Genomic DNA, 71349 nt, shown 5'->3' on the forward strand with positions numbered 1-71349 from the left:
CCAAATGAACAATGATGAATTTAAAGCATACGAGAGAGAGAGAGAGAAATTTCGAGTGATGATGATTGATGATCTGCACAAAGGGTTAGTGTATATTTTTAACAATGAAGCACAAAGAGAGAAGAAGGAAAGAAAAGAGTTAGTTGAGCCAATAAAAAGCAACTGTAAAGGATATTTTTAAATTGAAATCAAAAATTTGGTAATTATCTTTTACCATAATTATCTCAACCAACTATAAATAAGGCATATGATATGTTTGCCTTTTATATGGGATTAAATAACTGAAATAAGATAAATTCCTTCCAAAAGGAAATATCTTATAGTAATCTTCCGAAAATAAAAGATATTATCGGATGACATATCAGAGCTGGTCTGCTGTTTCCCTTTGCTGGTACCTGTATAGAACCATGTCACGCTGTTTCTGGCAATTCAGCCTGATTTCACCTGTTTCTTACAACAATGATTCTCAATCCTTTTGAGATTTTGAACCATCTACACAACACTTGAAAGATATCAACATAAGTATGTACACACACTATACAAGAGAATACCATTCTAACCAATCATTGAAGGAAGTAATTGAAGCCAATACCTAAAATCTAACTAGACCTAAAAGGACTCTTAACCTACAAAAAGACTCTCTACACAAAGGCTTTGTGAAGATATCAGCAATTTGATCTTCACTTTTACAAAACAACATCTCCACCAATCCTTTTTCCACATTGTCTCTTAAAAAATGGTGTCTTATTTCAATGTGTTTTGTCTTGGAGTGTTGCACAGGATTCTTTGAAATATTGATTGCACTAGTGTTATCACAAAAAATAGGAACACTTTTATAAATAACACCAAAATCTTTCAGCTGGTTCCTTATCCACAGTAGCTGGGAACAGCATGAAGCTGCAGCTATATATTCAGACTCTGCTGTGGATAGGGCCACTGAATTTTGCTTTTTAGAACCCCATGAAATTAGACAAGAGCCAAGAAAGTGTGCCATACCTGATGTGCTCTTTCTATCAACTAAGAAACCAGCATAATCTGCATCTGTGTATCCAATAAGATCAATGGTACTGCCTTTGGGGTACCACAATCCCAGATTTGCTGTTCCTACAAGATACCTAAGTATCCTTCTAACAGCCTTCAAGTGAGATTCCTTTGGATTGCTTTGAAACCTAGCACACAAACCAACAGAAAACACAATGTCAGGTCTACTAGCTGTTAGGTAAAGTAGAGAACCTATCATTCCTCTATAAAGAGAAGCTTCAACATCTTTTCCCTTAAGATCAGCATCTAATTTTGTAGATGGGGGAACAGGTGTATCATAAGCTTTGCTGTTCTCCATGCCGAATTTTTTCAGCAACTCTTTTAAGTACTTTTGTTGATGGATCATTATTCCATCATCCATTTGCTTAATCTGCAGCCCTAGGAAGAATCCTAGTTCTCCCATCATGCTCATTTCAAATTCACTCTGCATAAGATTAGCAAATTCATCACATAAAACCTGATTAGTAGCACCAAATAAAATATCATCAACATAAATTTGTACTACAATCAAGTGTTTCCCCCTGGTTCTTATGAACAAGGTCTTGTCTACTGTTCCCCTCTTGTAATCATTTGCCATCAAGAAATTGGACAATCTTTCATACCAAGCCCTCGGAGCTTGTTTCAACCCATATAATGCTTTGTCCAACTTGTACACATGTTGGGGGAAAGGTGCATCTTCAAAACCAGGTGGCTGCTCCACATATACTTCTTCCTTTAAATATCCATTGAGGAAGGCAGTCTTTACATCCATCTGAAACAGCTTAAAATTCATGTGAGCAGCATAAGCAATTAAAATCCTAATAGCCTCTAGCCTAGCTACTGGTGCAAACGTCTCATCATAGTCAATTCCTTCTTGTTGATTGTACCCTTGCACCACTAGCCTTGCTTTGTTTCTGACTATAGTACCAAGGTCATCTAACTTGTTTCTAAAGACCCATCTAGTGCCAATGACTGATCTTTCCTTGGGACGGGGAACCAGGTGCCAAACCTGGTTCCTCTGAAACTGATTTAACTCATCTTGCATAGCTAGTACCCAATCAGGATCAGTCAATGCCATTTTATAGTCAGTAGGCTCTACATTAGACAAGAAAGAATAGAAAGCACAAAAGTTTTGAAAAAACATTTGTTCTCGTTTGAATCCCCTTATTTATATCACTAATTATTTGATCAGTGGGATGAGAAGATTGATATCTATAACTTTTAAAATTAAGACTGTTTTGTGCTTTCTCATTAAGTTGGGAACCAGCATGTTCATGGATCTCTCCTTCTTCTGAGGAGCCAGGAGGATTCACATTCATGCTGTTTCCTCTATCATTACTTACCTCAGGTTCAGGGGTGGTACCTTCTTCTGTTCCCCTGAACTCATTACCTGTCTATTATTTGAGGAACCATCAGGACTTGGTTCCCCTTCAGAGTCCTCATTATCTTCATTTTCTTCTCTAGGCACTTCATCATTATCATCTGGTGGAGTATTTGGTAGGCCTAGATCTGCTTGCACTTCATCCGTGGGACCAGTATACTGGTTCCCCGTGAAATCCATCAATCCAATCACTTCATCAGGTTGTACCTGCGCAATCTCAGAAGACATGTTAAATTCATCAAAAATGACATGGACACTCTCCTCAACACGAAGAGTCCTTTTATTAAAGACTCTATATGCTTTGCTGTGAGAAGAGTATCCAAGGAAGATTCCCTCATCACTTCTAGGATCAAATTTATCAAGCTGGTCCTTCCCATTATTATGCACATAACATTTACATCCAAAAATGCGAAAATATGTAATGTTGGGCTTTCGACCTTTAAGAAGTTCATAGGGAGTCTTATTTAACTTTGGTCTAATGAGACCTCTATTCAATATATAGCAAGCAGTGTCAACAGCTTCTCCCCAAAAACTCTTTGGGAGACCACTCTCAATGAGCATCGTCCTCGCCATCTCCTCAAGAGTTCTATTCTTCCTTTCTACAACACCATTTTGTTGAGGTGTTCTAGGGGCTGAGAAGTTGTGATTAACTCCATGTTCCCTACAATAATCAATAAAGTTAGCATTATCAAATTCAGTACCATGGTCTGATCTTACCGAGACCAGCTTGTGGGTGAGCTGGTTCTCCACTTGTTTCACCAATGTTACCCATTCTTCAAACGTTTCATCCTTTGTGTGTAACATCATTACCCAAGTGTACCTAGAATAATCATCAACCATAACACAGACATATCTATGACCTCTTCGACTTTGTACTCTCATGGGACCACACAAATCAATGTGTACAAGTTCGAAGGGTCTGCTGGTACTCAAAACAGTTTTAGGCTTAAAAGAGATTTTGACCTGTTTCCCCCTTACACATTCAGAACAAACTTTATCAGCTTCATACTTAATGTTAGGAAGGCCTACAACTAAGTCACGTGTTTTAAGTTTGTTTAGAAGTGTTAGGCTAGCATGTCCAAACCTCTTATGCCAAATCCATTGATTATTGTCAGAAACAGCTTTCAAACAGATGGACTTGTCTTGAGGGATTTTATCTAAGAAGGTGATGTAAACATCATGCTTCCTGGTTCCCTCACATACAAGTTCTCCTGTTTGTGAGTTAACTATGTGACATAGGTTGGCTTGAAACTCAACTATATTACCTTTGTCACATAATTGAGAAATACTCAAGAGATTATGTTGCAAGCCTTCAACATAATAAACATCATCTATTGCGTTAGAAAGTGTCTTACCAACCTTACCTAAACCAGTGATGGTTCCCTTGTTGTTATCCCCAAAGGTGACACTTCCTCCATCAAAGGCCACTAGTGAAAGGAATTGATCTTTATCCCCGGACATGTGTCTTGAGCAACCACTGTCCAAATACCAATAGGTGTCTCCCTTCACTCTAGCCTGCAAGAGCAAATCAAACATTAGTTTTAGGAACCCAAACATACTTGGGTCCCTTTTCAACAACATTAACATCTTGTTGATCCTTTCTTCTCCACACATATTTTACACCCTTGCTGTTCTTATTAGCACTAATTTTCTTAGCTGGACATTCATGTATCTTATGTCCATTTTTACCACAATGAAAACACACATGCATTTCTTTAGTCATGACATACTTGCCTCGTTGATATTCTTTGATCCAGGTGGTTTCTCTGGGAGACCAGTTAGTCCTGGTTCTCTGTCTAGTATAACCAAGACCAACTTTTCCTCTGTTTCCTCTTGATGAAGTCAGGTAATTTAAGGATTCTTGAGCATTCAATAATTTGTCCACATGTCTATGACTATCATTAAGTTCTTTTTCTCTGGTTTCAAGTGTTTTAGTTAACAATTCGTTTTTCTCTTTAAGAAAATCAAAGTTACTTTTTAAAGCTTCGAATTGTAGATTAAGCTTTGAAACCATAGAGTCAATAGACATGTCAACAACCACTGGTTGCTTGTCCTTTTTCAGTTGATTGATTTCCGCATGCAAATCACAAATATTACTTTCATACTTATCAATCGTATTACTGACATCTACACTGGTACCTGTAGGGGAAACAGTGAACTGTGCAGCTTTAAGTGAAGCAATTTCCTTGTGAGAGTTTTCCAGGTTGTAAGCCAATGTTTCAAAGGCCTTCAACAAGGAAGTTCTAGTACACGAATTTGCTTTACTTATAGCTACTGAAAAATCAAGAGTATCACTAGTGGTTGATAAGTCTCTAGGGAACCAGGAGGTCAGATCCTCTTCACCATCAATTGGTTCAAACGATCTTTCCTTTTCTAGTTCCACTTTACACTTGTCCAATTCAACCTCTAGTTCTGCTACTTGATTTTTTTAGTTCATAACAGACTCCTTCTAGATGATCACAACTAGCAATAGCAATATTACATTCACCACGTTTTTCTTTTAATTCTCTTTTGCAAGTTATGTATGTTTCACTTAGTTTATAGCATTCATCTAGTAAGGAATCAATACAAGCAAGCATATTTTCTCTATCATATTCATGCATATCTTCTCTAATTTGCTCTAAGCTTACCTTGCGTTCATGTAGTACATCCTTCTTTGCCATAAAGCATTTGTTGAATGTACTGGTTCCCCCTCTGGTTCCTGGACCAGTGCTGTTTTCCTTGATGTTTGTAAAGGCAGTTAGGCAAACATCTGAGTTGGATGATCCTTCTTCTTCATCTGACCCTGAGTCAGAGTCTCCCCACATGGAAGCTATCATGGCATTCTTGTATGCTTGTTTATCTCCGGATTTAGACTGTTTGTCATTCCACTTAGGACAATCTCGAATAAGATGTCCTTTTTCTCCACACTTGAAACATCCTGTAGAAGAAGAATTAGAGTTAGATTTTTTATAGTTTTTTAAAATGCTTACCTTTGAAATTCTTTCTTTGATCTCGAAGAGATCTCTCAAATCTTTTTGCAATCATGCTAATTTCATCTTCATCATCTTCTACTGTTCCCTTAAGCGCCATGCCTCTTGCTGGTTCCTTCTCAAACTTAGAGTCAATCAGCATCTCATGAGTCATAAGGGAACCAATCAGCTGTTCCAGAGACAAGGTAGACAGATCCTTTGCTTCATATACTGCTGTTACCTTGGCTGTCCATGCATCTGTTAAACTACGCAATAATTTTCTCACAAGATCCTCGTCAGATAAATTTTTACCAAGAGATCTAAGATCATTTACAATAGTCATAAACCTACGAAAGCAGTCATTGATTTTTTCATTTTTATTCATGGCAAACAATTCATATTTAGACATGATTAAATCAATTTTAGACCGTTTTACCTCACTGGTTCCCTCAAACGCAAGTTCAAGGGTGTCCCATATCTCCTTAGCACTACTACAGCCAGAGATACGATTTGTTTCGGTCTCACCTATTGCTTGTTGTAGTATTGACATTGCCTTAGCATTCTTTTCCAGCAACTTGTAATCAGCAATGACCAATTCGCTATCCTTCTTGGGAACCTGGTTCCCCTCAACATCTGTCTTGAGAATGATATTAGGACCATTTTTAACTACGAGCCAGCATTCATAATCAATACCCATGATAACATTCTGGATCCTGTTCTTCCACCAAGCATAATTATTTCCATTAAACTTGGGTGACTTGTTGTCATAACCGATTGCACTTAATTCTTGAGTACTCATTCTTAACTCCTCTAGATGTTACTCTTTCGAGAAGCTTAGGCTCTGATACCAATTGAAGGTTCAATGGGCACTCAAGAGGGGGGGGGGGGTGAATTGAGTGTTAAGTAATCGTTGGCTAATTTTGCTTCTTTTCGGATTATGTGTGAGGAACCAGTTGTGCTGGTTCCCGTACGCAGCGGAATATAAATAAGCAATAAAGAAGACAACAAATTTAACGAAACAAAGCAATAAAGAACACAACAAATTTAACGAGGTTCAGCCAACTCAGGCCTACGTCCTCCTATCCTAAGTTCTTTATTAATCTACTCCGAAAAACAAAGACAAAGAACACTCTGCTGTTTCCCTACTCCGGGAACCAGCAAACCCCACACTCTACTCCGAGTGTGCTCTTGACTTACACTCGTAAGCCCAATGTGTTTGAACTCACAAACACTCACCCAGCCTTTAACCCCTTTGTTAAAGACTCAATACAAGAATCAAGAACTCCCCTTTGATCTCACTTCTACGAAGCTAATTAAGAGAAAATATTTAAGTACTAGAATGCTCTTGTATATGACTTGATGAATGGGATTAGTGCTTAAGTATATGCTCTCAAATAATTGCTCTTTTAATTTCTGGAGAGGCACACGAAATATGTGAAATAAGATGAGTTTATATAAGCTTAGATTCCTAAAACCTAGTTTCCTTAAATCACACAATCTTAGAGAATAAGATATAATGTAATTTTAGGAAAGTTTTTATCTTATTTGATTTAATCACAAAGATAGAATCAATTAAGATAAATACTCCTAGTTTTTAGGTAACCAAGAATATTTCATCTTATTTCCAGCTGCACAAAATATTTTCAAAATAATCTTTTCGAAAAAATCTTTTTGTAAAATCTTTTTCCAAAACGGCAGCTCGAATACAGTGAACCTGGTTCCCCGACCTGGTTCCCTGAATTGAAACATGTTATGAAACCTGTTCCAACTTTGTACCAGATTTCATATCATACTTCAATATATTTTTAAGCACTTATATAACCCAAACATGCAAGCATACTACGGAGCATATTACATGAAAACCTAGATAACATATTAAAGCATAAATCGTCTTTTCTTCATGTAATCTTCAAGACTTGAATCTTCCTTGAATACTTCTATTATGAGCAAACAATCTTTCTTCGAAATATCTTCGAAAGGCTTCTATGCTCCAAGTCTTGGAATCAACTCAACTACTGCACATGTAACATGGTTAATGCACAATAAAGAGTATGTGACTGCTTTACCACGTAGCAACCATGGAAACAGTACATACTGGTTCCCTACCAGTACATAACACTTTTATCATATAACTGTTCCCTGTATAAAGACAAGTTAGTTCAATAAGAAAACTCATGTAAGTAATAACTTGTCTGGGGAAACAGTGTTCTATGTTAGCTGGTTCCCCAACTGTATCGAACACTTTCAAGGACCTGTTTCCCTTAGCTGTTTGTCATCATTCAAAACTATCAATCAAAACCTAAGGGACTCAACAAGTAAAAATAAGTGTAGTTTAGTAAAAATAATTTCAGTTCAGTAAAATTCAGTAACTATAAAGCAAAAAATAAAATAAAATTAGTAAAAATAATTTCAGTTCAGCAAAATAATTTCAATTTCAGTAAAATTAAATTTAGTTCAGTAAAATTAATTTAAGTGCAGCAAAAATAATTTTAGTTTAGTAAAAATAATTTCAATTCAACAAAAAATAAGGTGAAGTAGTGAATGGGTCCTTAGTTTTTCATGCCAAAATTAGAAAAATACAAGTTATTCTAGAATCGTCAAATACTGGGAGCCCAATATCATAATACCAATTCATAAAACAAAGAGGCAATAGTTTGTCTATATTGACTAGTTACTACAAAAAATCAAAAATCATGGTTTGTGGGTTGTCACTTTTAATTTGTTCTTAATTGACTTTTAGAAATATTAATTAATTAATTATGTGATATTGTACTCCTATCGGTCCTATATGCCATAAATCAGGTATAATATTACTTTCTCTGTATCTTTATTTTTGTCCCATTGTCATTTTTTTGGTTAAATTTTGAAACTTTGACCATAATTTATTGTTAACCTATAAAAGATAATATAGTCATGAGTGGTCTTGTTAGATTCGTCTCATTGTATATTTTATTAATATCATGTTTTTATAATTTTTACGTATATAAAAATAAAGATATAAACGTTTTAAAATACGTCTAAAAGACCGTGCATAGTCAAATGAGGCAAAAAAATAGGGGTAGAGTATTCTCTAAAATTTAAAGTCTAAATAATTCAGCTATTCTTATCCTTATGATGGATGAGAACGTTTGACCTAGCTGATTGATTGATTTGGTAATCCCCAATAATTAACCATTTCATAATGATTTTAATGGTTATTATCAAAGATAGTTTGTACCAAGTAATTTATACGTCATATCATTGAAATAGCTTTATAATAAATTAATGATTACAAGCATAAGAGCATCTTTATTGGTGAACCCAAATAAATGGTTCATGGGTCACTATCACCATTTCTCTCTCATCCACATCAACCCAACAAACCATTTACAATATTCACTCTTAACAATGAACACTAAACAATGGTTCATCATCAATACTCCCTACCCCACCTTATTTTATTTTTGTAAATATAATCTTTTTTGTTTCATAATTATAATTTATTAACCCGATGTCAATGTAATTAATTGACGTATTTAATATTTTAATCGTGATTACTAATTAAGAAATTATCGCATTTTTTTATCAGCTTTTTAAAAAACTAATTCTTGTGATTAATATTTTTTAAACAACAACGCAGCTAATTTTAATTAACAAAAAAAAAAGAGGTACAAATCGTGATTACAGTTCTACAACTATAATCTAGTACATTTTATTTAAAAAAAAAAAAAAACAACTACACATCGTTTTGTAAGATGTCCTTAGGAATAACCATTTGTTGTAAACCTAGTTGCCTAAGTTTTCGTTGTTACCAAATTTATTCCATATATGTTCGACCAAGTCGTTTTTTAGCTGCAAATGAGTCTGTTGATCCTCAATCTCTGTTCTACGAGACAAGTATAAGCCGATATCCACAATACGATCAGTACGGTACTCGGTAGTGTCCTCATTAGCGTTGCCTCCAACATTCATAAACTCATTGGTATTAACGTTATTTTGATACGTCTCTCGTTCATCTTCAACGATCATATAATGTATTATGATGCAGGCGAGCATGATATTGTGGAGTATGTCGGTATCCCACGCCAAAGACGGCTTTTTAATAATGGCAAAACGAGCTTGAAGGATCATATTTTGACCCAAATTTTTTTTCTTCTTTCTATTTGTTTTGGGGTTGGTATTAGCATCCATAATTATAATTTATATTTGGAAAAAATAAAAATTTAATAATAATAATAATAACGACAATAATAATAAAAATAATAATAATAACGATAATAATAATAAAGGAAATAATAATAATAACGATAATAATAATAAAAATGATAATAATAACGATAATAATAATAATAATAATAATAATAATAATAATAATAATAATAATAATAATAATAATAATAATATTAATAATAATAATATTGGTAATTATAGAGGGGATTTTTGAAGAGAAAAATATAGTAGAAAGAAATGGATTTTCAAAGTTGAAGAAAGTATAGCAATATGGGTGTCTATTTATAGAGGGGAAAAAAATAGAGCCGTTGGTATTTTTTTTTTTTTTTTGATTTGTGTTTTGTAAAATATATCCGTTGCAAAATTACAACGGATTTATTTAAAACAGTGACACGTGTCAAGCTGCGGCTGGGCCAAGTGGCGCGCTCCCAGCCGCTGCTTTCTATTTTTTTCCTGAAAAAAAAATAAAAATGGGTGGGGCCCACAATCCATAAATTCGTCCAAATGCTTGCAGCAGCAATCGATCCCACAACCATTCACTATGAACAATTATAGAGATCACCATTAAGCCACCCATTCACTTGTTCACCCATTGTGAACTATTTTTTTATTCACCCTTAAGGCTGCCCTAATATAGTGTATGCGCCCTCACTAATTTCTTGACTTGAGAAACTTAAGATCTAATTTTATTATCATAGAATTATCAAAATAAATAGGCAATATTAAACATCTGTCTCCTTTTTCTTTTTTTCTTTTTTTTTTTTTTTTTTTTTTTGACAAGTATGTTGAACATCTCTTTCATTATATATGCATACAATAATTATACTCTTTTCTGTTCTTGTTAATTCGTTTCAGTGTGTTTTTTCAAAATCTTAACATGATCTATTAACTATCAAATGAGTATATTGGAGACTACACAAAATGCAAATAGACAATTGTGTGAGAAACAGAGAAAGTAGCTAGATCAAAGCTTATATACATATTTAAAATGTATTCTATTTATCTGACTTTTACTTATCTAATAAATTTACTTTAGTAGTAGATTGATCGAACTTGAGTGTTCCTTATCACTTATTTTAGTAAAAATAAGTGGAGACAATAAAAGATAATACTTTATGGAAAATTGTTGTCAACAAGCTGGTAATTCTAGCTTCTAAAAAATTGTTGTCTACCCTTTTCATCACAATAAAATATAATTAGTAAAATCTAGAACTGTTAATTTAGAAATAGAATGACAAATATTATCTGTGATTTACTAAACTATATTACGAAGTAACTCATTTCAAGATCGTTTTTTTAGGAGAAAATAAAGTTATCCATCAACTAATATTAAAGTGGTTATGTAATTGTAAGATTTGACAACATACTATTGTCGTCTTAGTACAACTTAAATTTTAGTAATAATGTACTCGTATCATAAATTCATGCACGAACATAAACAAATGTATGATAAACATCTACTGATCTACTTACATGTATAAAATCAGGTTTAATAGGTTTCAATAAGTACTTAATTTATATTTAAAAAACAAAAAAAAAAAAAAAAAATCCCCTCAAGTATGAAGGTATAATAAAACCTATGGATGATGCATGACTAGAGTTTTGAAAAAATGAAAAAAATATAATAAGTAAATAAAAGAGAAAATATATAAAGCTATAGTCTCTTAATGTAACCAACCTAAATACAGAATTATCAAGAACCTTTGCATAAAATTGTTTGATTTCATCTTATAGCTTGAACCCTTAGGATGACCGATGGCGGGGTGGCGAACCGAGCCGAGAATGATCTAGACAAGTTATCAGGCTCAGCTAAGGCCAAATCTTTATCTTCAAAGTTTTTGGAATAAGTATAAGAGTTATAAGGCACTATCATAGGGTTTGAACCATAAGTTTTCTTTTCTTTCCTAAATTTTCTTCTTATTCTCCTGAAAAACCCTTGCATTTTGGATGATGATGTTGATGAAATTGATGATATTGTTGGTAGTGATGAGGTTGATCTTGCCCTTGCCCTTGTCTCGGCCTCGGCCTCAACACGGGGTTGCTCGAACGACGGACGACGGTGGCCATTATGGTGTTCCAAGAAGTTTTTAAGAAGATAAGTAGATTGTGGGATGTTGTTTTTGCTTGAGCATGATAATGATCTCCAATGTTTGTTTTCATCCATTATAAATGACATAACAAAATAATAATTTGGCTAGGATTTCATGGGAAAAAGGGGAGAATTTATATGAAAGAATTTCATAATAAGTTTGTTTGATGTAAAAGAAGATTAATTGAGGAAGAGATATTAATTAATCAAGAGATAAAGTTTGTTGGCTAAGTCGGAAATGTAAGCTGGCTTAAGTTGGAAATATAACATTTGTATTATGTTGCTTATATGTTTGACTATGTGTGAGGTGGCTGGATGGGTTGGTATTTGTCATACTTGTCAAAGGCTAATAATGTTATCCTATTAATATTTAAATTAATTAATTTAAGCAACTTAATTAATAAGGGTACTAATGTACTTTTTTTTTTTTTTTTTGAATGAAGGGTACTAATGTACTCTACCATCAATATTTGAGGTGGAATTTTTTAATTTTCCTAATGGTTTTTTTTCCTAATAAGGTGGTGCATGGAGTACACGATTATGTCATATTTGATTTTGAGGGATTTTATTAGTTAGGGTGATTTACAAATCAGAAATTTAATCACTACGGAGTACATAATATTGACCAAAATTTTGTGTCGACAACTTGGCCATAAAATCATAGTATTACAACCAAACATACTTGGTAGAGTTGTTGGTAGAGTTGGTGAAGAACTCACCTTGTAACTTTAAAAGTTTGAGTCTCACCAACTATCGGGGTTATTCATCCCAAGTCCTACATGAAAGACATAAGGAGAAGAGAACATCCTTATAAGTAGAAGCATTCTAATTAATGTGAGGCTTGTTGAAAAGGTGCTCAAAAACAATCCGTGCGGGGTAAACCCAAAGCAGACAATATCAAACTAATGTGGAGTGAAGTGTACTTGCGGCCCAATAAGATGAGTGATCCGACCGTAATACCAACTATATTTGCTTGAAAGTAGGGAATTTTTTACCTCCCCTCTATTCTCAAACGTTAAAATCATAGTATTAAGGCTAAAATAATAAAGTTGCATGGGTCAAATTTCACTTAGGCCTTTTTTTTTTTTTTTTTTTTTTTTTTTATTTTTATTTTTTAATGATAGATCAAAATGAGCCTGACATAACACATGACCAAAAATACATGCCTAAAAATTCCAAATTAGTAGAGGTGCTACACTGCTACACTGCATGATATGCATAATTATTTTTATGATATGCATATTATCATTTGATGGAATTCCTTCAGAAAATAAAATTGATGGATGGAAAAAGGAGGACCACAGATGATTTGATACGTATTCATAGACCACATACATAACACTGAATTTATCACTTGTTTTTGTAATGAAAAGACATCTAACCTTCCATGTATTTTTTGTTCAAAGAAAAAAAATCTAGTATAACCTCTTTTTTTGGTAACTAAAGAGAGACTAAGCCTAAAAAAGAAACAAAAACAACAAATCAACAATAAAATTTGGTAAGGCCACTAGATAAAATTTAGCTTGCTAAATAATTCTTATAGTGGGGTTTATATAATTATAGTCGCATTCACTTGTTTAAATTCAACATATTAATTTTTCTTAATTTATATAAATCTAAGTGGTATCAGTACGTACGTACGTGCAACCACTCTATATATATGAATATAACCTTTTTATAACGTATTTTTTTGGCCAAGTGTTCATCACCCAAATCATATGGCACAAAAATAACTCCAATCCAGAACTTTTGGGACTCTATCCCCTCCACACAAACTCCAAATATTAACATATAGCTCAACTCTTTCAGTCTTTCTTTACGGCATCTAACTTCACCTTCATTCTATTATATATATCATATATATGGCCTTATAAAATAACGAAATCTATATATATATTTTTTACTTTTTTAAACTTGGCCTCTAAATTTTTACTTAGCTATGTGCTATCCAATTGCCTCGTTCCCTACCGGTGCCAATGATGATTCTCTCGGAAGCCAACCTAGGAGAGGCACACGGCGGTCACCAGAGATGGTTGTGGAGGTGGTGGTGGAACGCGAGGTGGCTATAAGCCGCGGTTATGATGGAAGAGAGGGACAATGTGTTTGTTCACCCACAAGTCATCCAGGATCCTTTAGGTGTAGGAATCATCGTTCTGATTATAAGTGGACTAGTCATGCTAAATCTTGATAAGCTCCAAAACCATGCTTTACATAAAAGCTATAAATATTGAATTTGTTTGTATTGTTGTATGATTTTGTATGTGAAATGGTAAATTTGTTTGTACTTGTAATTTTCTTGGGTTATTTAATTTGGTTGTATTATTTGGAATTTTGTGAGGAAAATGCATGGCCTTTGATTTGATTGTTCTCTCTCCAATGACATAACAAGGTTTTAACAATTTTAGGAAAAAAAATAAAAATAAAAATAAACCATCAGCGTCTTAATTTGATGGTTTCCAGATTATTTAAGAATACTCTTTAAAATTTAGAACTGATGAAGTGTTGAGTTTAAAATGAAACAAAATTTAGTACCTGCAATGTGTGCACGAATGTCCAACCTTTGGCACGTCCATGTGATTTGTCGTGACATGTTGTGCAACCACTTATAATCATCGTGCCTCATGCAAAGCTAGCTAGCTAGCTAGAATGTAAATAAAATAGTTTGTTGTGAAATGACTTTCAAGCTAACATACATTACTAGTCTTTAGTACATACAAATTAACACAATTACATAATTGTTACTAAATGTAGATTACACAACTAGGATCATATATAAAAGATCAATCCCTCCATCGAATTAATCTTCATATGATCACGTCAATTAATCTCCCATTACATGGAGAAACTTTGTTTAACATACATCTAATTGTACATAATTTTATAGCCGAATAAAGCTATAATTAATTAATTATATGACTTTATGCACAAGACCTAATGACCTATATGTGTATAAAGTTCTGTTTAGAGCTTAAGAGCTAGAACTTTGCACCCAAACTTAAAACGTGTAGATAGTAATATCATTTCACTAAGTTACTTATTAACACGATATGATCGATCGAGTTGCCCTTTTCTTGCCTTCCAAACTAGGCGTCACGCTTTTCCTCCAACTACAAAAATGAGCCGAGAGAACACTATTAGGTACTTCATTAGATTAGATCTTATAAAACTACGTATGAATTAAGTTACCTAAAGGTGAGGGTTTTACTAGGGTTTATTAACCGCAAGATCCTTTTCAATTTCGAGCTTACATTCAATTCAAATAAAAATTAGTTGAATTAACTTTTTAAAAGAAGTGAGAGTGAGGGAAGTTTTAACATAGCTCAAGTGGTTAGAGCTTCCCTCTCGATTTCAGGAGATTTTGGGATTGATTCTCACCCCCCTGTGGCTCTCTAAACACCAAAAAAAAAAAAAAACTTTTTTAAAAGAAGTATAAACATAGTTAGTATCACTACTCTAGCAGATATTGATTTAACTTAATAATATGCTCGGGCTACCTTTTCCTCCAAAAAATTTGATTATTTGCTTTTCTGTTTGTTTAACTGATTATTAGCTACCTTTAATCAAATTAGAACAACTAAACAAGCAAAATTATTAGGAATTATACAGCTTAATTAAAGCAATAAGGCAATTATTAATATGATTATGTATAATAAGCTCACCTCAGGGTAGCAATTTTGACTTGTGAGTGTCTGCTGCTTCAAGCTCACAACAATTTCACATGATATCTTACCCTGTCAAAAGAGAATTGAAGCCCGCATATATAAACATTCTCAAAATTAGTTTATTGAAACTAGAAAGGTATATATATAGATTATAGATCATTAAAAAATTGTACGAGAAAGGGAAAATAATGAATCATATGTACGGACTACGTTCTAAAGAAGCCAAGTTCGATTAACGTATAAATGCTTAGGGTGCAAATGAGCTAATATGTTCACCAACAAATTCGGCTTAAAGTTTTAAACTCTTAAGTTAATGAATAAGTAATTGAGTCGAGCTTGAATAACATAGTTCTCCTCAATTGAATATTAAACATAAAGATCTAAGAGAGATCATTCAGATTAGTGTTAAAATCGAAAGTATCCACCAGAAAAGAGGGATGGAAGAAAAAATTGCGACAGAATCATTTATCAAAGATATTGCATGATCTATACCTAATGAGTACTAATTAAGTTGTTTTTTAATTCGATAATGCATCCAATTACGCAGTATCTCATTAGCCAAATATCAATAATTGAATACATCAAAATTATTCTCTGCGACCCTTCTTCTTTATTCTATAATGTATCATATATAATTATTGATTTACATAATTACATTAGTATAATTCATAATTAATTTATAAAACTTGTTAACATAGATCTCACATGGCACATTGGCACAAGCAATGAAGGGTACATTAGGTTTAATTTGTTTGAAGCTCAACACGCAGAGTTTTAACACGTTACTAGTTCAAATTACACTATTAATGCAATGATAAAACGAGATCAGGGCTAACCTTAAGGGGAACTTGAAAGAAGGCGAAACCGAAGGAACCATCAACTTGAGTGACAGTATCAAACTGAATAAACCCTTTAGCCAAGTCCTCCACCAAGTAAATCAACTCCCTAACAACTTCCACCCTAGTAAACTCCACTCTCGTGTCCACGTAAGACGACCCTTTAGCCCTCACGTGGCCTCCACCGGACATCACGTGACCTAGCTCCTTCCCCCTATACCCGATCGCCACGTCGAGGCTAGAGTAGTCCATGGAGTACACCGCCTTGTTCCTCACCCTAACCGTAGCATCCAACGAAACATCGACAGATATACGCGGGCGAGTGTGGATCCTTACGTGGTGCGTCCTCATTCGTACGATCTTTACGTCGGGATCCGACGGCCATAGTACGAAGGTAGATGTGGCAATGATTAGTAGGAAGAGAGTAGTCTTGTAGATTTTTTTCCAAACAGGGGGGTCAAAAGTAGGGAGGTTGAAGGGTAGGTGTAAAACGACGTAGTTTGGGGGACGTCGTCGGGGTTCGAGTGTCGGAATAAGCGGGTTTGGGTCGAGAATTTTCCTTGACTCCATGGATGGCTGGTTCTAGGGAGAGAAAAAAGAGAGAAGGAGAAGACAGATAGAGGGAAAGAGGGGAGGAAAGTGGATAAATTTGTCTATATCTTATAAGGATGCATTATTATCATTTTTTCTAGGGTTGGTTTATTCGTTGTTGTGCAGTAGTAGGACATACTGCATACAAAAAGAGTCAACAGGAAGCTAAACATTACGGAGTATTATTGTTCGAAATTTCCAGTCTTGATGTATTCCATACTAGGAAACACGTACGGATACACTGACTGATGTTACTTAATGTTCTGGGTGAGATCCGATAACTTGTATCTGGACCGGTAATAGTTTATCGTCTAATTGGGTATCAGCACAGTTAACGTAGATTGGCTTTTCTGGAGTTTGTCCGAGGATAACCGCTCTAATGCTAAAGTCAGGGATGATATGAATAAGAATAATGCAATTTGAGAGTGTTTATATATATATATATATATATATATATATATATATGTTGGGGTATTTATGAAAATCCCCTAATATGTCACATGTTGGTGTACATGGGTGTCTTGTCAAGTGGGCGGTGGGTGTCCATTTGTCCTGAAGCAAGTATCCACGTGGATGACAATAAATGCCGATATGGGTAATTGGCCAGTATTGGACATGATCTAAATGCGAAAATCCAACCCGATTACCTAATTTATATCAGTGCGGTATCATCCCACACATGTATTCGACACACAATACTTGAAAAACATACGAAGACACGGGTAACGCATCCAACACAAACAATAATAGCAAAATCATACTATGAGCCTGGTTCACACTATGAGTATCTAAGGCCATACCTTGCAAAATCATTTAACCAAATCACCTAAATAAACTCATGAGCAGCTCATTTTTAAAACAAAAAACCCACACAACCACTAATTTGATTTTAATTAAAGAGCATATAAGTGAACTAACTTAACATAGCCAAAATAAGGAACCATTATCCATGAGATTCCGGCCACCACTGGTAGAACATCTCCAGACGGAAGAAAAATAATGAAAAATAATTTCTTAATTAAGGCCATTTTGTATATTTGAATAATAAGAATGGTAAATTCTTAATTAAGGATATTTTGTATATTAAATTCTTAATTAAGGCCATTTTGTATATTTCAATGTGACATTTTTTACAAGGTTGCCTAAACTCCCTTCCTGAATCAAGTGTAGATTTCCACTCTAGCGACCTTTTTTTTTTCTCCATGATACAGACTGTTGTGGCTCAAAGATGTCAATGTCTGGGAGTAAATTGTTTTCTGGTTCAGAGTTTATGATAAAGGATCTTAATGTTGTAGTATAATATTAATCTCGCATGATGGCAGTTAATTAAAAGGTCTAACAAGAAGCTAATAACCCTTGTTAGATCATTATTATGCATTTTAAAATGGCCTAAGAAGCAGTTAATAACCCTTGTGAGATCGATATCTCGATGAATGCCTCAATCAAGTTTGCTTCATCAAATGCTTTCAGAGGATAATCAGAGTAATTTCGTTAATTCAACCTCTGTATCTTCACAATTACAATCTGGTTATGCAACTACAAATCTACAACTACCACTTAATGCTTATATATAATTATATAAACGCAAAATTTTACACACTTGTATATTTTAATAGGGCATTTTTTCACCCCTCTCCTTCCTCCGAAAAGAACAAATAAATTTTTTGACAAAATATATAAATACTAACTTCAAATTCATCCAGTTAAATACCAGTTCTATGCATTCGTGGTTTCCTTTTGTTTACGACTCTGAGAAGAGTGAGTGAGACTCTTCAGATTACTGTACATATCTGAAGCAGAAAGCGCAAATTCTGATAGTGTTCGGAACAACTCTGGCAATCGAGTCTTAAGGCTTGCCAGTGACTTCTCCCTTACCTGAGTACATAGCCGTTCGTAACTCTCAGTATCCTCTTCAAGTTTCTTCTTAGCATTCTCCACCACAAATTCCTTCTCCACCATAAGTTCATCCTTGTGGACAAATTCATCTCCGATAGAAGCAGGGTCAGCATCATCGTTAGGAATCTTTTTTTGCATATACTCGCTAAGCCATTTATTATAGTGGCGCTGTTTTTTATCCAAATCCCTTCTCGATTCTTCCACCTTTGCCCTTGATCTCATTTCTTCTTCCTGTTGTTGGACTATAGTATCCAAAAGAGCAGCAAAGTTATGTATTGCACTCTTTGCATGCTCGTCGGGGAGTTTATCAAGGTGATCATGCCAGGCAAGGAGGAGGACTTGAATGGGAGGATTCTGAGGCCTTGGAGGAGAAGAAACCTTCTCTTTCAAGTTGCTTTCAATAGGAATAAGATTAAGTTTTAACCAGCTGTTAAGGGCTTTGATATACTCTTTCTGATGGTTCACCATTTTTTCAAAACTTGTGTGCCACTCCTGAACTATAGCCCAAAGCTGAAAGGTTCGCTCGTGGTGTTGGTTGGTTGTTTCCTTAGTGGACTGGGAGATGTCAATCAATCTTAAGTTTGAAGCTATCTTTACCTGATTCTGATGGTGCACTTGCATAGCTTCCCACATTGTGGCCATCCTAAGAGACACCAAAGCAAATAAAATGAAATGAGAAAAAAATAGTAGAGCTATGCAAAAATACTGAGGATGCATGAATGTTGAAAGCAATCTACAGCCGTATACTACAAGAGAGGAAATTTCAAGATTCTGTTCAGATATATTTGAGGTGATCCTCTTACAAAACTTATCAAAGTCCTAATGCTTATTTTTTTTGTTATTTAAAACTAAAAAAATTCCCTAGACAATGTGTTCTCCATGAGCAACAATTAAGTAGGACCGTAGAGGCAAAAAATTGTCAAGAAAATTTCTTAAGAGTTTGCTGTTTGCAGTTGTTTTCCTCTTTTACAAACCAAATAATAGAAAATTTCACTAACCTTCCAATATTTTCTATGTTTAACCAAACAAGTGAAAATAACAATTTCTACGGAATTTCTTTACATCTTTGTAGATTTTTCCATAATAAGGTGAACTCTAAACAATAGTATACAGTTTAAGTAACCAAATACTAGTCAGTAAAATGTATAAGGTGAACTCCAATCTACTCAGATTATGAACTCTAAAGAAGAGACAGCTTATTGCACTTGTTGCAAGCTCAGAATTCATGAAGCATCATAGATCAAATTTGGCAAAATTGTAAAGCAAGTCAGAGTGTTCAGTTGAAATGATCAAATTTTTAAGGACCAGATGATCTGAGGCTGATTTTTATTTAATGTACAGACAACTTTTAGGGTTTAGTAATTACTGCCAACGCTCCATGTAATCATCAAACCCAGAAGACCCAACTCGAAATACAGAAGATAAGATCCCAATAAGAGGAACAGTGTTACTTGTCAAAAAGTAACTAAAGGTGATACTTAATTGGAGGACCTAGAAATGTGATGAAACTCACTCCATGATTCAATTTCCAAACAAGTGACGGATAATGATGAAAAGGCAGATGGCAATAGAAGAAAGTGAAGTGTTTCCGAGAATGGCTTAATTTCATAAATATTGTGACGAAGAGGTACTGAGGTAGAAAATAGTGATGTAGTAAATTTGAAGTAGTCAACCCATGCTAAAATTCAAGATAAAAGGACCCTTTGGAGTTCAGACACATTCTTCACCCCCTGATCAAAGGTGAAACGATATCAAAGAAAGAAGCTAATAAACAATATATGAAGTAAGCTGGTGGATTTTAAGGGACAATGCTTTAATTGGTTTAATAATTTAGGGGGTCCATTTATCACAACCAATTGTGATAGGCTGATAGCTTCCAAGTGATGATAGAAATAATTTGACAGTGTAAACATGCATGAAATAAGAGTTCCTTGGCTACCTTCCTTAGCTTAATGAGAAGATATGAGATAAGCTAATGGAGAAGAGGACAAAAGAACAGGCACAAAACGTTGTTAAATTTCATTAGATAACATGATTCTGCCTTCCACAAGAATATAGTAAACTCTTCAAGGGGCTTCTTATTCACAAAATCCACGTAACGAAATGGACAAATTTTAATTTCATGCATGGTGCCTCAAATGTAGAGTAAGAAGTGATCCAAGTAATGATGGATAATGCATCAGTTTGTGTTAGGGAGGGTAAGAAATTATTAAGAAACATATAAACAATTTCCCTTTCCTATCTAATACAATTATACAAAGTATACTTTTGCAATTAAATAATTATTTGGAAACTTTTTATAAATATTTAGAAAAATAATGGAAATTAAAAGCCAACCATGGCCAATGAAGCCTAAGGTAACTATTGCTATAACTTTGGAAATTGGGAGGAAAGAAATTAAGAAAAAATTTAAGACATTGATTCAAGATGAGACAGCCAAATTTATCAACTTTTGCTAGTGCCTGGATTTCTAAATCGAAAATCTAATTTGAAATTCCAAATATATGTGAAGAATCTGATTATATTTGTATTGATTCTTAGTTTCATACTGGTTTATTTGATAAGGTAACTCATATACTAATACTTCTATGTTCTAACAGCTTCATACCAAGTAGAATAACAATTGATACTAACCCATCTAATTGAGTAGGCTTTTCTCAAAACACAAATATACAATCATATCACAATATCACCACTCTTACATTTTTTTTATTTTTTTATTTATGGTTTTTTTATCCCTAATGTTCTACAATTACTTCGATTTTACAGAATAATTAGAGCCCCCTCAACGCCTTCATTACCTCAGCCAAACAACCTACCCACCCACCTATGGACCACACCTCACCCTTAGCTGCTGCCTCCATCAATCCACCATTTGAAGAAGGCAACTCCCTCTGATTCTCTCCCCCAATAACAAGCACCAAATGACAGTTATCACTTGATTACCTGATTCCTCATTCAAGGAAGATAGAGAACAACAATGGACATAAACCTCAACATCATGGTTTTTAATTGGGAAGGAAGGGAAAATTTATTGCCAAACTGAATAGGAAAGAGAATGGACAAAATTGCTCCCCTAATTTCATTGTCCAGAAGAAAAAAAGGAACAAAAGATTGAATTGGAAAGTCCCAACCTTTTCATTATTAAGAGACAACAACTTATAAAAGGTAAGATAGGAAAATCCCAAAAGCCATCTCCTTGGCCCTTTACTCCTGCAACTGATCTATTCTATATCCCAAAAACCATATTCGTAATTAAAAAAAATAAATAAAATATATATATATATATATATATATATATATATATATATATATATATATATATATATAAAATAAAAAAAAACCCTGAATTACGGCAGTTTATTGATGACAATAGTTGAAGGAGGAATTGACTTCCCTTTGTGCATTCAAATCAATTGAAGCCAAAGACCAAATTTTACCATAGGAGATAAAAAAATTAAGGTAAAAATCACAACTACCAGTGAGTGCAAGAGGTAGAGACATCTGTATAGGGAGATAAAAGAGTTCTAAGTAAAACAAATAAAAATAAAAAATTAAGGATAAACATGTCTGCAGTACGAGGTGGGGTGTTGATTGAAGAGGGAGAAAGGATGAAGAAACAGATATAAACTTGAGTCCAAAACTCACTAATCTGCTAATCCAAGACTGTTTAGCATCGATAACTTGCAGAAACTGTCGTAAGGGAGCTATCAAATATTCAAATGCAGAGAAAATAATCTACTCTAAAAAGAAGTTATACTGACAGTAAAACATTGCCAAAATAAGATATACTGGCATACAGAGGTATAAGAGCAACTGAGCAGCTAATTCATAAACATATTTTAATCAGCAAACAACAATTCAAATTTTTAGGAGAGGTGACATTGACAAGAATAAATTGTCTTGTAATGAACAAAAACAAAACTTACCCGTCAACAAGTTCCACAAGCTTTGGGTATAACTGCTCATCTCGCAGCCGGCTTATTTCTGAGACCGTTGAATCCATAGACTGCATATCCACAATGTACCTTGTGTGTAGATGGCTTACAGCAGCCTTTGTCTTCTCTAACGATTCAGGGTTAGCACCACGTTTCTTTTGTTTGTTCAATAGTGCAACTTTCCTCTGATAGTCAAACTTCATGAATTCACCCGCCTGTCCAATATATTGAAGCAAAATAAACATTATAATGATGCAAACGAAACTATAGCTCATAACACAAACAACTACTATCCACAATTGGCAAGTGCAGCAACTACAAACTATTTTAAAATGACGATAGGATGTGAAGGCAAAGCCTTTGAAAATTTTGAGGAACGAAACTTTTAAAGGAAAAGAGGATTACCTTCACTTCATCATATAACTTTTTCTCCCAAGCAAGCAGCTTATCCAGCACAGTGGCGTGAGTTTCATTCTCTTCAGAATCAAAATCATCCTTAAATTCCTCTGCATTGGGGAGACCTCTAAAAGATCTATTCCATGTGATAACTCGCATGACTCTTGCTGAGTGATCAATATGCCCTATAAAAGCAAATGTAATTTCAAGTTAGAGGTTACGTTGTAGGGTCCTTATATACCACAAGATATCATATTGCAAATTTTTTTACCACAATAGTAAGATACGATCACAGAATTAGAGCAAATAAAACCACCAAGAACACAAAAACTTGAAGCATGTACAGCCTTGCACTAAAGCAACACGACTCTTGGTTATTATCAAACTCCCTCCCACACATAGTCACACAAGAGCAATTTATATACTCCATAGCATTTACAGCTTTATCATCCTCATCCAAGAACATTCCACCCTAGAAAAATTGACTACTTGGTCCAAACAATCTCAGGCTCACTTTTCACATTTCATACAATCTACTCCATAATCCATCCCCCATCCTATCAAATCTACTTCATCCCTTGCCTATCATCATAATCATTTAACAAGCACCCTCAAAACATAACGGTACATTCTACTCCGATTGAATTTAGTTTTCACTTTACTGATCCAAAATTACACTATCAACGTGACTATCAGCTCAAGACAGAACTTCAAACGCTTTGATATCATATAACTCATTAGGAAAACAATGTAATTAAACAATGCAAACAAAAGACATAAAGAATTAAAGATCATATTCAATTGAAAGACAAGAAAAGATGAATATACCCCTATTATCAGCAAAATTAGAATGGTAATGCAACCGGGTAGCCTCAAGCATCTTGGAAACTAAATGAGCACTCTCAGAAGCTTTAAGAAAACAATCATCCAAATCACTAAAAATCTGAACTAAATTCACATTCTTCCTTCTCCCTTCCCCACCCCCACCACTCCCACCTTGCCCCACCACCTGCTTCCCCTTCTTCATCATCCTCCCTCCCCCTCCTCCTCCTCCCATCATCGGCAACGGCGGCTTCTCCGCTACCGGCATCACCATCTCCTCAACCATCTCAATCGAAGGCGGAACCGTAGTAGTAACCGTCGCAGGAGCACCTGAACTCCTCATTGCCCTTTGATGATACACAGTACGGTCATACTCCCCTCTCATATCATCATCATCCCTCAAGCTCCCACCCGGCATATCCTCCGTATTAAAGAAGTAATCCCAAGTTTGGTTATTCACCTCGGGCGGCGGCGGCGGCGGTGTTCTACTCCCTCTATCATCATGAGGCGGCAACGAAGGCGGCGGGCCCACCACATTATTAGTAGTGCCAACATTAGAGCTACTCGGAGTAGTCTCCATTCTACCACCAACACTCCCACCTTTATTATCTCTCCTATGTCTCAATCGCCCAATATCTTCCTCCTCTTCTTCATCGGCGTCTACCTCTTCACCTTCATCAATGGTATCTCCCGGGACCGGCTTCGGCCCCGGCGTAACCACAAACTCCGGCATCGACGTCGCGCGCTGAAGCGGCGGCGGCATGTCGGGGATAGGAGGCGGAGGAGGAGGCAAGTCACGCACCGCCGGCGGCAGCGGTGGCGCCTGAGATGGGAGTTCTCCGATTGTGGGGCCAACCCCACCTGGGGTGGGACCCACCGGAGCAGAGGAGAGAGAAAGGGGGTTAACCACTTCACCTTGAGCGAAGTCGCTGAGAGCGGCGCCGGCGTTTTTGAGGGACATGGCGTAGGAGATGTGCGCGGCGGCGAAGGCGTTGCGCGCGGAAACAGCTGATTTCATGAACGCTTTCCTGTCTTTGCATCGTGACACTGCTTCTTCGTTCTCGATCTTCGATTGAGAGCACCCCATTATCTGGGTTGCTCTTAATTTGCAGAGAATTTATCTGGGTTGGTTGAATTTGGGTCAATTTTGAGGGTAATTTCTGGGAAATTGATGAAGAAGAGTGGAAAATGGGGGGTTTTAGAGAATGAAAAGAATCATAAAAAGGAAGAAAATTGGTATGAAAATTAAGGAAAGTGAATGAAAAAGCAGAGGAGGAGAGAGAATTTGGGAAGCAAAGATTCTTGAAGAACAGGAAAGAGCTGGAGAGAGGGAGAAAGAGGAGGAGAGAGAAAGTGCAGAAGAGTGTCTCAGGTTGAACAAAGTGTGAGAGTGACGTTTGTTTCCGTTCTGAAACCATTTTTTGTATTTTCTTTTTAATTTATGTGTCTTGTTTTTTAGGGATTGAATAATGAATACAGTAGATTATGGTAATATTGAGCAATTATTTTATTAATGTCTAGTTTTATTCCGTATAAAACAAAAGCTTTCCAAATCATGTCTATCCAGCTTTTCTTGTACTCTTGTAATCATGAATACTAGATCTAACACAAAATTTTAAAAAATTTGTAATATATAATATAACTAGCAAAACTTGACACAAAACAAATTAAACACAAAAAATCGGATTACTGTCAAAAATTTCTGACAAGTTTAACTAAACGGGTCGATACAACATGATACATTTAATTAAATAGGTTGAATTAGTGTTGAGAATTTCAACACGAACCTAACACGATTAAATCCACTTAAGAAAAATAACCAATAAACTTTGGGAATTATGATAACTATTAAGTATGAGGTTAACATATTTATTTATGACAAAACAACACGACACGAACCAGACACAAAAATAGCGGATTAGTGTCAAGGATTTTTAACACGATTTATTAAAGGATCAAATGGTCAATACAACACAACACGTTTATTAAATAGGGTCAAGCGTTAAAGTCCTCCACCCGTTTAACTTTGAACACGATAAAGTCGATAATGATTTGACACAACACGTTTGACAACTCTAGGGTATAGAATCATAGGATGAATTTTATAATACGGGTATAAAGTATTATTAATAGGGATATATTTAAGGTATGAGTGCATGACAATTGTATAGTTGTATCCGATCCTACATGGATGGTACTTTGGTAATTTAGTTTCAAACAGTAAAACGACGAATTTACCCTCAAACGCTACAGCTTGTGTATAGTGTTAAGAGATTGGAGCTTTTTCTCGAGCACTTCTCTTTTGCTTTCCTCCATTGAAGCAGCTACTCTAAATTCTCCGTTCAAGAGGCTACTCTGTGAGCTTTCTCTCTCTCCTCCATTGAAGCAGCTTCTCAGGTAAGATATTTTTCGTAATCTACTTTTAATCGTTCAATTAGCTCAATTTAGGGTTCTTGTAAGGTGGAATCAATTTAGGGTTCGGATTGATTATTGAACTATGTATTGGTTATAATTTAATTACTCCTTGAAGACTTTAATTTGGTGACTGATTCAAATTTGGTTGCTAATTTGATGCAAAACCCTTGAATTTTCGAACCAAACTATGAAAAATTGAAATCCCTTACATAGTTACATTATACGAGTATTAACAAAGTTAGGTCATGAAATTTGCAGTTGAGATGCCGAAAGTGAAGACGAATCGTGTGAAATACCCAGAAGGTTGGGAATTAATTGAACCAACACTTCAGGAGCTAGAATCTAAGATGAGAGAAGGTAGTTTTGCCTAATTTGATTTTAATTTGTTCTTGTAAAATTCTCGAATTTGCCAATTTATTTTCGCAATCCCAAAACGTCGATTAACGATGTTTGATTGATTGATTATGGTTGAATTGGCAGCTCAAATGGATTCTCATGATGGAAAGAGAAAGTGTGAAACATTGTGGCCAATTTTCAAAATTGCTCACCAGAAGAGTCGTTACATTTATGATCTTTATTATAGAAGAAGTGAGATTTCCAAAGAGCTCTATGAGTTTTGTTTGGACCAAGGCTATGCTGATAGAAACCTTATTGCTAAGTGGAAGAAGGTATGACTTTCATCTCAACCCGTTTCCTCGTTGCTTTATGGACTAGTAAATTTCTTGGATGTTATCAAGGTCTACATTTGTGTATCCTTGCCCGAAACTTGTTGAATTTTCTGTCACCATTCCATTTTACTAGTAAGTTTCTTGGATGTTGTTAAACCAATGTTATTAAGGTCTACATGTATGTATCCTCGCTTGAAACTCGTAGAATTTGCTGAAAATTAACACTTCATTATTACCAAAGTGTTACTCCTTTGTCCTGTGCATATGTTCACATTGTTGTTAATTGTGATTGAATTCTCGTACATGACATATTTTTGACCTTTATATAGGTGGACTATGTTCATACTCTCCCCAACTCCCATTACTCGATTTTTTTTTTGAGGATATTACTCGATTTAATACAGGGTATATCAGCAAAATCTATTGGAAGACATTATAATTTTGGAAATTTTTAGAAGTGTGACAGTTTCTTCTGGACATTTTAATACAGTACAATGTATTTGTTGCTTATATTTTCAGACAGATGAAGTTCAATTTCTGAGTTGGCTTAGCATTATTGAGCTCAAGCTAAAATAATGTTAGGAACTGTGTGAACTGTGAATGTAGTCTTTGCTTGATCATACTGATATCCATTGAATCTATACTATCTAGTTCTCGTATTGATTTAAGTGATGCTGATAGTGTGATGTTCATATTAGGGGAAGACACTGTTTCAATATTGCTGATATATGTTTTTGTTTTGCCTCTGATTTGCAGCCAGGATATGAGCGTCTGTGTTGCCTGCGTTGCATACAACCACGAGACCATAACTTTGGCACAACTTGTGTTTGTCGAGTGCCCAAGCATCTGAGGGAGGAGAAAGTGGTAGAATGCGTTCACTGTGGATGTAGGGGTTGTGCTAGTGGGGATTAAGCTGCAATCCTAGGCTCTGGGATGTTTAGCACTATGTTGTAACTGTTTGCACAACCAATGACTAATTTTGCTATCTTGATATAGCATCATGCTTTGATTATTTAGGTTATGTCTAGTACATCTAAGACAAATTTATCTGTGAAAGTGATTTGTAAGGTATGTCATGACCTACCAAAAACTCATCAAAACAAATGGGAATATGAGATAGTGATTTGCACACAGGATTTGGTAATGCAGATGTCCATGATTACACTTTTGTGCTATAATAACGAATAGTTGCATAATGTTTTGACAGCAGCAAACATTTGAAGAGACAGGAGAAAAGAAAAAAAAAAAGGGATGTTAAGGTGAGATAATGTCTCATTTAAATTTCTCTTATCAAATATAACGGTTTCGTTTCAATTATATCATATGAGCCTGGATCAAACTAATAATGAATCTAACCAAATAAATTGAAAACAACTGGGGGCTATAATTGAGTGAGCCGAGACTAAGCTCTTGGGTTGCTTGCTTATTACACTTGCATTCAAATTTGAGCTGAATCTCGAGCTTTTTTGAGCTTAGATGCAAGTTCAATATTCCATATAACTCAAATTTTGAGTTAAAAATTTTCAACTGATTTATTTAAGCTAGTTTGCTCTAATTTTGTTTTTTTTTTACTAGTTTCTCATTGATAATTGTTTGCATTTTCACAACTCCTTGTTAATGCATTTTAGATGTTATAATATGCGGAGTAAAAAATACAATAGTTAAGAAAAAACACATTTACACACATTTAACCTATTCATGAGATTGACAAGTAAAAATATGTTGAGCTAAGCCCGTGAATGATTTGAAATGAGCTCAAATATTTCACGAATTAGTTCAGCTAATTAAAACCTCAAAATACAACCACCTCCCCTCTATCGTGCAACAACTGGATTTCAAAATTTTGACAAATTACAAATTGTTTCTATTGCATCATTATCAAATCTAAAGAAGGAAAAATAACATGTGCAAGTGGTACCCCAAATAATTAAATTGAGATCCAACACTACAAAAACTCAATGTTGTGTTGTTGTCAGAGAAGATCTGATCATCACATAAGCAAAAGACTTCTTTTTTGTTCTCCCATTTTAAAGCTTTCATCTTACCTTTTTTCTTTTTTGTTTTGTACTTTTAAAAGTTGATTTAAAGTGAGGGTTTCAACTTTCAAGCCTTGCCTAGAAGGCTCTTGTCACTCCCAGAATCCACTAATTGTGAGAAACACAACTAAGTTAACTTCAAGATCTCATTTATCAGATTAATTAAAACAACCTTAAATTGCTTTTGGTTGTAAAGATTCATTCTTTTGTCGAATCGAGAGCAATGGAAGAAAAATGAAGAATATTTGCTACTAGAATAAGCTCGAATCGATACCCTGTAAGAAAACTTGTACAAGTCATACGTATCATATAATTTATTACAGAAAAGAATGCAATATTGCATACTACTAGTAATACAGAAGGTAACAGAACTACAGAAGTCTGCCTTTTGTCAGACCTGATAATAAATTTTAATCTATTTCAGTTATTTATTGTACCCTGCAAGAAATTGTAAGAACAACACTCATAAATTGAAACAGCCTCAAATCAATTTCATTAGGCCTTGAAAACGGATTACTGTTACAAATGTGGCAACTTAAACACAGAAACACTTGGATGCTGAATCATGCTTATATAAAGGCTGATCTCACTTGCTTGGAATGTAGGTGCTGTAATGGATGAATTGTACGCATAAGGGTAATGTGAGGATCGGAAATAGCTCCAACCGAAATCTAAGGACTGCAGTCCTAATGCTTAAAACAATACAAAAATCAAATGGTTCTAGGAAGCAACAAATCATATGATGGAAGGAAAAATGCCGCCTAGATTTATTTTTTCTTTAGAGATATCAGGTTGTTATTGATTTTAGATATCGGCGTGTCAGCATGAATAATGTAAAAATGGCTTTTGGATGTGAGCAATGTTGTTGATTATAAAGAGTATGTATTCAAAGAAAATTATGTGCAAGATAAACGAAGAAAGTTTGCTATTGGATTAAACTCGAATTGTAACCTATAAGGCTAATTCTAAGGTTTTAATCAGTTCATAAATTAACATAATCTCATTTGCAGAAGAAAAAAAAAACACAAAGTTTTTTACGTTCTTTCTTATAAGATACTACTAATAAAGCCTGCAGTTTTATCAGACCTGATAAGAAGAAATCTTAAGACAGTTGCACTTTGCATTTTTGTGCAGATTTATGAAGCTAAATGAACATCTCTTTTAGTTCCAAAAGGCTTCCAAACTATTAAGCACTAGAAACAATTTAGAAAGTATTATAAACAAAAAGGCTAAGTTAAAAACTGTACTTCCCTTATGATCATATTAAGGCAAACATACAGTACCATTTAATTCTGGAATGAGCCCATCAAAGTTTCGCGATAATACATGATATATGCTCTAGATTGCAGTAGTTATCTTAGAAAATAAACTTGTGTTAGATCGTCAGAACTTACGATTACATTAGACGCTAGATTTAATCCCCCTCAACACAGTCAAGGGAACTACTTCTTTAACAACCCGGAAAATGTGAACATCAAAGACAGAATTATTCTCATTACCCAAATCTCCTTTCTGAAGCAGCTCAAATACACAAACGTCATGCTCCTCGAGATTGTTCTCTAAAACAAAAGTCGACCACCCTGGTCTGAACTGGCATTGCGAAGGTGTCCATCTGCATCCCACCGTCCAGCTCTCCTCTACTCCTGGAACCCGGAGTATGACATCATGATCAGACTTCTGAAGCAAGTGTTTTACAGCCCATTCTTTAGGGATGGTCTGCAGCCATAGTAAACCAAACTAGCTTAGATTTGATTATTAAAAGATGTTCTACTTTTACATTGAGACTAGTAAAATGGTTATGATAATTATGTCACTCTTATTAGATTAGGTTCTTAAGATGAACAAGTAAATTACTATGAAAAAATAAGGTGTATAAGGATGCCATACCAGATGAAAGCCACGATAAACATGTGTACGCTTCATCACAATTTCAATCATATGACGTCTCCTACTCATATGACTAATGGCCTTGCTAAGTGCACCTTGCTTCTCTTGCTCTGTAACCTTCCGCCTCTTTGATTTGTAATACTTTTGAGGTTGTCTTACTACAAATAAATTAACTTGCAGTTGCATAACTTAGAGATATAGTTATCAAACAAATGAACTAATCACAATAGCATTGATTGCAATTATACACAAATTCTTGTTTGAAAATGTGTGATAGAATTTATACCTTGGCATGCTCTATTTCTCACATTCAGACTAAGATTATGAAAGCGCTTCACATGATGAGATGAATCAGATAATGATTCCAGATCTTCTTCTTCATGTACTATCCCAGTCCCGTTATCTGCAGCTTTACATTTTGCACTCTTACTGCCTCTGAAATTGTTTTCTTGAGATGAAGAATCTGAATCATGTTCCTTATCCACTGCAAATGCTTCTACAGAGCCATCAATATCAGCTTCTAATGTTCTGTCACCTTTAGATTCATCGTTCTCCACGTGTAAGAGACTTCTACAGGAAGTGTTCAAGGACATGTTTGTATTCCTTGTAAAGTGTGAACCTTCTACCTCGCATCCAGTAGCATCAAAAACCGATACCTCAAAAGAGGAGTCTCCAACATAGCAAAAGACCAAGAAACAACCATACTTAATACCATGATCAGTCACAAAGTTACCCCAACCATCTACAAACAGGACATCTTTCTCAGTTTTTTGTATTTGAACTTTCCATATATTCCCACTTTGACCTCTTAGAGTGCAAGAGCTTGAAAGGTCTGCCCTGGAGCATTCAACAAATTTCCTAGGAATTCGCTGCAGAATTTTTTATCATAAATCAACTGTGTTAGAACTAATACATGACTACAGTATTAATCATAGGAATTCTTTTAGGCCCATCAGGTGTGTTAACTTACCAGCTGTTGCTCAAAATTACCAATCATCAACTTGAAAAACCGGTGCTTCCTAGGTGGAATCTCATTCCAATATTTGTCCTCCTCTAAAGCCTTACAAGTTTCACAAACATATGTCATTTTGCTTTTAACTTAAAATGCCCTGCAAATAATCAACCACCTGAGACACCCAACAAAAGAAAATAAAATAAAATAAAAAGGCATTCAGATAAAAAAAAATACTTCTTGAAATCATAGGATGACACAGTGGATTCCTCTAATGTGTTTGTACGACAACATTGATCTAAATTTTAATGACAAAAGGAGAGATCATGACTCAACTCCGTCTATTCAATCTAATAAAAAGAGAGTCTAACAAACCATAGAGATTCTCAATCCAGCAACAAATAATGATAAAAGGACAACAGTACCTTAAGGCGCTTGGTAACTGAGAAAAGTTGAAAGAAAGCACAATAGTTGGCTCATGCTCAACTTCTTCTAGCTATGGTTCTACAGAAGTTACGTTGCAGCATACAAATATTTTGATGAGCATAATGGAGAAGATAGAAAAATGACTAGGATGATTAATGGGCATAGGTAAAGTTTTTTCCAGTTTTGTAAAGCTCAACTGCTCAAGTCAATGAGATAGCAGAAAAGGAAAGAATCACAGAAGTGTAGAGGAGGGAATTTTGGGGAAGTTTAACAATGATATATGGAGGGTCTATTTATTTAAAACCTGACAATGACATTAAACTAATTTTCACTGTGATGGTTTATTTCTTCTTATATTTTTTATGAAAAAAAAAATAGGGGCTTCTTAGACTTAGTTTTCATAAAAAAAATTTAAACTAATTTGCCAATTTCCTATGTTAGGCATCTACCATTGTATGTGAATGTATATGAAACAATTTTTTTTCGCTTTTTTTCAGCTTATAATAATACATACAGGAACAATGTCAAAACCCTGTAAGAAAACTTGCAAGTAACAAGTGATATGAATCATATAACTTAACTTAGAAATATTCACAGGAACTCTGTTGAGCCTTTTCAAGCATGTTAATAGACAACTTATTACCAACCTAAGCATTATTTTGAAAATGAAGAGCTGATGCATTAAGGGTGGGATGTCATGCCAAATTATGTAACTCTCACAAATACAAAGTATAGGATACAAATACTTTCAAAGTACAAATCACATGCGAATCACAAAAACAAAGGAGGATTGTTTTTAATAAGGAAAATTAGCCTCATTCCTCAGTCAGAGGTGATCTTTCCTCGTTTCAATTATAAGAAATATACAAATAGTTGTATGTTCTCCTTTGGTGATCTCATTTTCTGATGTACAACTAGTTTAAATCACAAAAAAAGTGATCTAAAGAATGAAAAATGGAAAGATCATAACTTAACAAAGTACATTCATTTAAATTAAACAAACGTCTAGACAAAGCCAAGGGGATTTTCAAGTGCAATTAAATCAAACAAACGTCTAGACAAGCCAAAGGGATTTTCAAGTGCAGTTCAGAAAAAAATTTCTGCATAATAAGTAGTCTTGCACTCATACAGAAAGAAGTAACAAGATAACATAAGGATTTACAGTTTTACACGCATAAGAGAACCTAAACGAAGCAATAAACACAATTTAGTCCAAGCAGAAACTTGAAGTCATATTACTCTCTATTATTATACAGCTAGATCATAAAAAATCTAAAAGAGATTAACAAAAACGAAAGACAAAAAAAATTCTAGCAGCAAAACTGTCAACTTACAGGAGTTGTAGGCTTAACCGGCACAAAACTGAAAGGCTTCACTAATCTCTTAGAGCATCGAACATACCACAAAAAGTTTTTTAGCTCAGGTTCTTTTGGAGCTGCATAGAATTCTGAATCAAGAGAATAATGGTGGAGAGCAAAAAAGCAATGTAAAGGATGATTACTGAAGGAGATGGGCATAGTTGTGTTTTGCTGATTAAGGGATAATGAGAGCTAAAAAAAACTGACAGAGTGAGTTGTCATGGAGGGATTTTTGGCAATGTTTAAAATGACATTACTTATGAACCATTTGGTTGGATTAAACTTGATTACAACATATACTACTTATTAAGGTAATGGATAAATGGTAGATTTATCCCTTTTTTTCCTTGATGACTTCAAGAGGTAAATATTAGAAATTTAATCCCTTTTTAAGGTAATGGATTAATGGATTGATATCGATTTCTAGGAATACATTGATGATTATATGTAGCTCGCAGGTTTACGTATAACAAAAACCTTAATACGATTATCCATAGTAATATATTAAGGCCTTCTAAATATGCTTGTTTTGTTTTCAATTTTTCTGACATTTGCAGTTGTATATGAAAAGTATTGGAACCAAACACTTCTATATTTTCTAGCATTAATACAAAGCAATTAATATTGTAATAAATTAAGTATACTCCACTATATAAAGGTTGAATCATATAGCCAAAAATGTACTCATTATGAAGCCACACATACATCTTATTTCACTATTTTTGGACCAAAGAAACAGACGTATATACTCCAAATAGTAATTCCATAAAGACCATTGCCAACACATGACTAGGAAAATGAAAAGCCTATAGGAAAGTAACTGAAGAATAAACCAGTAAAATATTCAACACCCATACAGTCATTATGTATCTCTCTTTCGTGTCCAGGCTGCATCTTTCAGTAGGATAACCAAGCAGACTTCAGTTCTTTAACATTTATGTTCAACATAAATTATCTCCCAGAGCTCGACATCTTTTCCTCTCTCATACTCTTGTACATATTGAGGAATTTCTGAAAGATCGATACGCTTGCCAGTAAAACCTGGAAAAGATACATTTGTGAGAGGCTTTCATGTTATCCAATTACAAAACTAATGTTTGTCAAACCATACAGGAATTAAGAACAAGATGATAACACAATTGAAACGTGATTTATAACTAACCCTTTTCGTTCCTCAAAAAGCTAAGGAAATTTGAGTACCCATTGGCAACAACATCAAGATCATACAAGCTGAAATTGTAGCGCTTCTCCAATGCAAGATACAAAACCTGAAGAGCAAAAAATCTACTTCATTATTGCAAGAGATATTGAAAGGTAAGGAGGCACGTCATAAAACTCTCTTTCAATGAGGCTAGGCAAGTTGTTTAAAACAATATTGAAGAAAATTATGGAAGGTTTTTGATTTCCTGCTAAGCATTACTATAGTTTAATACTGCCAAAACAACAATAAGAATAACAACAACCCACGACATAGTTTGGATCCGATCATAGGTTGAGCAAAATTGAAGTGCCAGAACAACATGCTGTTTACTAAGCAGGCTGATACAAAGCCCGCCAACATAGTAATAAATCCCAGCCTCAGATTCAATTGCAAGAGATATTGAAAGGTAAGGAGGCACATAAATTGTTTAAGAAGCAGAATTTCTGCAATGTAATGAAAAATTTGTTGCACAACCCAAGGGCCAAACAGTTGAGTCCCAAATCAGAGGTCTAGGAGGTAATATCTTAAGGAAGTTTGTTGTCCGATCCTGTGTAGTTCCATTTCCTTGAAAGTGCAATATATTATTTGACTGCCAATGGAAGTTCCATTACCTAGGGGAACAGGGGTTTCCTATGAAGTGATTAAATATGTTTTTGCCAACCAAACAACTTCACACTTTTCCACTTACTATGTTTCATTCATGTCAACTAAAAAAGTACTAAGAGTTGAAGAATACTCCAAAGTCCAAAGGTTAGGTGTGTTATCTCACAACCAAGGTTAAAGGTCTTTACACCTCCTTTTAGACTTAAAAAAAAAGGTGGTCTACTAATAATCCTCCTCAATTCAAAATAAAATAAAATAAAATAATAATTAAAAAGTTTTTGGAATTTAGCATACAGCATAGCAATTTATTTTCAATACCTTTTTAGAATGTTGGCACATGATCTTCTGCAGAACACTGAAAAAGGCATCAGTTAACTCATCACTATATATCACATCTGCAGCTAACAGCACAGATGCTCTATTAACTTCTTCAACCTCAGAAGATGTCCAGGAATACCTGAATGGAATATTCTACCACTGTAAATAAGCATGCCCTTCCCACTGAAAAATACTCCTATGTTAACACAAACATGAAGGATTCTGATGACCCTCTCTAATGTAAATGGAAATTAAATCTATAATGAAAAGTCCAGTCACTCCAGAGAGGGATTAACAATATGGTTTCTCTACCTTACTCCAGAATCCAAATCCAAAGGTGGCCATGGTTTCTGCCAATCAAGCTCTCGTACTTTGACTGGAGATTCACCTCCAAACAATCCAGAGTTGATGTGAGCATTCCTTGCACAGTTGTCGAGAATTTCAATGCCATGGTCTAGGAATGGTTATTATACAGTGCATCATTAGTAGCAAATATAGTGCACAAGATTTTGCATAACAATTAATAAATTGCATAATCTCGATCCAGACTTTCAGGACATGAAATGCAGCTTGAGTAGCAATTTAATTAAAATTACCTGTTATGAATACAGCCTTCACAACATGTGCAATTAATATACCAACCAATCCTGACAAAGACAGAATCAGGATCCTGTGAAACAATGAATAAGGGTTCTTTAGGTTACCAGCATTAGCTTCACATAACACATTTAAATACCAGATTCATAAAATTTTTAAGCATGTTAGAATGTGCAGAGTAATATTTTGCCCAAGGTCTCCAACTTCATTAAAAGTCTACTAAAAAGAAATGCCCTTTATTTTTTTATACATATAAGGTTTTGGTGATAAACTTCATTGGTAAACTTTAATTATACTATTTCCTCAGTTTTATGACGTTCCTCCTTTTCCTTATAAGATGTTTCAATATGGATGTCCCACTTTCGGAACTTTCACTCTGTTTTAATGCATTACTTTTGATAAGTCTAATTCATTTCTCAATTCAAATAAGACAAACATTATGGAAAAGATGGAGTATTCAAGATCCTTCTTACAACTAACAGCTTGACTTGCACATCCAATTCTTACGTCATCATGATGAACACGTCATAGAAGAGAACATTACCTGTGCCAGCACCAAGTTCAACAGCAACAACACCATTGAATACAGACGAAGAAGACATCTTGTGCAATACATAATCTGCTAATATCAATTCGGCCCTCCAAACCTGAAAAGGAAAATTTATAGAAAAAGCTAACAGTCTAGAAAGCACTTATAATTTCATTAGATTCTACATTTTCAGAATAATAACAACTGTAAAATGGTTGAAACCCAGAAAGAGTAAAGTCGATAAATGGTGTATGCAAAGCTATAAATTCTTTCACTGGTAGAGTCATATAGAACTCTCATGAGCTGTGTAAGTGAACTACTAAATCGTGTTCCAAATTTGACTACATCATTGCCGTGAACTACATGCAAGTATGCAACTGCTGGAGCACAATGATACAAATAGTAACACACATACACTACTGACAAATTGTGTACTGCTTTCAGCTAAATATTTATAGCTGCATATGGCTTGAATGCTTGAACACATAAAAAAAAATTTGATTTCATCTTATCCTTAGTTATCTTTCTTATGTTTTAGTTTGAGTGAATTGGACAATCACCTGCAGACCCACACTTGGAATGGTTGATGTAATATTGTGCTGAATGCTGACAACACCAGTATGGTAAGATTGTTCTGCACAAAAACAGATTTCTTCAGACAAGCAGAAATCACAGGTATGGTAAGATTGGTAACTTGCAGTGTATCTAGATGAGCGAATTCGGAAGGAAAGGAGTCAAGGATACAATCTCCCATAATCTGATGCAAATATAAATTAGGGAATGGGAAGGGCAATAAAGGGATCCATTTTTCTTCTCCTCTTCAAAATCCAGATCTTTCCATTGCTAGAAAGACATGGAAAGAAAGATTTAGCATACTTCTTCCATTCCCTCATCTTCTTTTCCCTCTCCTTCCCTCCAATTTTTTCTAAGCATGTTATTTAAAGAAAAATACAGCAGTTAAAACCACTCGCAAGGTTCTAATAATAAAAGCAGAAAACAACTGAACCATCACTATTTACCTTCTGACCATTGACCTAAAGCCAAATCATTCCATGATATGTTAGAACAAGGCACATATCAAGATGGCATTTCAGGCATAATAGCAACAGATACTTTACTTGACAATGTGAGACAAAGTATAACAGAGTCAGTTTTAAGAAATTAGTTGACAATGTAACACGACAAAATAATGAAATGGACTTTTCGAAAACTTAAGTTTTAAAGACTGGTTTGGTTAAATATAGATCATTAAGCACCGGGGTAAGCTCAAAAATCTGGTCCCTACCTTATAAAAAGGTCAGCAGTAGTAAAAGTGGATAAAGGAGGGAAATCACAGATAAAGGAGGATGATAAATGTGGACCATGCTTTGACTTACTGGTTCGTGTTCGTCGAGCTACAATGAGATCACCATCTTCATCTAAATCAATAGTTTGCTCTGGAGAACTAGATTCATCTTTGACATGGTCACCGTGTCTACTGCCGGTGAGATCATCTCCTATAACACTCAAAAACAAGAGAAACTTAATGGGTGAAATTCTTCCAGTTCACAGTTAAGACAAAAGAGCACAAACAAGCGACCATTGAGGCTCCACCAAAATGCAGGCTGAAGAGGGTTCAATGTGAAAATCAACTATAAAATTGAAGGTGCAGAAAAGAGTTACTTCTATCCACACAGTATCTAGAAAAGCAACAGCTAATTTATTTTTGTTTAATATGTAACTTCTATGAGCTTTGTCCATTTCCAGCAAAGTATGGTCATAGGCTCAAAACATAGTTGCTAATATATTTATTAGCTACAATTGCAACTTCAACGTAATACGGTGGTTGCAACATAAAAAAGGACTTTTTCTATATTACTGAACTGGATAACCTATTAAAATATCTAATGTCCTCTATCTCGTCAAGTTTTCTCTACAGGTTACTAGTGCTATTACGTATACAGCGAAAGCTGAGAAGCATGTGGCTTTTTTTTCAGAAATTTTACACACAAAATTTCAGCCGAAATTGCAACCCCAATTTTTGGTCTTTTTTTTTATTATTATTATTTTATTTTTTTTACATTTTCACCTTCAACCATTCCCTAGCTTCCCATTTGCTGTAGTCTCTCCAAAGCTTTGGATTTTAAAATAGCAGCTTCTCAATAAGTCTTATTTCAACCCTAGTTGTTTGACTTTTTCAGCATAGAATTTGTTCCAATGACAAATAATTGCAATCATTCTGAAATTAGTATGGATGACATTCAAAAAGCCTTGTTTCAGTGTCATGGCCTGGATTCAATCACTTTAGGTTGGCCGTAATTAAGGGCCTAACCTAGTTTCCTTTCCCCATAAAAAAAAAATTGGCTTGAATCTAATCAAGCATTAAATAAACACTAGGGCCTGCTGACTACAGAGGATGTCAACAGAGCCCCAAATATCCTCAGACATCTAAACAAAACCCAGGGCTTGTCAGTGGCTGAGTGGCACAATAATTCAGTAAATGATGTTGTGAAAGATGACCAAAGAGACACCTGTGAAAATGGTAAAGTTCTGGCTCCTTAATATAGTCCCTGAAACAAACAAGAAATCTATGGACTCTGTGCGAACATTTTGGATAAAATCAGCAAATAATTTGGTACCAACCGGGTTGCAGAAGTATAACTTAAAAAAAGGAGTCATGTGACATTAGAAAAAAAATACTTAATCGAATGATATATTATACTACTTTGCAGGGAGAGCTGATTTCATTGGTCACAATTGATTGAGTTTGTTAGCTACATGTTACAACACTTACAACGCAAGTAATAATGAATCTATCTTACTCAGATTCTTAGTTTCCCCACAAGCACTCCTGTCAGATCCAACACTCTGACATGGGTATGGTCATGGATACTTACACTTCATTTTGAACCAAAACATGGAACTTTTTCATACAAAAAGATGAGCCTGAAATTCGGATACATAACAATCTCTAACACAAATGGTCAAGTCCGAGTAACATAGGTAGTAATAAGTTTGTCATAAGATTCACAACTCTTAGATTTATATCAAATACATACTAGTCTCTACACCAATGGTGAAGTCTGAGTAATATAAGAAGTGATAAGTTTGTCACAACTCACAAGACCAGTCTCTAACAACAAAGGTCATGTCTGAGTAATATAAGAAGTGTCACAAGATCATTCTCTAACACCATTGAATCAATGATCAAGTCCAAGTAACATTGGAAGTAATAAGTTTGTCACAAGATTCACAACACTAATATTTACGGACTTTATTTTCCAACTTGCTGAACAACTGGATAGTCTATAACATTCCCTCCCAAATTTTCTTCTGATAACCACAATTACTTTTTTCCCTCTCAATCTCTCATCAAGGTTTTCCTGTAAGTCAATGGTGCCTACTACACTGCTCCCTTATAATGCACAATGCTTTTTCTCTAACAAAATCCACTATTTGTGAATCAAATCTTTCCACTGGTGACGAAATATAACTAATGCTTCGAAAGAGTCAATAGACCATTCATTATCCCAAGCTAAATCTAAATAAACTCATCAATCTAGGCACCCAATTAGTTAATTATACCACCATATATATGAATAAAAGCCTGTTCCCTTCATTTCAGACTGTCAGTGATTTTACAGAAACCTTATTAGCTAGCAATTCAACCCTTCCTCATCCCAACATAGCGCATCATTCAAACTTGTCAATAGACCTGTGTTGGCTTCTCGACACTCTGACATGGGTATGAGTCCTACGACACTTAGTTTTGGACCAAAATCATGGAATTTTTTCACAAATTAAACGGGTCTGAAACAATGGACACATACCCATGTATCACACGAATACCCAATTCGAGTAACATTATAAACAACATAGAATCAAGCCAAAAACTCATACATGATGAAAATCAAGCTAAATTCAGTAATTTAAAATTAAAACACAAACCAAAAGTAGTAAACACTCAATCCAAACAAACTTAAACATTAATCCCCAACATTCTTCATAGAATTCACGACACAAAACGCAAATTAACGCCGATAATAGCATAGAAACAGTAAGAAGAGTTGAATGAAACGAAGAAGATAGAAACTAGGGATTACCAAATGGGAGAGAGAAAGTGAAATGAGAGGTGTAAGGACCAGAGAAGTTAGCAGGGCAACCCAGATGAACTTCGCTCATCACCTCCTCATTTTCCGCCATAGATATATTTGCACTTTCGTCTTTGTGTTCTTCCATTGATGTACTGTTGCTCACTCACCGTCTCTGGCGCACTTGTCTAAAACAGGCTGCCTTACTAGTTTAGTACTCCTGCAATTTTATTGGTGAAACGACCAGTATGACCTAGATATATATCAGCCTTATAAATATACTTCAATATTCATTAAAAAAGAAAAAACTTCAGTTTAGCAACAATAATTTAAGTTTAATAAATATCAAGTACATATAACACGGGCTATATACCAAAATGATCAAATGACCCAACATTTAGCTTATAAGTAAGCCTTTATGCTAGATATTTTAACCTTAATTTAGTTTAAAGAGTCGAACTCAATTGTATTTCTTGTCAAAAAAAAAAGTTGTATTTTATTTACTGATGGTTTGTTCAATCTAACTCTTTACGTTGAAGCAGTGAAGCCAAAGGGCGAGCTAAGGCTTAGCTCAAAATAGTTTTGAAGTCCTTTTTGTTATGGAAACTTCGCAATGATGCACAAGAGTATAAGACGCAGTTCAAATCTTATATATATGCTACATGTAACTACAAATTGTATGAACTAGTAAAATTAAGTGAGTTTCCTAATGAAACACTGTTAGTATTAATACTTTCAAAGAATGCCCATCTGCATGGATTTTATTGAACTGAATTAAGCAAATTTACACAGTTCAGAACCCAGGAAAAATAAAAAATAAAAATTTACAGAGAACCAAAGACTAGTATACTTCTTCCTACAAATGTGTAACAAGGTTCAAAAGCTAAAAGTTTTTATAGGTAAAAAGGACCAGCATCTTATCTTTACAATTCAAAATCACCTTGTACATTTTTCAGGACAGCTATCCTTTCTGCTAAATCATCAAATTCTGGCATCCTTGGATGCACATGCCCGTCATTGACATATGAAGAAGATCTTACGTGTCTAATTGAAGTTTTAAGCGATTCAGACTGCTGCTGATCTGGTGGAAGAGATATACTCTTGTCCGGTTTCCTTTGACTGTCGTTTGCTTCCTTAATTTTTGGAGATGCAGGCTGATCAGGCTCAGAAGAAAAGTATCTTCGTCTACCTGGAGGTAGAGGCAGCTCAGATTTTGGTGTTCCACTATCTTCTTTTCTTAGAGCAGCTGGAGCACTATCTGGTACCTTTTTTTTACCGAATTGAGTCAAAAACTTATCGAGTTTTGCTTCTTCCTCTTCATCATCATCATCTAGATCAAGATCGTATCTCCTTGAATCTGTGACCCTCGCACTTAAGCTACCCCTTGGATCAATCTCATGCTCAGCATTTCTGGTTGTGCTCGCAGTGCTTGTTGATGGCTTCAAGAACTTTGTTCTCACTGATCTTGGTCTTGCTTTAGTTTTGCCAATCAAGTCATCAACCTCATTCTTCTGATTATTATCTTCGTCTGTATTATTACTGGATTTGATGTAAGGAGCAGGAATGATTCTATTAGTGAACGGCTTTCTATAAGCATTGTTTGGAATTTTTTCTTCTTGCATGCTATTTTCTTCCTGTGATTCCTCTGCAATGTTTTCTTTCAGTCCTGTGCAAGAGTTGCGCCTTCTGGATTTAACTGGAAGAGTCTGCTCTTCATTATTCTGTTTGACACCATCAACTTGTTTTCCTTTCACTAGATCTGTGGTAGACTTGTTCCTGAACAATGTTTGGCCATCACTAGCCCCATTTACAGAAGCAGTTTTTGCAGGTTTTGCCTGAAAATGATTGGTATTAGGTGAGAAATAATGGCCTAGAATTAGCACGTACTCGTATATGAAACCTGGTGGTAAACCAACTTACTTGAGTAGGAAGGCTAGAACTTTGCAGTTGCTGCTCCAATTGTACAGGATCCCATGGCACGGAGAATTCTTGTGCTATTTCTTGCATCAATTGCAGCTTCATTTGTGTTGAAGGAGGTCTCGACAATAAGTTCTCCGTGAACTAACCATGATATCAATTTCACACAAAAGATCAGGTATGAAATTACACCCATAGACCAAATATACCTAAAGCCATATTAGCAGTACGTCTATCACAAATACCTCTTTACTGGTGAATGGCTCTAATGCTTTCCCATATTTGTCATAGAATAGATTTCTTAGCTCACGCAATTCAGGCAGATCAGAAAATCTAGCTGCAGCGTGTATCAAAGATGCCACGGCAACTCTGCATTCTTCAGGGCACTCACTGTGAAAAAGCAGTTGATATCAATACAACTGTGGAACGTAATGCTATTGTCTTCAGTGAACAGATGAACATAAGCACAATATAGAAATGACCTTGCAATTAAGGAGAGAGTCGTAGGCCCTCTTCAGTGGTATCTCTAGATTTTAAGACTAGTACTTTTATACTTCATATAACAGTAAAATTAATTTCATTCTGTATTTCAAATGTACCATTTACAAATCCTAAAGCAAGCATATTGTCCTATCTCAGCTCCTATGGTCTATACTAATACAATTACATGTGGTTTTAATGTTAGGCGAGTTTACAAACAATACCATCTAATTCATTTTCAAAGGTAAAACCTCTATACTCCTTCCATTGGAAATTAGTTGTCATATTGTCTCAACCTTCATAAAGGACATATGACAAAATCAGGACCATTATTACAACGTACATTATAACAAGTGACAATGGACGGCTATAATTAACACGAACTATATGTTACTATCAGTATCTGTATACCTCAGGGATTATTAGATATTCTTCCTTGTATAGCAAGAATACAGAGAGGGAATTAATTATTCTGGTGTCAAAAGAAAATGAAAGGCAGTTGATATGATTGCTACCCACAACTTTAACAACCTATTTGACTTAACAAATTCTCTAAAAAACTACGGCCTATTTGACTTTACATATTACTTTATAGCTGAAATACTTGGTAAAAACAATTAAAGTTTATGAGTAAACTCTCCTTAATGAAGAGAACACATGCTTGCCAATCACAATCATAACTTGGTAGTTGTAGACATGATATTAAAATGTCATAAAAGTTTTCTATCTAATAAAAATCAGCAGCATCATAGTCTACAAAGAAATAGACATTATGATCACAATTCACCAAATGCAAATGATACCTTTGCCTGTGCATTTCCTTAAGATTTTCGATGATGCAGGTGCAACATTGCTCTACGTACCCGTAACACAAAGACAGGTTTAACTCGACATATAGCCCTTCTGCCTACATAAACAAAAAAATTATGGCACGTAAATCATATGTCACGTCTAAATATCATCACGTACAACTAGTACATTTGAAGATCACACCAAGAAATGTCCAAAACATTAAGAATTACCATAGATAAAACATTCGCCCATTCGAGACGACTCCATAAAAAAGCTATAACTCCAGTTTTCTGTAGGAATGTTGATCATATTTTTATATAAGTCGCTCAACATGACATGGGGCATGTTAGCACTCACCATATAACAAGGTGCTTGTATATGAAATTGACAAGCTTGTGCAGTTGTGCTTAATGAAAGTAAGTTATTAATTATCTACCTAAAGTTTATTTTACATCAAATACATACAATCATTGAATTGCTGATGGTTAGCTCTATTATTCTTAAATGTAGTTAATATGGTTTAGCATACAAATCATTTTCAAAACGTTACAAAAAGAATGGCATGCAAGCTCCTAATACACTTACACAGGACATATCTTTTATTTCGGCAAATAGAGCCTTAGACGAGATTTGATCACGAAATATTTTCGAAACAGGAAACAATAGTGAAAGAATAATAAGATACCCTGCCATAGGCATTACGATCGAGGTTACTTTTCAAAAGCTCAGCTATATCTTTCTTCAAAAACCTCTGCATTGCATTGCGTCTCTTCTTTATCACCTCTAATCGCGTTTTTGTGCGACTCAACAACGATTTGCTGTTTTACATTCACAAATCAAAATTAAATTGAATTACCCAGAAACCAAATTGAATCAAAATCTTCATTAACAACTAAACCCAGATTCGCATCAATTGATACCAGCAACAAAACCCCAGAAAACATGAACATCTTTAACTACAATCAACAACAACAAAAAAAAAAAAAAAAAAAAACAGAAATGTTCTTTATCCAGTAATCAGCAAAAACCCAGAAAAATCTTTCAGTATTAATCAATACGAACCCAGAAAAACCCAAAACCACGTTGGTAAATTTTTCACAAAAACCCACAAATTTCAATAGAAATCATTCGAAGATGAAAAACAGAGCATCAAAACAATTCTGAAAATCATACCATTTGGTTCTGAAATTACTGCGAAAAATTCCGTCCAACATTTGTTCTGAATAATTTGATTTCTTCAGAATATTATACGAAGTAGTATATATAAAAGAAAAAATGAAAATAAAGATTTTGACCGAATGTGGGAAGTATAATTGTTTGTGTTTAAGCCAATCAAGTCACGGAAAGAATGAGGTAAATTTTTGGATAAGAACAAAATTCTACCCAGAAAAATTAAAAATCAAGAAAAGAAAATAGAAAAGGAAAAGAATCTGAAAATTGATGAACTGTGACGAAGAAAAAAAAAACCCAGAAAAATGAAATTTATAGAGGAGAAAGAAAGAAGGAGCAGCTGAGGTGGAGGGAGGAAGCCACGTAGGAGAGAGAAAGGTGAAAAAGAGGGCAAGAGAGTCTGTTAACAAAGGTGATCTGAATATAAGGGAGTTGGTTTATCACTGTAATAGTCATACAAAAATATACAATATGGTTATAAAATGAAAAAACAGGGTGTAAAAAATTAGGACATGGTTGGAGATGATTTGAACTTTTCTAATGTCAAGTTGTATTGATTGCCTCAACTTGGAGGTTTCAATTTTAAGGGTATGCTGTGGGACTATATTGATCGGGTTTTAAGGGTATAATCGTAATAAACTTATTATAAGTTTTTTTGAAATAGAAATGTCAAATGTGATAACTTATTCAAATATTATGTGAGTAAATACAAAAGAAATGTACTGAAATTTGGCAAAAGTTGCAAACAAGGTACTGAAGTTACAATAATTGCAAAGAAGGTACTGAAACCTTGGTCAAAGGTAAAAAATCCGGTAATGACCTACATCAACCGGTGAACTCCCTTTTCAACTTTAAAAAAAAAAAAAAAGAATTCAAAAAAATCTAACAAGCTTTCCCACATAATTTCAAAAATCTTTCATCAATCATACAAATAAATGAAAAAAAAAAACATGCAAATGAATCAATAACAAATATATAACATTCAGTATTATCAACTGATTGATCAAAGTTGTATGCCAATAATTAATTAATTAATTTATTAAAAATGCAGACCCTAGAATTAACCGAAGCAATAAAATTGAAAATTATAATTAATAAAATTGAAGGGAATCAACTGATCCTCACCACTAAACCACTTCGGTGAAAGTTGATGAATTGAACTGGTTGGAGATTATAGATCTAGAAACTCGAAACAAATTAGACGATGAAGCGAAGAACAACAAATCGTTAGACCGTCTTTTCGAAAAGGTTGTATATTCTAGTGATGTGTGCGAGAGATGTACCACAGTGTAAGATCTCAACGATCATAACTTTGATGAAAGAAACCCTAATTTGATTCAATTTTATGTATTTGTTAATTTAGATTTCATTTGTAGATGTCGGATGGCTTTTTATTAATGAATTGATTTGTTTTTTAAAAAAAATAGACTCCATATGACTATATTTGCTCTTATACATTGAAGGAAATTTAGAAGAATAATTGTGAAACGAAGGAAGTAAATTCAATTATCCGGGTAATTATTTCGATCATCTAGAAATGGTTACATTTTTTTTGGGGTTGTTTAGAGAGCCACAAGGGCAGGGGTGAGAATCGATTCCAAGATCTCCTTAAATCGGGAAGAAAACTCTAACCACTTGAGGTATCCCTCGCTCTCACAATTTATTCAAACATTTAGAAATGTTATACAAATATGTGATTTTAAACTTATGGCGGATTAAAAGAACATAATTTTTTTGTTATTATCAAAATGATATTTGAATGATACAAAATCCCAATAATTACAACCCAATAAACTAGGTGAGTGATAGGCTGTCGTCGAGCCTACCAAATATAATAATTCCTATCTTGGTCTCACTAACTATAGTAAGGGTAAGAAAGGGTCGAACCCAAGAGAGGCGTTGAATCAACCACCGAGTACTACCGTTTAAATAAGCTAAACGAATTCTAAATTGGGTTGGTTTTGAGTAACTTCTTCTAACACAATTCAACTAAGCTAAGAGGAGGTTAACAATATTTAGAGGAATCTAGGGCTTGGGTTATACCACTCAACTTCATCACAAATCACAATTAGCATGCAACAATCAAGGTAAATTGATGGGATAAATTAGGGGAAGTCATCTAAAGCACCAACTACTCTCTCAAGCTAGAGGGATTACTTGAATCATGAATACAACCTACTCTCGTGGTTACATAGCATAAAACAAGTGTTAAAGCATAATCACGATGACATAAACATTCCCTTGACCGGTAATCCCTATTCTCATGGCATTTCGGGTCAATCAAGCATAAGGGAGCTAACTCAAGTTCATCTCTCGATCCTTCGTTGAGAAAGCTTGGATAAATAGTTCTAGCAATGGCCATATAGAAGAACTAAGCAATTAAACCACTTAAGCTCAACTAATTAACATCCCACAACAACCAAATTAGCACATGCAACAAGTAATTAGTGACTACATTGAGGGTTTTGCCCAAACCCTAGAATTTAGACTACTCACAATCCATGGGGGTTAAAGCAATTAAAGATTTCAAGCAATTCATGAACAAATTCAAACTAAGAATTAAGCTAATTAACAATCCAAAACATGCAAGAACTAGCAAATAATTAACAACAAAGTAAAGAGAAATAGAAAAGATGAGTAAGAAATGGTTACTATGAAGCTTCAAGGTGAGCAACAATGGTGGATTTTGTCTTCTACAATGATTGAATTTGAATAATTCCAAGCTAATAATTGAGAACTAACTAATGATTTGAGAATTTAATGTCCTAAGACTACAAACTAAGAGAAAAGCTCTCAAAAACTGCATACCCCGTACAAATGAGCTCTAAAGGGGTATTTATATCACCCCCAAATAAAAAGGACGGAGAAAACAAGGAAGAAGTTCGACTGCAGGTCTGCACGGACGTGCCAGATTCGGCACGGACGTGCAAGCATAAGCACGGTCGTGCCAGATTCGGCACGGACGTGCAGAGGGGGCAGAATTGAGGCAGAACGTACTGCTAAGAATCGAGCAGTTCCGCACGGACGTGCAGATATTGGCACGGACGTGCAGCTACATCTGCACGGACGTGCTTAATTTGGCACGTCCGTGCAGGCCTTGGCAGATGTTCTGAGTTTCTGGAGCACTCCTGCACGGACGTGCAAAGTCTGGCACGGCCGTGCACCCTCTTCTGCACGGACGTGCCAGATTAAGCACGGTCGTGCAGGCCTTGGCAGCTTGCTGAAGCTTTCTGGAACCTCCTGCACGGACGTGCAAGGTCTGGCACGGCCGTGCAGGGTCTTCTAAGCCCCTTTTTTCATATTTTCTTCTATAATGCTCCTTTCCTTGGCTTCTTTCATCCATCTTCTTGCTTCTAACCTCGGCTTTGTATCCATGGGCTCCATTTGGTCGTTCTTTTGAACCTAGAATCTCAACAAAAACACCAACAACCCGTGAAGCATAGGATACACAAAAATTGCATAATAATAGAGTAAAAATGAACCAAAACGCAATTTTTATCAAGTAAACTAGGTTCAAAACACCCTAAAATCGTATCAAATAGCAAGTTATCAAATCCCCCCAAGCTAAGCTTTTGCTCGTCCTCGAGCAAAACAAAAATGTCAAACCAAAGGAGGAAAACAAATTGCTAATCATCAATCCAAGGAGAGGCAACAAGGGGGAAGCATACATAAACAAAATCCGCATGGTGACAACCATCATCACTTTTAGCACAAGTGAGAAGCAATTTAAAATTCTAAGTCGCCTCAGAGGACGAGTTTTTATCTCGTGAGGGTTTCCAATGAGTTTGCCCCACAACTCACGCAGTCCACAACACATCGCCAAAAATCGCACAAGTTCAATTTTTCGCCCAAGTCAACTCATCGGGATATGAGACACAAGCAAGATAAGAGAACGACTTTCAAGAATTACCGATCATACAAATGTACACATGAGTTGGGGGTAGAGAGGAAAACTAAACAAGGTTGCACTAGGATACTTCCTTTGGCCTTTTACTAGTTCATTAGAGCACACCTAGATATTCCAAAGTTGTAATGAGCCCTCTTTCGGTTATAAAATCTCAAAATGCTAGTCCACCTCCCAAAATGCACACCCAAGGCCCCTTAATTACACTCTAACTCGGGAATTTCACAAGAAACAATAAGCAACAAATTCGACAATGTGTGGGAGGCATCCACAAGTTGACCTCTAAAGAAAAGAAAATCAAAATTTTGAGAATTTTTGGGGGAGTTTTTTTTTTGTTCTCCCTTCTTTTCTATTTATTTTTTTTATTTTTTTTTCATTTTTTTTTTACATTATTGCCCTCGCCTCTTTTAACTGTGAGCGGCTCTTTCTTTATTCGAAACGTGTGGCTTATTATGCCACTTATTACACATAATACAAGTATAACCAATTCCCTAATAGAGTTTCATTTCGGGGAGGAAAGGAGGCACATTAAGGGCACAAGGGACCGCAATTTGACTCAAACATATCCTACTTTAGGCAAATTTAACAATATCCTATGCTAGACGTGCAATTGAGCATTCATCGACTTTCATTTCATATACACTAATGCAACCAGGATTAATAGACCTCTAAATGACCCCAACTCTTGCATGCACCCTTCTAAAAGAACTTTTACTCATCACTCAAGAGTCAAACAAGCAAAACATATTAGCGTCGTCATTTGAGTTTCATCCTTGGGAAATTTTTTCATTTTTCAATATTTTTCCGTTTTTCGATTTTTTTTTTTTTTTTTGAGTAAGAAATGAAAAATTACAGCATTAGGCTAGCTAAACTAAGCATAAAAATAATAATAAAAAAAAAAACTATACATCTAAATGAAAAGATAAGAGAGGTATTCACAAGATAAGAAATTTGGATTTAGGGTATTGGATTTCAAAGGGAGCAAATTTGGATTTAAAGGATTTGGATGTTAGGGAAGAAGAGAATGGGAAAAACCAACATGCAAAATCAATCATGGAAACACGAAAACACAACACGAACCAATGACACATGAGAGAACACTCCCCCCCCCCCCCCAAGCTATCATAAACATTGTCCCCAATGTTAAAGCAATGCAAGCACAAAGAGAAGGGGAGGAAGAAACTAACTCATTGGTTCGGGCCCCCTTGGGAGCTTGAGCCCCCTGGGTAGAGATGCCGGTACATAGTGAGGAAATCGCCCAACTCCGATCTGAGACCTTCGAAACTTGTTATCATGTTGTCAAAAGAAGTCCTCATATCTTCGTTTGATTTCCTTAAGGTCTCGAATTCGGTGGTCATGCGGGCGAAATTCGCATTCATGTTGGCTACTTGCTGCTCAAAAGAGAGGTATGGGTTATTTTCACCCACACCTTGATCTTGGTAACCCTCTTGGTCCCTTTGTTGGAACTCGTGTTGTTGATGAAATTGCTGTTGCTGAAATTGTTGATGATGTTGATGTTGTTGAAATTGTTGATGATGTTGTTGCTGTTGTTGTTGTTGTTGGAATTGTTCCTCACCGCCTTGGGGTTGGTCATCTTCTCCACCCGGAATCCACTCAAAATCCGGCTCAAAGACCCAATTCTCGGGGTTGTAAATAACCGTGGCTTCCGGATTTGGCAAAGTTGCATAGGGGCGCCTACTTACCATCCACGTGTAGGTCCTACCCTCTTCATCTTCCTCCAACCAATGCATAGCCTTGAGGGAGCGGATGTTGAGTTTCGTTGGGCCGGGAATGATTTCCAAATCTGCAAAATTAAGATCGAGAAAAGCAGCAATAATAGTGATCATCCCCCCAATTGTTATCACTCCACTCCCCGAGGATACATCATCTAGGTGGTCTACAAGCCAAGCCCCTAAGTTCAACCTCTCGTCATCCTCACTCAAGTGCCAAAGAAAAAGCAACTCACGGTTAGAAACTACACCCGAACTATCTCCCCTAGCAAAAATAGTATTAGCTATTAGGCGCTGGGATAGTCTAAAGGCAGGGTGTACTATGGCCGTGGCCTTGTCGGTCCTAGGGTCTCTAGTAAATAGGCCGGTGATTTTCCTCCAAAAAGATCCCGGGTTATGCTTTCGGGAAGGCTTATCCTTAGGTCCGAATTTGCCATCCGTTGGCCACCCAAATGCTTGGTTCACTTGTTCTATGGTCATCTTGTGATGGGTGTTCATCAATTGGAAGTTTAGGTAACGGGGTTGTTGCGGTTATCTCGGTGGACATATAGTGAGGAGAGGAATTCTAAGGTAAGCCGTTTATAGGTGTTAGCATGCATTTCTAACCAATTTGGGACACTGGTTTGAAAAAAAAGTTGTCTCACATCATTCTTTACACCTAAGGCTTCTGCTACCTCATGGTTGTAAAATTTCGTTGGCCGAATTCTTCTCCTACTAATTCTTAGGTAGTTTTCCATGAAATCCGAATTATTAAAGACAATACCTAAGGTGTCCACTTGTGGTGGTTCGACGGTTGATGGTGGTGGAGGGTTTCTAAGCCTAGCGGATGAGGTGTTTCTTGGTTGGTTTCTTCTTGACATGATCAAAAAATTTTTTAGAACACTTTAAGCAAGCACAACACCTAATGAACAAGTATTTGAACACACAAGGCTCTAAGTCTTCCACCTAACCAACACACAACAAGAACAAGCCCGAAAATTGAAAATTACCAACAATGATCTTATCAATTCAAACAATCAAACACCAAAATTGTCAATGTGCACAATTTACCAACAACAAATCAACAATCCAACACCAAAAGCATCCATACTCACACAAACCTATAACCAACCAAAATTTCAATGCTCACAATTCACCCAAAATTTTTTATACTACTAAACTAACAACAATCACAATTACTTAACAAAATGTCAACAATTTCAACTATTACTACTCATAAAATCAACCAACAAGCATTTAAACTACAAAGGAAGAACTTGGATTAGAAAGATTATACCAAGAATATCGTGGGTGTAGAACCCGCAAATGAACCTTTCTAGTACTCCTTGTTGTTGATTGATGGTCCTTGTTCACCCAATTTGCTTAAAGAAACAAAATTCAAGAAACCCCCAAATCAATTTTGAAAGTTAGGGTTTGAGAAAATTTTGGTACTTTGGGGTTTTGATGGTGAAAAGGGGTAGTAATTTGTGAAGAATGTTGAAAGAGGAGTGAAATTTGTAGTTTAGAGTTGGGATTTAAGTGAAAAATGGAGTTTGAAGGGTGAGAAATAGGAAGTATGGAGTTTGAAGGAGTAGTATGAAGTATGGAGTATAGAGGAGGAAGGAGAATTTGAGTATGAAAGAGGAGTGAGAATTGTGAGTATGGGGGGGGGGGTCTTTGCTATTATTTTTTATTTTTTTTTATTTTTTTTTAGAAACCGTCATATTGCTGTGCAGGCTGAATCTGCACGGACGTGCAGATTTTGGCACGGACGTGCAGATTCCTGGCAGAATGGCAATCTGTTCTGTCTTCGAGTGCGCGGACGTGCGAACCTTCAGATTTCACCAGTCAGGTTCTGCCTTCGTCTGCACGGACGTGCGATGTTCTGCACGTCCGTGCAGACCTGATGGTGCAAGATTTCTTCTTCTTTCCCCCTTTTTTTTCTCATTTTTTTTTCTTTATAGAAACCTACAAAAAAAAAATATATATATATATAAGTAAAAGAAAAAGGGGATAATAATAATAAAAATAAAACAAATGAAATAATAATAATTGAGGGGGAGTGAGGAACTCGTGTTGCCTCCCGGTAGCGCTTCTTTAACGTCACTAGCTTGACGATATTGCGGGATCAAATGTTAGTGAGGAATATCGAACTCATCAAGGTGAACAACTTTTGCCTCTTCATTCACAAAACCATCAAAGTACGCTTTTAGCCTTTGGCCATTTACTTTGAACGGTTCACCATTCTCTTTGGCAATTTCGATTGCACCATATGGGAACACCTTCTTGACGGTAAAAGGTCCACTCCATCTTGATTTTAGCTTACCCGGAAACAACTTCAACCGGGAATTGAATAGTAGGACCTTGTCACCTTCCTTGAACTCTCTTTTGTTGATATGCTTGTCATGCCAAGCCTTGGTCTTTTCCTTGTAGATCCGTGCATTCTCATATGCATCCAATCTTAACTCTTCCAAGTCATGGAGGTCAAGTAACCTCTTTTCACCGGCACTTTGAAGGTCAAAGTTCAACGTTTTAATAGCCCAATGAGCACGATGCTCAAGTTCTACCGGTAAATGGCATGATTTCCCATATACTAGCTTGTAAGGGGTGGTGCCAATGGGAGTCTTGAATGCGGTGCGGTAGGCCCATAGAGCATCATCTAGCTTCTTAGACCAATCCTTTCTAGACCTATCCACCGTCTTCTCTAAGATAACCTTTATCTCCCGGTTTGAAATTTCGGCTTGACCATTTGTTTGAGGGTGGTAAGCCAATGACACCTTGTGCCTCACACCGTACTTCTGAAGAAGAGCTTGGAAGGACCGCTTTGCAAAATGCGAACCTCCATCACTAATGACGGCACGTGGCACCCCAAACCTCGGAAAAATGACCTTCTTGAAGAGTTTGACCACCACCTTAGCATCATTAGTAGGAGATGCAACCGCTTCTACCCACTTTGACACGTAATCGACGGCCACAAGAATGAATTTATTCCCAAAAGAGGTTGGGAAAGGCCCCATAAAATCTATGCCCCATACATCAAAAATCTCCAACTCAAGAATGTTGTTCAATGGCATTTCACTTCTTCTTGAAATATTGCCGGTTCTTTGACACCGGTCACAAGCTTTCACTACACCCCACACATCTTTGAACATGGAAGGCCAATAGAAACCACATTGTAAGATCTTTGCCAAAGTTTTGTTAGCACTCATATGTCCTCCACAAGGTGATGAGTGACACATTGTGATAACACTTTCAATTTCATCATCCGGGACACACCTTCTAAAAAGGCCATCAACACCTTGTTTAAAGAGCAAGGGGTCGTCCCAAAAGTATTGGCGAATATCATGGAGAAACTTCCTTTTTTGTTGATAGGTGAGGTCGGGAGGAAGAATAGAGCAAGACAAGTAGTTTGCAATGTCCGCAAACCATGGTGCCGGTACTTGAAGGATAGCAAATAGTCGATCATCCGGAAATGAATCATCAATTGGCAAGTTATCAAGATCACCTACAAAGATAGGCAACCGTGAAAGATGATCGGCCACAACATTTTCGGCACCCTTCTTGTCTCTAATCTCAATATCATAATCTTGCAAGAGCAAGACCCACCGTATCAATCTTGGCTTAGGTTCCTTCTTAGACAAGAGGTACTTCAAGGCCGCATGGTCGGTGAAAACTATGACCTTAGAGCCCAACAAGTAGGACCTAAACTTCTCAATTGCATGAACAATGGCTAGAAACTCCTTTTCCGTGGTTGTGTAATTCCTTTGTGCCTCATCCAATGTTTTGCTAGTATAATAGATAGCATGGAGCTTCTTGTCCTTCCTTTGTCCAAGAACAGACCCAACGGCAAAATCCGAAGCATCACACATAAGCTCGAAAGGAAGTTCCCAATTAGGGGGTTGAATTATAGGAGCCAAAATCAAGGCCTCCTTCAACCTATCAAATGCTAGAAAACAATCATTAGTAAACACAAAAGGGGCATCTTTTACCAACAATTGAGTGAGCGGCTTTGCGATTTTTGAAAAATCCTTTATGAACCGGCGGTAAAAACCCGCATGTCCAAGAAAGCTCCTTATCCCCTTCACATTTGTAGGGGGTGGGAGGCGCTCAATTACTTCAATCTTGGCACGATCTACCTCAATGCCCCTACTAGAAATCACATGACCAAGAACAATTCCCTCCTCTACCATGAAATGACATTTCTCCCAATTCAAAACTAAGTTCACCTCTTGACATCTTTTTAACACTTTAATTAGGTTTGAAAGACAAGTGTCAAAAGATGAACCAAAAACAGAAAAGTCATCCATGAATACCTCAATTGATGATTCAAGCATGTCGGAAAAAATAGACATCATACACCTTTGAAATGTGGAAGGTGCATTACAAAGCCCAAATGGCATTCTTCGATATGCGAAGGTGCCAAAAGGACATGTGAATGTAGTCTTTTCTTGGTCCTCGGGGTGGATTGGAATTTGAAAGAATCCCGAGTATCCATCCAAGAAGCAATAATGACTATGTGATGCTAGTCTTTCCAATATTTGATCAATGAAGGGGAGTGGGAAGTGGTCTTTCCGGGTGGATTTATTCAATTTTCGATAATCAATGCACATCCTCCACCCGGTGACCGACCTCGTAGAAATGGTCTCACCCTTATCATTTTTGATGATGGTCATGCCTCCCTTTTTAGGCACAACTTGAACCGGGCTAACCCACTTACTATCGGAGATAGGGTAGATTATGCCCGCCTCAAGAAGTTTTAAAAATTCCTTTTTTACCACTTCCTTCATATTGGGATTGAGCCTTCTTTGGTGCTCAATCGAGGAAGCATGATCATCATCAAGTAGAATTTTATGCATGCATATGGTGGGACTTATCCCCTTAATGTCATCAATTTTGTACCCAATGACATCTCTATACTTCCTTAAAACAACTAGGAGTTTCTCAAGAGAGGTGTCATCGAGCTTAGCATTGACAATAACGGGATAATTCTCACTATCATCAAGAAAAGCATATTTAAGTAGAGGGGGAAGGGGTTTAAGTTCAACCTTAGGAGGAGGCGTAGTCCTCTCCTCTTTTGCCTCCACGTTAAGCACTTCAAATTTTATCACCTCGTGGGCCAAAGGTTGGTTGAGAAAGAGATCATACCCCTTTGCTTCTTCACCCTCCTCAACTAAGCTTCCCGTTAAGGTAGCTTGTAAAGGATCTCTTTCATACAATCTTTCTCGGAACTCTTCTAAGTCCCTCTCCAATGTGTCAATTCTATGAACTTCATCAATCAATGGCTTTTTTAAAGTTTGTGAGAATGAAAATGAAATTTTCTCATCTCCCACATTCAAAGTCAATCTTCCTTCCTTCATATCAATCACCACTCCAGCGGTGTTCAAAAATGGTCTCCCCAAAATGAGGGGTACTCTTGAATCTTCCTCCATCTCCATTACTACAAAATCACATGGCACAAATACTCTTCCAACTTGAACCGGCACATCTTCAAGAATCCCCAAAGGTAGCCTAACCGTGCGGTCGGCTAGTTGTAAGGACATTTTTGTTGGTTTCAAGTCTCCAACTTTCAAGGTCTTTGCAATAGAATAGGGCATCAAGCTCACACTTGCCCCAAGATCACATAAAGCATCCATAGCTTCCAAATCTCCAATCTTCACCAGTATTGCATAGCTACCGGGGTCACCAAGCTTTTGGGGAAGCTTGTTTTGGATGATTGCACTCACCTCCTTAGGAAGGGAGATGGTTGCACTCTCTTCAAGCCTACTCTTGTTGGATAGAAGATCCTTCAAAAATTTTGCATAGGTAGGCATTTGTGACATAGCATGAAGAAAGGGGATGTTCACTTGAAGTCCTCTCATGACTTCAAGAAATTTTGAAAACTTCTCATTCAACTTCTTCTCTACAATTCTATGAGGAAACGGAATGGGGGGCTTATATACTCTCATAGGGGGCTTTTCTATTCTTTCTTCATCTCCCTCGTCTTTCTTTGTGGCTCCCTCATCACTCTTTTGCTCTTTTCTCTCAACTTCAACTACTTTATTTTCAAAATCATCCTCACTTCTCACCACAACTCCCTCATCTCTCTTTTGTGGCTCCTCTTCACTCATAACCCCTTCCCGATCTCAAAGTGATAGCCTTAGCTTGATCCTTTGGGTTCACTACCGTTGAGCTTGGAAAGTGACCACTAGGATTGGAGGATGAACTTCCAACTTGTTGTGCAATTTGAGCCAATTGGCCCTCCATTATCTTATTATGTGCTTGGAGTTGTTGGATGTTTGCATTCATCTCCGCATTGTTCCTTATTTGTTGAGTCATGAAAGTTTTAAGAACAGACTCAAGGCTAGTCTTTTGAGGAGGTGGAGGAGGAGGAGCGGGTTGGTTATATTGTGATCTTTGGTGGTTTTGATCCCTTTGGTTGGGATGGCGGTATGGAGCTTGTTGGTTTTGTGATTGAGGTTGGTTGTAGTGGTTTTGAGGTTGGGTTTGATTTTGGTTGTAGTTATTTTGTGGGGGGGCCTTGGTTGTATTGCTTCCATCCCGTGTTATGTTGGGGCTTCCAACTTTGATTGTGGGATTGGGAGTATTGTTCATTCCTTTGCCCAATTGCCGCCGCTTGCTCTTGATTCGTTGAGTTGCAATAAGAGGACAAGTGATCATTTCCTCCACAAGTCTCACAAGACATGACTTGCGAGGAAGAGCTTGAGGGTGTGAGGGTGGCTTGATCTAGCTTGTGAGCTAGCATATCAAACTTTGATGCAATAAGATCTATTGCACTAAGATCATGAATTCCGCCCTTCTTTGTTTGAGGTTTCCTTCTATCACCTCCATATGCATAATGCTTGGCCACTTCTTCAATCATCTTGTATGCGTCGTCCACCGATAGCTTTTTGAGGCTACCACCGGCCCTGGAATCAAGGTTGGCCCTTGAAATAGGAGTAAGACCGTCATAGAAGCTTTGTACAATGATCCATGATGTAAAACCATGGTGGGGGCATTTCCTTGTGTAATCTTTGAAACGCTCCCAAGCTTCACTCAATGTTTCATCAATGTCTTGATTGAAATTGGTGATCTTTCTTCTTAATTCGGCGGTCTTTTCCGGAGGACAATACTTTCCAAGAAAGGCTCTAGTGACTTCGTCCCATGTACTCAATGATCCCTCTTCAACCGTTCTCAACCAATGTTTTGCTTTATCACGGAGGGAGAATTGAAACATGTGCATACGGATGAACTCTTCCGAAATGTTGTTTTGCTTGATGGTTGTACACAACTCAAGAAAGTTGTCCAAATGAGCAAAAGGACACTCATGAGGACTACCTCCGAATTGATCGCTTTGAATCATACGGATGAGTTGAGGTGAAAGTTCAAAGTTGTTTGCATTTGTGGTGGGAAGACGTATGCCACTCCGAAGTTGGAATGCGTTGGGGTGGTCATAGTATCTTAACAATGGTTGAGGAGGATTCTCTCCCATGTTATCTTCTTCGTTAGTTCCAAAAACCTCTTCCGGATCGGAATCCGAATATACAATGGAAAACTCGGGTGTGCCTTGCAAGAGTCTCCTCACGTTTCTCAAAGTCCTATTTAGCTCTGGATCAACGGGAATAAGCGATGATTGCTTACTCTTTCGTGTCATGCAAAGTCAAACAAAGCTAAGAAAAACGTTAGCAATGACTATCACAAGTTAAACACACATAAACAAAAATTAAGGTAAGAAAACTACTATACATATACACACATCTAGTCTCATTCAACAATAATACATTCAATGTGACTTTGCCTCCCCGGCAACGGCGCCAAAATTTGATAGGTCGTCGTCGAGCCTACCAAAGATAATAATTCCTATCTTGGTCTCACTAACTATAGTAAGGGTAAGAAAGGGTCGAACCCAAGAGAGGCGTTGAATCAACCACCGAGTACTACCGTTTAAATAAGCTAAACGAATTCTAAATTGGGTTGGTTTTGAGTAACTTCTTCTAACACAATTCAACTAAGCTAAGAGGAGGTTAACAATATTTAGAGGAATCTAGGGCTTGGGTTATACCACTCAACTTCATCACAAATCACAATTAGCATGCAACAATCAAGGTAAATTGATGGGATAAATTAGGGGAAGTCATCTAAAGCACCAACTACTCTCTCAAGCTAGAGGGATTACTTGAATCATGAATACAACCTACTCTCGTGGTTACATAGCATAAAACAAGTGTTAAAGCATAATCACGATGACATAAACATTCCCTTGACCGGTAATCCCTATTCTCATGGCATTTCGGGTCAATCAAGCATAAGGGAGCTAACTCAAGTTCATCTCTCGATCCTTCGTTGAGAAAGCTTGGATAAATAGTTCTAGCAATGGCCATATAGAAGAACTAAGCAATTAAACCACTTAAGCTCAACTAATTAACATCCCACAACAACCAAATTAGCACATGCAACAAGTAATTAGTGACTACATTGAGGGTTTTGCCCAAACCCTAGAATTTAGACTACTCACAATCCATGGGGGTTAAAGCAATTAAAGATTTCAAGCAATTCATGAACAAATTCAAACTAAGAATTAAGCTAATTAACAATCCAAAACATGCAAGAACTAGCAAATAATTAACAACAAAGTAAAGAGAAATAGAAAAGATGAGTAAGAAATGGTTACTATGAAGCTTCAAGGTGAGCAACAATGGTGGATTTTGTCTTCTACAATGATTGAATTTGAATAATTCCAAGCTAATAATTGAGAACTAACTAATGATTTGAGAATTTAATGTCCTAAGACTACAAACTAAGAGAAAAGCTCTCAAAAACTGCATACCCCGTACAAATGAGCTCTAAAGGGGTATTTATATCACCCCCAAATAAAAAGGACGGAGAAAACAAGGAAGAAGTTCGACTGCAGGTCTGCACGGACGTGCCAGATTCGGCACGGACGTGCAAGCATAAGCACGGTCGTGCCAGATTCGGCACGGACGTGCAGAGGGGGCAGAATTGAGGCAGAACGTACTGCTAAGAATCGAGCAGTTCCGCACGGACGTGCAGATATTGGCACGGACGTGCAGCTACATCTGCACGGACGTGCTTAATTTGGCACGTCCGTGCAGGCCTTGGCAGATGTTCTGAGTTTCTGGAGCACTCCTGCACGGACGTGCAAAGTCTGGCACGGCCGTGCACCCTCTTCTGCACGGACGTGCCAGATTAAGCACGGTCGTGCAGGCCTTGGCAGCTTGCTGAAGCTTTCTGGAACCTCCTGCACGGACGTGCAAGGTCTGGCACGGCCGTGCAGGGTCTTCTAAGCCCCTTTTTTCATATTTTCTTCTATAATGCTCCTTTCCTTGGCTTCTTTCATCCATCTTCTTGCTTCTAACCTCGGCTTTGTATCCATGGGCTCCATTTGGTCGTTCTTTTGAACCTAGAATCTCAACAAAAACACCAACAACCCGTGAAGCATAGGATACACAAAAATTGCATAATAATAGAGTAAAAATGAACCAAAACGCAATTTTTATCAAGTAAACTAGGTTCAAAACACCCTAAAATCGTATCAAATAGCAAGTTATCAGTGAGCTATTTATACAACTTTTCAAACTTGTTATAAAATACTAATCGAAACACTTGAGCACCTTTAGCTACGTCATTAAGGACAAATTTCAAAATAGATCGACGCAGGGCCAGCATAAGAAAAAGACATGGCCGCAAACACAAGTAGTACAATTAAATAATGTAGTTCAAAACACTACATTACACATTTTACTCTGGAAATAACCTTTGTCAAACCCAACCTCGAATAATAATACGATCCTTTACACATTTAACTCATCTAACCAATAAGTGTGTCATGATCTTTGTTCAATACCTAGCCTTGGACATGGGCAATTCGAATAAATAAACCAACAAGTATAAAAACTTGAATACTCTCAATAATCAGAAAACATTTCAAACCATGACCAATATGGGTCAAATTCCACTGTAGGGGACCATAGAAAAATATAAATAAAGATTGTACCTCATTATTAACTCATGATCATTATCTTCTTACTAACATGCCAAGGACTAAGGTAATTAACATCGAGCCAGAAACCAAGAACAAAATAATAATTTTCAACCCTTTTTTGATCTCATACTTGATCAAATAATCATTTACAGATTCATAAACAATATCTCAATAATGGCACGGGTTCCTAAATAACATAACCATTCAAACTCGATTCAATCGTAGTATATCTCAACTCTTATATAGGAAAATAAAACTAATATCCAAATATAATTAACTCACAACCCAAAAACAATATGAGTAACCCTAAAACCTCAATATAACAATATTCCCTAGAACAACAACATTAAGAACCCTAGCATATTGATATAATGATACGATCAATCATACACAACAATAATAACAAGACAATTAGATCTGATCAAATCATAAAATCATATGCATTAATCATATATATAAACTCAAGCATATAAATAGCAAATCATACAATAATAATATAAAATAATTATACAAACAATGATAACACGCCATGTAAATTATTTTATATAGTACACACCAAGGGTATTATTAGTCAATTTTAAAATTTCATTTGTCTTGCAAACTCTCTCTTCAAATAAAACGCACGTTTGCATCCAGGAATATATTCTCGGGAATCCGGTGACTACTAAGTACCTTGAAGACCAAACGAAAGTTGAATATGCTCACCGTGTATCCGTATTAACCAATGTAGTTGTCGTGGTCACAACAGTGATGAGTTTAACTACACTCATGATATCAATAGTAGCGTCAGTTTTCATCAAAATCTTTCCATGCACCCTCTCAGGGCACTAATCTTCAGGTAATGGGACCCTCCACATGATCATTGGGTCGCAAGTTAGGCTTGATTCGAGCTCGGTTTAGTATTTTAACCATAACTTCTTCGTTATAAGGCAGATTTGGGCTTATAATATATCGTTGGAAAACTCTTTTCAAGATCCATCCAACTACACAATAATTGGACCAGAATTATGATAGATTGGTTTGGACGTTTTTATTGATTGGACACGAAATGAATGATTTTAAGGGACACAAAATGAATGATTTTCAAAGACACAAAATGAATTATTTTGGCTTAAAACATTTAAGGAAATGTTATAAATGGTGAAGGCTAAAGGGAAATTCACGAGACTCTTCAACTCTTCACCTAACTCGATAATCAAAGACGTGAAAGGTACTCATTATTGGGTTTAGTTTTCGGGAAGATACAATTAGGTGTCTACAATGCCGCGGTAGTTTCATGTACTAAACTTATAGATTGGAAATAATTTGGGTTATAGTATTCACCTCATTTATCAATTCTTAATCTTTTGACTTTTCCGTTAGTTTGCAACTCTACTTCACTTTTTTGGATTTTAAATTTGTCTAGGGCTTCATCCTTAGAATACAATAAATAAACGTAGCAACATCTTGAAAAACATCAATGAAAGTTGCTAAACACTTCATATTGCCCGAGGAAGGTGTGCTATGAAAATCACATACTCCTCGTTGCCATCAAATTTGTTTCACATACATACAATTATACAACAGATTTTTACATGAAATTATTACACAAGACAACACCATGAAATAAAGAACATCATTGTCTTGTAAAATTAAAACAATAATTTCAAAAGTTGTATAAACTAAATTATTAATAGTATATACCATACTATCCATACTAATTTGTTCGTGGCCTATCGAGATGGGCATTACTTGAATCAAGACATTCGATTCACCTCCACTTATTCTAATTACTGTGGCCATTAGTAATTACCGCGTGATTCATTGAAAACTAAAATGGAATTTTACCATGCATAGACTAATAAAATACTTTATTAAAGCATAACTATTGTCAAATTAATCCGATAGTCATTCCGTGAATCACAATTAGCATATATATTACCAATTTACATATTAAATAACGGTTAACATAATGACATACATGTTAACACTTTTTATAAAAAGACATTATCAAATCAATTCATATTTGATAAATCATCCATGCTAAATAACCATGAGTTAAACAATCAAACAATGAATTATTACATTCATCATAACAAGCATGGATTGAAACATAATAATATAGAAATACTAACCAATTCTCCATGGATAAACACAATAATAAATTAAACAAACACAAATTGCATCGTTTTGATAGTACCGTACAAATTGTTCTCCCACTAGTTCCACTTCCATGTGGCCTCCAACGTTTAGTTTTCCTCCTCCATTAACTTCGGGGATGTGAGTACATATGCCACTCCAAGAGATATCACCAAAAATATAATGACTTTTGCCATCTTCGTAAAACTACTCCTTCAAATTTGTCCAACTTTTGAAAGTTTGATGTCAATTCTTTCACCATTGCCATCTTTGTAGGAAATATTACTTTGACCGGGTCAAAAAAAATGGACAAATTAATCACTTCGAGGCGTGAACAAAATCACTTTCCCAAAGTTATATTTCGACCCTAATATACACACCGGGTGTCACGAAATTAGTAGGAGATACAATGAAAACAATCACAACAGTGTGTAGTATGTTTGTGATCTAATGTAAGCAAACTTTGGTTTAATTATGATGATGATAATTGGCTATTGCAAAAGGTTTCAAGAGGAAAAAGATAATATGAATTTTCCCTTAGAAGTCTCTTTAACATATGTTCAAGAGCATATCTACATAAAGCAAAATTTTCAAGCCAACACTCACGAAGAAAACCGTCACATTCAACCCGTGCCCTATCGGGCGAGTGAAACCAAGCAACCCAAATAAATCTAGTTGCTTTGCTCTCGCGCCCTGTTGGGAGATTGACCAATGATAATCCTCTTCGTTCTCGCGCCCTACTGGGGGGCGATGTCGCCCTGCTTGGCGCGCCACAAGATAGCCTATAGGGCAAAAGACCACTTCTCTAAACCGAGTATATATTTGCTTCTAATCCTTGTTTATGTTAATAGCAACATCTTAACCTAAGCTAAATCAATTAAAAAACATGAAGTTTGTCCACAATATTCTAAATTATTCAACAACATTTATGTAATTTGTTAATTTGTAAATAATTTTAATATAATTTGTTAAAGCCAATAACTTTATATTTATAATTTTAAACATGTCATCATCTTTAATTATAATTCAAATTTTTAGGTATATTTATTGAAGTTAAGTATTAGTTGTAGTTGAAGTTTTATGACATTTGAAAAAAATGTAGGTCATTATATATTTTTAAGAAGAAAAGCATAATGAGAAAGAAGAGGAGGGGCAATAGATATACACAAAAAAATGGTTTAATTCAAGAGGTTTTAATCCAGAATTCTAACAAGAATAAACAAAAAATAGTTTAATTCAAAACCTTTGAGAAGAAAAATAGAAGTAAATATACCCTATTTTTCCTCCTTAAATAACTTAAATTTGAAAATTGAATATGTGTTGCATTTCTCAGTCCTTTTATTTTCTATTACATATATATATTATAAAATCAATTTAGTTATTCAATTCAAAAAAAATGATAATATTTTTTTTCCCAAATTAAAACCCGTTTATTTTATTTCTATGAGTTTCTCAAAACTTTTTCAGTGAGGTTGTAAATCCTCATTAGATCAGTTTAAGAGTCAAAGCTTAATCCTCAACCCATTCTAGGGTGTGGACCACCAAGACTGCTATTTTGGGCATTTCAACAATGGTTTTGTTTAACTTTACCCTAAACATCTTTGATTTCCATACCAACGGAAATGTAGATTTCTTTCCCATACTAAAATTACTAGATTTTTGAAATTTATTTAATTTAAACTTGACATATATTTTGCCAAAGAGTATTCGATTTTGAATATTTTATAATTATTAAATAATTAGTTATTTATAATGCTTTTTTTTAATTATTATTTTACTTTATTTTTTTAATTTTTTTACTTTGTTCTTGAATTTATGTACTGATTTAATTTTTTTTTTTTTACAAGATGTACTTATTTTAAGCTATAATGTATTTGATAGAAAATGAACACTCCCTCCATCCCAATATATAATTATTGTTTGTGTTTTTCACGATATTTAAGAAATGAGAGGAGAAAGTGGATGAGTATTTACTAAAAAGTTAAAGGTACAATTATAGACAAAAATTAAAGAGGGGAAATACATCACAAAAAAAAGGTGAAAAATACAATTATTTACAAAAGTTAGAGAAAAAAAGTGGAAAATAGTACAAAACAAGTGGTAAATTCAAGAGTATTTTTGGAAGTACGATGAATAAAGTTATACATACTATTCAAAAATAGAAACAGAAACAATATTTGGTTCTCCAAAATAAGAATGTATGAACTATAATATGGGACAAAGGGAGTATAATTTTTAGAATTTATTTAGATTTATTTTTTCTTTGCTTGTAAGAGGTTCACAAACTCCATCACAGATTTATTCCTTAGTAGCGACAACCGTGGTAGTAATATTTTATGTGTTGATGTTGCAATTTGTTTGGTCTATCGAACATTATAAATGCCTAAAAGCAGAATCATTTTCAAGTATACTTACGTTTCTACTATAACCACTGCATTTCTCCCTACTATCCTAAACTTAGATGAAACACTAGAGAAAAGGAGAGATTAGTAGATTTTTGGGTAATGGTTTGTGATACATTATTATTATTTTTTTCATTTAGTTTTGATTGCTTTTTTTGAATATTAAGTTATTTGGTTCATACGTGTTTTTAGAGAGATTGGAACCGTGAAAATAAGTTTATTATGGGATAATAATCTCTAATATTTATGGATTATTGTTACTACTATTAATTGTCGAATTCTCTTATTTATTTATCATTAGATAACTAAAAGACTATTTAAAGACGAAAACATTGGAGACATAGATTTTGAAGATTTTTAAATTAAGTGGTTCAAGAAATTATCAATAAATAAGGCTTTTGGAAAAACTTTATGTATAATCTTCTTAATAATTATAATTCACATTGTTAGGTTTACTTATAGAAATAGAAATTAATTGTAACATAACTTTTATTATTAAAAAATGTGGTGATTAGATTTTATAAGCTCTTATAAACCTACATTAGTATTATGTGATTTTTAATTATTGATTATTAATGAAGTAGTTTTTCTTTGAATTATCAGTATTATCTATTGTGGTTAAATGTTCATTAATGATTATAAATAAATAAAAAGGTTACACATTCCTAAATTTGGAATAAAAACAAATTTCAAAACATTGTATAAAATATATGAGAAACAAATCTTAAGATTTTAATCATTTTATAATTAGACAAGCTTATTATCGATTATCTTTTAATGTCGAAATTAAGTTTAACAGAACAAAGTAAATTAACCTCACTTATTATTGAATAAAAGAAATTGTATTTAATATAATATACAATCACGTTTATGTAATTTGTTAATTTAAAAATAATTTTAATATAATTTGTTAAATATGATAACTTTACACATCGTGTTACTATCTTTAATTAAAATTCAAATTTTTCAAAAAATTTTCAATGAGGTTGTAAATTCTCATAAGATCAGTTTAAGCTAAGCTTAATCCTCAACTCATTCTAGGGGTGGGCTGGGAGGCTGCTATTTTGGGCATTTCAACAATGATTTTGTTTAACTTTACCTTAAATATCTTTGATTTCCATACCAACGGAAATGTAGATTTCTTTCACATACTAAAATTACTAGATTTATGAAATTTATTTAAATTAAACTTGATATTTTTTTGCCAAAAAGTATTTTATTTTGAATATTTTATAATTATTAAATAATTAATTATTTATAATGCATTTTTTAATTTTTTACTTTTTAATCTTAATTTTTACTTTATTTTTAAAATTTTTATACTCATTTAAATTTTTTTTTTTTACAAGATGTACTAGAGGTGATCAAAGTTGGCCCGGGGCCGATTTTGGGTAGAATTTTATGGCCCGAAATCGGGTTGGGCCCGGCCCGGTTCGAAAATTTATTTTTTTGGGCGGGTTTAGAAATGCGTTTTTATGCATATTTAGTTGATTTTTTGGTCGGCCCGAAAAGCCCGCCTAGCCCGACCATTTTGGGCACAAAAAAATCGGCCCGAAGCTTGGCCTGGCCCGGCCCGAGAAATAAGCATAATTTTTAGCTTCGGCCCGGCCCGAACCTAGCTCGGCTCGCCCAATGATCACCTCTAAGATGTACTAATTCTAAGTTATAATGTATTTGATAGAAAATTAACACTCCCTCCATCCTAATATATAGTACTTGGTTGTGTTTTTTACACGGTATTTAAGAAATGAGAGAAGAAAGTGGATGAAGTATTTACAAAAAGGTTAAAAGTACTATTATAGACGAATATTAAAAAGGGGAAAGAGCATGAAGTACATCAAATAAAAGGTGAAAAGTACAATTATTGACAAAAGTTGGAGTGAAAAAGTGGAAAAAAGTATACAGCAAATGATATTTCAAAGGTAATTTTGGAAGTACAATGAATAAAGTTAAAAAAATGAGGGTATAATGATATTTACATTCTTTTCAAAAATAGAAACAAGAACAACATTTTGGTTCTCCAAAATAGGAATGTAGGAACTATAATATGGGACACAGGGAGTATAATTTTTAGATTTTATTTAGATTTATTTTTTCTTTCCTTATAGGAGGTTCACAAACTCCATCACAAGATTTTTTCTCATGTGTTGATATTGCAATTTTTTCGTCTATCGTACATTATAAATGTGTCAAAGCAGAATCATTTTCAGGTATACTTACGTTTTCTACTAGAACCAATACATTTCTCCCTACTATCCTAAACTTAGATGAAACACTAGGTAAAAGGAGAGATTAGTGGATTTTTGGGTAATGGTTTGTAATACATTATTATTATTATTATTATTATTATTATTATTATTATTATTATTATTATTATGTTTTGTTTAGTTTTCATTGCTTTATTTAAACATTAAGTTATTTTGGTTCATACGGGTTTTAGAGCGGTTTCACTTTATGTATAATTTTCTTAATAATTATAATTCAAATTGTTAGGTTTACTTATAGAAATAGAAATTAATTGTAACTTAAGTTTTATCATTAAAAAAATGTGGTTGATTAGATTTTATAAGCTCTTATAAAGCCACATTAGTATTATGTACTTTTTAATTATTGATTATTAATGAAGTAGTTTTTCTTTGAATTATCAGTATCTATTGAGGTTAAATGTACATTAATGATTATGAATCAAAAAAAAAGTTACACATTCCTAGATTTGGAATAAAAACAAATTTCAAGACATTGTATGTAATATATGAGAAACAAATCATAAGATTTTAATTATTTTATAATTAAACAAGCTTATCGATTATTTTTCAATGTCGGCGTTAAGTTTAAAAAAACAGAGTAAATTAACCCCACTTATTATTGAAAAGAAAAAATTGTATGTAATATAATATACATACAAATTTATGCTAATTTAAAAATAATATTAATATAATTTGTTAAATATAATAACTTTATACGTGGTGTTATCATCTTTAATTAATTCAAATTGTTAGGCATATTTTTCCAAATTAAGTATATTAGATCAGTTTAAGAGTCAAAGATTAATTCTTTACCCATTCTAAGGTGTAGGCCACCAAGGCTGCTATTTAGGGCATTTCAACGATGGTTTTGTTTAATTTTACCCTAAACATCTTTGATTTCTTTATAATAAAAATGTACATTTCTTTCACATACTAAAATTACTAGATTTTTGAAATTTATTTAATTTAAACTTGATATATTTTTTTGCCAAAGAGTATTCGATTTTGAATATTTTATAATTATTAAATAATTAATTATTTATAATGCATTATTTTTATTTTTTACTTTATTTTTTTAATTTTTACTTTATTCTTGAATTTATGTACTCATTTAATTTTTTTTACAAGATGTACTCATTTTAAGTTATAATGTATTTGATAGAAAATTAACACTCTCTCCGTCCCAATATATAGTTTTTGTCTGTGTTTTTTCACGATATTTAAGAAATGGGAAAAGAAAGTGGATGAAATATTTACAAAAAGGTTAAAAGTACAATTATAGACAAAAATTAAAGAGAAGAAAGTGCATAAAGTACATAAAAAAAAAGGTGAACAGTATAATTATTAATTTAGAGAGAAAAAGTGGAAAAAAAGTACAAAGCAAATGGTATTTCAAAGGTAATTTTGGAAGTACAATGAATAAAGATAAAAAAAAATGAGGGTATAATGATCTATACATACGATTCAAAAATAGAAACAGGAACAACATTTTAGTTCTCCAAAATAGGAATGTAGGAACTATAATATAGGACAAAGGAAGTATAATTTTTAGATTTTATTTATATTTATTTTTTCTTTTCTTGTAAGAGGTTCACAAACTCCACCACAAGATTTTTTCCTTAGTAGCGACAATTGCGGTAGTAATATTACATGTGTTGAAGTTGCAATTTGTTTCGTCTATCGAACATTATAAATGCATAAAAGAAAAATCATTTTCAGGTATACTTACGACTACTATAACTAATGCATTTCTCCCTACTATCCTAAACTTTGATAAAACTCCCTACTATAACCAATGCATTTCTCCATACATACATACATATATATATATATATATATATATATATATATAAAGGATGAAGATCATGTGAGAACCAAGGTGAATAATAGGAACTAAGAATCAATCTCAGCCTTTAATCGCGCTCCATTTGACGGCTCACATCTCACCTGCTTTCATTAATGGAATTTTCGTAATTTCGCAGGTTTTCAAACTTTTTTCCAGTTTTTAACTTTTAAGGCAATTTCATTTACTTTATGACTGATTTTATTTACTTTTACTAACTTTTCATTTACTTTTTAGAAATGAAACTGGAAATCACTTTGTAAAGTTGAAATATTACGAAAATGCCATTAATGACACGCGAAGCATGTGGACCGTTCGATTAACATGATCTAATGGCCTAAATTAGTTCCTAATTCCTATAATAGGATTGATTCTCATTATAACTCAACCCTATATATATATATATATATATATATATATATATATATATATATATATATATATATATATATATATATATATAGTTAATTGGTAGTGCATGTATTGTGAATTAAATTTATGTCTATTTATAAGAAAATATAGTAAATCATATCTTCTCACATTTATTTTATCATTCTTTTTTAATCTTATCTAAATTTTTTTATTTGTTATCTATATCGTGATATAAGGTCATTATGAAAAAATGTAATTTGAATAGTTAATATAAAATATCATTATTTTGTTATTACTGACAACGCTATATTGATTTTTATTTGGAACGACTGAAAAGTATCTAATAGTGTAAACATTTCCTCCAATCAATTTTGGATGGATGGGTTGAACAAAGTTGGCTTTAATTGAGGCATGAATGTAATCACTTTGTAATTAAAAATAAGAAATTAAGTTAATTTATTACAAATATTATTTTTGTTCAAAAATAATTTAATTAAAAACTAAAGAGGTTTAAAAAAAATTTAATAGAGGTAAACAATTTATAAAATATATCTCCTCGTCCAATAGGACCATATAATCTATTAAAACTAAAAAAACTTTAAAAGTTATCTTGTTTGCGGAAGTTTAGTACGTTAAACAGGCGTGAAACTCGTACGTTGATTTTCCAATTATTTTGGCTTGAATTTAATCCTGATTAAATTTAATCTGCATCTAAAAACAAAACTTAAAAATATAATCATTAAATATCCCAAATAAACATAATGTAAGTAATACTTACAAATATAAACATAATGTAAGTCATATTCTCATTTCAAGCTTAAACTTACTCATTAATTCATTACTCCCTCATGAAGATAATTTTAAATAGTATGATATTTTCATAATTGAACCCACCATCAAATCAATTACGTCGTGTGGAGATAATTTTTGGATAATATATAGGATATGTTCATAATTTAAACCCACCATCAAATTATGTAGTAGTTTAATACATAATTACCTTTTTGAATTTGGAGATTTATATCTTTCCTACTATGTATATTTTTTTGAATTTGTGATACTCGTAGTATTGATTTAATAAATTTAACCTTTTCTATTTTTACTATTCAAATAATTTAATTCGTGGTTTTTAATCTATGTGGCATTAAAATTTTAGTTATATCAAATCTAATTCGTTACTTTATCTTGGTGGCGTTATAATTCTTTATTCAAAAATAAAATCTATTAACTATTACTAAAACAAAATATTACTGACATCATCATTGTCCACATGTCACTCCCATAATAAAAAATTTCCCGCCTAAATGCAAGGATGATGTCATCTTTTTTTTTTTGTTTGTGTAGCTATCATATTTAATAATTTTGGAATTTGAATATTAGAAGTTTCTACATTACAACTACAACCCATCAATTTATCCTTAAAAAATGAAATAGTTTTAAGTAGCAAACTAATAAGGCAACGTTGAACAGGAATTATATCATAATGTTAATGAAAATCTAAAATTTTAAAAGTACATATATTTTTGTACAAGATGCATAATTCTTATTTATATTTATCTATTTTTT

At 34.7% G+C, this 71349-nt stretch overlaps 7 protein-coding genes across 10 annotated transcripts; 1 reads left to right on the top strand and 6 right to left on the bottom strand.

Annotated features, from left to right (window-relative positions):
* Window positions 1-14315: 14315 nt before the first annotated feature.
* On the bottom strand, window positions 14316-16818 carry LOC110737991. The gene is made up of 3 exons (XM_021918345.1): window positions 16149-16818; window positions 15310-15381; window positions 14316-14757 (listed from the first exon to the last, which is right to left on the bottom strand). Exons 1-3 carry the CDS (start codon window positions 16716-16718, stop codon window positions 14734-14736), a joined length of 666 nt encoding a protein of 221 aa, XP_021774037.1. The 5' UTR covers window positions 16719-16818; the 3' UTR covers window positions 14316-14733.
* Window positions 16819-18213: 1395 nt separating this feature from the next.
* LOC110737992 lies at window positions 18214-25312 on the bottom strand. The gene is made up of 4 exons (XM_021918346.1): window positions 23798-25312; window positions 22979-23154; window positions 22565-22788; window positions 18214-19278 (listed from the first exon to the last, which is right to left on the bottom strand). Exons 1-4 carry the CDS (start codon window positions 24876-24878, stop codon window positions 18456-18458), a joined length of 2304 nt encoding a protein of 767 aa, XP_021774038.1. The 5' UTR covers window positions 24879-25312; the 3' UTR covers window positions 18214-18455.
* A 720-nt stretch (window positions 25313-26032) lies between these two features.
* On the top strand, window positions 26033-28018 carry LOC110737993 (protein BUD31 homolog 2). The gene is made up of 4 exons (XM_021918347.1): window positions 26033-26188; window positions 26465-26563; window positions 26687-26874; window positions 27631-28018. Exons 2-4 carry the CDS (start codon window positions 26470-26472, stop codon window positions 27784-27786), a joined length of 438 nt encoding a protein of 145 aa, XP_021774039.1. The 5' UTR covers window positions 26033-26188; window positions 26465-26469; the 3' UTR covers window positions 27787-28018.
* A 2127-nt stretch (window positions 28019-30145) lies between these two features.
* On the bottom strand, window positions 30146-33798 carry LOC110737994 (B3 domain-containing protein Os11g0197600-like). Of its 3 annotated transcripts, none has more exons than XM_021918350.1 (5): window positions 33510-33798; window positions 31768-31924; window positions 31084-31666; window positions 30798-30955; window positions 30146-30626 (listed from the first exon to the last, which is right to left on the bottom strand). In XM_021918350.1, exons 2-5 carry the CDS (start codon window positions 31882-31884, stop codon window positions 30312-30314), a joined length of 1173 nt encoding a protein of 390 aa, XP_021774042.1. In that variant the 5' UTR covers window positions 31885-31924; window positions 33510-33798; the 3' UTR covers window positions 30146-30311. The 3 variants fall into 3 exon arrangements, with proteins under 3 accessions (XP_021774042.1, XP_021774040.1, XP_021774041.1); XM_021918348.1 differs by lacking the exon at window positions 33510-33798 and adding an exon at window positions 32175-33007; XM_021918349.1 differs by lacking the exon at window positions 33510-33798 and having other exon boundaries at window positions 31768-32149.
* A 388-nt stretch (window positions 33799-34186) lies between these two features.
* LOC110737996 (methyltransferase-like protein 22) lies at window positions 34187-41103 on the bottom strand. The gene is made up of 9 exons (XM_021918351.1): window positions 40864-41103; window positions 38158-38277; window positions 37342-37415; window positions 36797-36899; window positions 36252-36302; window positions 35968-36109; window positions 35656-35794; window positions 34696-34801; window positions 34187-34574 (listed from the first exon to the last, which is right to left on the bottom strand). The coding sequence occupies exons 1-9, from the start codon at window positions 40997-40999 to the stop codon at window positions 34462-34464; spliced, it is 984 nt and encodes a 327-aa protein (XP_021774043.1). The 5' UTR covers window positions 41000-41103; the 3' UTR covers window positions 34187-34461.
* A 481-nt stretch (window positions 41104-41584) lies between these two features.
* On the bottom strand, window positions 41585-46329 carry LOC110737997 (IST1-like protein). Of its 2 annotated transcripts, XM_021918352.1 has the most exons (7): window positions 45214-46329; window positions 44726-44858; window positions 44271-44330; window positions 44052-44155; window positions 43014-43158; window positions 42772-42912; window positions 41585-42686 (listed from the first exon to the last, which is right to left on the bottom strand). In XM_021918352.1, exons 1-7 carry the CDS (start codon window positions 45252-45254, stop codon window positions 41775-41777), a joined length of 1536 nt encoding a protein of 511 aa, XP_021774044.1. In that variant the 5' UTR covers window positions 45255-46329; the 3' UTR covers window positions 41585-41774. The 2 variants fall into 2 exon arrangements, with proteins under 2 accessions (XP_021774044.1, XP_021774045.1); XM_021918353.1 differs by lacking the exon at window positions 44271-44330.
* Window positions 46330-57322: 10993 nt separating this feature from the next.
* On the bottom strand, window positions 57323-58453 carry LOC110737989. The gene has a single exon (XM_021918344.1). It carries the CDS (start codon window positions 58451-58453, stop codon window positions 57323-57325), a length of 1131 nt encoding a protein of 376 aa, XP_021774036.1.
* Between the last annotated feature and the right edge of the window lie 12896 nt (window positions 58454-71349).

The sequence above is a fragment of the Chenopodium quinoa genome, unplaced genomic scaffold (assembly GCF_001683475.1).
Source record: "Chenopodium quinoa cultivar QQ74 unplaced genomic scaffold, ASM168347v1, whole genome shotgun sequence".
Lineage (NCBI taxonomy): Eukaryota > Viridiplantae > Streptophyta > Magnoliopsida > Caryophyllales > Amaranthaceae > Chenopodium > Chenopodium quinoa.

Bases quoted from the DNA above. Each gene is read 5' to 3' on its own strand.
- LOC110737996 (XM_021918351.1), bottom strand. From the start codon at position 40,999: ATGGAAGAACACAAAGACGAAAGTGCAAATATATCTATGGCGGAAAAT. The intron at 37,416-38,157 runs GTAAGTCAAAGC...GTTTTTGTGCAG, and splicing joins AGCTCGACGAACACGAACCA to AACAATCTTACCATACTGGT. The intron at 36,110-36,251 runs GTAATTTTAATT...AACCATTCCTAG, and splicing joins GAAGGCTGTATTCATAACAG to ACCATGGCATTGAAATTCTC.
- LOC110737997 (XM_021918352.1), bottom strand. From the start codon at position 45,254: ATGTTGGACGGAATTTTTCGCAGTAATTTCAGAACCAAATG. The intron at 43,159-44,051 runs GTATCATTTGCA...GCTTTTTCACAG, and splicing joins AAGGAAATGCACAGGCAAAG to TGAGTGCCCTGAAGAATGCA. The intron at 42,913-43,013 runs GTATTTGTGATA...TATCATGGTTAG, and splicing joins AGCCATTCACCAGTAAAGAG to TTCACGGAGAACTTATTGTC.
- LOC110737994 (XM_021918350.1), bottom strand. From the start codon at position 31,884: ATGACATATGTTTGTGAAACTTGTAAGGCTTTAGAGGAGGACAAATAT. The intron at 31,667-31,767 runs GTAAGTTAACAC...AAAATTCTGCAG, and splicing joins GTAATTTTGAGCAACAGCTG to CGAATTCCTAGGAAATTTGT. The intron at 30,956-31,083 runs GTATAAATTCTA...ATTTATTTGTAG, and splicing joins GAGAAATAGAGCATGCCAAG to TAAGACAACCTCAAAAGTAT.
- LOC110737992 (XM_021918346.1), bottom strand. From the start codon at position 24,878: ATGGGGTGCTCTCAATCGAAGATCGAGAACGAAGAAGCAGTGTCACGA. The intron at 23,155-23,797 runs GTATATTCATCT...TTGCTTTTATAG, and splicing joins TAATTTTGCTGATAATAGGG to GGCATATTGATCACTCAGCA. The intron at 22,789-22,978 runs GTAATCCTCTTT...TATATTGGACAG, and splicing joins AGTTATATGATGAAGTGAAG to GCGGGTGAATTCATGAAGTT.
- LOC110737993 (XM_021918347.1), top strand. From the start codon at position 26,470: ATGCCGAAAGTGAAGACGAATCGTGTGAAATACCCAGAAGGTTGGGAA. The intron at 26,564-26,686 runs GTAGTTTTGCCT...TTGAATTGGCAG, and splicing joins AGAATCTAAGATGAGAGAAG to CTCAAATGGATTCTCATGAT. The intron at 26,875-27,630 runs GTATGACTTTCA...TCTGATTTGCAG, and splicing joins TTATTGCTAAGTGGAAGAAG to CCAGGATATGAGCGTCTGTG.
- LOC110737989 (XM_021918344.1), bottom strand. From the start codon at position 58,453: ATGACACGAAAGAGTAAGCAATCATCGCTTATTCCCGTTGATCCAGAG.
- LOC110737991 (XM_021918345.1), bottom strand. From the start codon at position 16,718: ATGGAGTCAAGGAAAATTCTCGACCCAAACCCGCTTATTCCGACACTC. The intron at 15,382-16,148 runs GTTAGCCCTGAT...CTCTTTTGACAG, and splicing joins TCTTTCAAGTTCCCCTTAAG to GGTAAGATATCATGTGAAAT. The intron at 14,758-15,309 runs GTGAGCTTATTA...TCATTTTTGTAG, and splicing joins GTCAAAATTGCTACCCTGAG to TTGGAGGAAAAGCGTGACGC.